Source organism: Furipterus horrens, unplaced genomic scaffold (genome assembly GCF_987537825.1).
Source record: "Furipterus horrens unplaced genomic scaffold, mFurHor1.1.pri manual_scaffold_1, whole genome shotgun sequence".
Taxonomy (NCBI): domain Eukaryota; kingdom Metazoa; phylum Chordata; class Mammalia; order Chiroptera; family Furipteridae; genus Furipterus; species Furipterus horrens.
In genome coordinates, this window is record NW_028327171.1 from 61,684,473 (window position 1) to 61,756,561 (window position 72,089).

The 72,089-nt window shown below is 40.5% G+C and overlaps 1 pseudogene; it reads left to right on the forward strand.

The window, feature by feature from the left end:
* Positions 1-39,500: 39,500 nt before the first annotated feature.
* Positions 39,501-40,359, forward strand: LOC150021211 (small ribosomal subunit protein uS5 pseudogene; annotated as a pseudogene).
* The last annotated feature ends 31,730 nt before the right edge of the window (positions 40,360-72,089 follow it).

Below are 72,089 nucleotides of genomic sequence, written 5' to 3' on the forward strand. Positions count from 1 at the left end.
GGCAGAGAAAACAAAAGCACAGAGTTGATAAAGAATATAGACTGCTCAAGGAACTGTAGGCAGTACAGTGTGGAGGGAATGTGGCTAGAAGAGTGTACTCAGAGGGTCGGAAAGTACCCCAGAGCCTCTTGTTCATGCTGCCTGTCACTATCAGAACCAGCAAGTAGACACAAAGATTGAGTCTTTATGGGCACTTTATTCAGAAGGCCAATGATCTGAGAAGATGAGAATTATGTACCTCAAAAACTGTCTTGTATCTCTTCTCAAGCTGACCTTTTTATAAGGAGAAGAAAAGTGCAGGTTAGGGGTTTAGAATTCAGGGAAAAAGTAGGGAAAGGGTTTGAACTTCAGGGAAAAAGATTAATGAGATAAGAGCTGCAGTCCTGGTATTTTCCTAGCATCCCTTCATCTGCGGACCAGCCATTCTTTATCTGCATGCTGATCTATGAATGTTCCCTCCCTGGAGCACAATGGCTCAGATACCATCTTGATTGCTTGCAGTCCTCCTGAGGCACAATGTTCAAATTGCTTGTATGTCTCCTGGAGTCACAGTAGGTCCAGTCATACATTCCAGTTCCTGGAACAATAGTTTTCTACATGCATTAATTACTAAGCTTATAAACTATAGCTTAAAGTTAAAAAATTTTCAACAGCCCAGCAAGGAGGCAGGTCTCTCCTGTCCCTTTCATCATATGCTTCATCTCCAGCTACTCACACTTCTTATACTGGTACTTTTAAATGTCCAGACATTACTTTTTTGGGTAGGAAATTACAAACATAGAAACACATAATCTGTACAAGCAACCAGATGGTAATCACTGACCAACCTATTGTCTTCTCTAAGCATGGCTCTTTCTTCCTGCCTGTAGATTTTAGCTTATTTTATTTTTTATATTTTATTGATTATACTATTAAAGTTGTCCCATTTTTTCCCCCTTTCCCCGCATCCACCTAGCACTCCCACTCTCTCAGGCAATCCCCACACCATTGTTCTTGTCCATGGGTCATGAGTATACGTTCTTTGGCTACTCTGTTTCTTACACTGTATTTTACATCCCCATGGCTATTCTGTGATTACCTATTTGTACTACTTAATCCCCTCTACTCTTCACCCATTCCCCTATACTCACCTCCCGTCTGGCAACCATCAAAACACTCTGTATCCATGATTCTGTCTCTGTTCTTCTTGTTTGCTTAGTTTGTTTTGTAGATTCAAATGTTGATAGATATGTAATTATTGTCATTTTATTGTTCGTAGTTTTGATCTTCTTTTCTTATATAAGTCCCTTTAACATTTCATATAATAACGATTTTGTGATGATGAACTCTTTTAGTTTTTTGTTGTCTAGGAAGCTATTTATCTGCCTTTTAATTCTAAATGATAGCTTTGCTGGGTAAAGCAATCTTGGCTGTAGGTCCCTGCTTTTCATGACTTTGAATATTTATTGCCAGTCCCTTCTAGCCTGCAAAGTCTCTTTTGGAAATCAGCTGACAGTCTTATGGAAACACCCCTATAGGTGACTAACTGCTTTTCTCTTTCTGCCTGTAGATTTTAACTCATATTTTCTGAGTTCCCATGACATGGTGAGCATTAATGTTTTGCATTTTCTGAGAGCTTACAGTCTAAACATAGTATCTGTGTCTCAACCCAGACAGGGAACTTTTATGCCTTCTGTTAGGAGCTAATATTAAACTTAAAAAAAAAGAGGGGGAATAGTGTGTCATGGAGTCAAAGAAAATGACCCAAGTTAACTCCACTTTGGAATCTACTCTATTAGTTTCCAAGCGAGTACAATGGATATGTGTAGTCCTGCTCATTCTCCCTCACTGTGTCCTGGAAACAGCTTTCCTCTAATGACATGTTCTGGCAAGTCACTCCATCTCCAGTACTGACTCTTTTATAGCCTTTTGCCGTGATAACAACTACTAAATTGGCTATAAACCCAGAATGGGGGCTGAAAACCAAAAAATAGAGGTGTGGCGGGAGGATGGGAGCAGAATAATTTAGTCATATTTCCAACATAGGAAAGTCAGTTTAGGAAAGACAGAATGAGTACTTCTGGAATAGGTATACGCTATGGAAAATAAAAGAAAAATTAAAGAAGTTATTATAGCTCACAAGAGAATTTGGTAAGAGAACACCGCTCATTTCAGCTCAGCATGAACTTGTTTGCATTATTATGTTTTGCTCTATACTTAGCTTTGAAGAAAACCACAAGTTACAATGGCTAAATAGAGCTTCTGAAAATGGAAAAGAGCAATACTGCAAGTACAGAACACTACTGGGGTACAGCACACTTCCTACCATCTCCAAGCTGGGAGAGCTGCGAAGAACTCCCTCCCTCTTCCACCTCCAAGAATTTCTGCCATGTCCTTCATGAACTCCCATTACTATAATATTGTTTGTATGATAAATACAGCTTTGATTTGTTTTTAAACTGGGAGGTTCAACTAAAGTCTGGGATAGAAAGAAAGCTGCTGGGGTACTTAAATCAGGTGAAGTAGTTTGAGAAGAGATTAATTTAAGACATTTCTGGATCCAGAAGGGAATAATCACACTTATTGAGCTCTTTGCATGACCAAGGCACTGCTCTATGTATAGCCATTATGTGTATTAACTCATCTATTCTCATAACAACTTTATGAAATAGATACTGTTCCTAACCCATTTTACAGATGAGTAGACTTGGGCAGAGAAAAGCTAAATACTTTGCCTAAGGTCACATGGCTGGTAAATGGCAGAACCAGGATTTAGTCTGGTCTTAGAGCCTGTATTCTTGAGGACCACACTGTAACACCTCAGAGATCATGCTATGGACTGAATGTTTGTGTCTCCTTCAAATTCCTATGTTGAAACCCTAACTCCCAAAGTGATGGTATTTGAAGGTGGGACCTTTGGGAGGTAATTAGGTTTAGATGTGGTCATGAGGGTGGAGGCCCCAAAATGGAATTTTTACCCTTATATGAAGAGGAAAAGACATCAGAGCTTCCTCTTTCTACCATGTGAGGAGGATATGTGAGATGGTAGCTATCTGTTAGCCAGGGAGAGGGCCCTGAATCTCCTGGTACCTGGGCCCTGAACCTCTAGTCTCTAGAATTGTGAGAAATAAATGTTTGTTGTTTAAGACAGCCAGCTTTTGGTATTTTGTTATAGCAGCCCAAGAAGATTAAGACAGACCACCAAATTGTTACAAGCAATCTGTTACCCAGGGAGTCAGAGAATTATTGGCAGAAGAGTTTCTGCTCAGACCAGAGAATTATAGGCAGAAGAGTTTCTGCTCAGACCAGAAATTTATTTTAGGTGCTTCTCTGAGGACCATGCTTCCTGGAGGATGGGGATGAGTCAGAGAGCCTTCTTGGCTCAAAGGTGATGCAGGATAGGGCCCAAACCAAGAGTTGGAATTCTGAAGAAAGCTGGATAAACTAGCTGTTGGTACCTTTCTGATCATCAATGATCACTTTGTTCCTGAGTGAAGCAGCAATTAATAGATAAATATGCAGAAATTTTCATGTGGTAAAACTCTTCTCCCTGGGAGATGGTACAAATCAAGATCTGTGTTAAATTTGAAGAACGTCTTGGCACAGTAGCTCAGTTGGTTGGAGAGTCATCTCAATATGCAAGGTTGTGGGTTTGATTTCTAGTCAGGGTACATACCAAAATAAAAAATCAGCCAATGAATGCATAAATGTATATAGATCTCTCTCCTCTCTCTCTCTCTCCCTCCCTTTTTCTTTCTGTCTCTCTCCCTCTCTCTTTAAAATCAATCAATCAATGATTTTTTTTAATATAAAGAGAGCTAGTTGAGGTGACTCAGAATGTTCCTCAAAGCCTTTCAGAGAGTCCCAGTCCCAACATATTTGGCTCTCAGTTCTTTAAATTGGCTGCATATTTAATGACACAAATGTAGTAACCCTTTCCAGACATTCACTGAGAATTAAAAGACATTCATGTTATTAGCAAATTTTTGCCACTAAGAATAATGGTACTGTAACATTCCTATGCATATGTGCTCTTATGTGTGGGTGATTTTACGTCTATGCAAAAGATTCTGAGAAGTGGAGTTTTTAAGAGAAAGAGTATTTTAATTTGAAAGGTATTTTTAGGTTTGCTTTCTAAATAGGCTCTAATAAATCACTTTTCACTTGTACTACAGGACATATTTATCTTTCTTCTTTAAACATCTTCCAGGGAGAAGCCAGATACTCACTTTCCCAACATTTCTTGCAGTTCGAGTAGACATGTGAGGTAGGCCCTGCCAATTAGACACCACAAGACTTTACACTAATGAGACAGACACAAACCCTGCACAGAATCCAATCTGGTGAGGTGTCTGTATATACTTCCAATGTCTAAGTATTCTTCATTCTGGAAACTTTGCTGTTCTAAGGCAGGGATTTCTTGTCAACCCTTCCCTCAGTAGCAGGAATTGATCGATCTTCTCTTGAAAGCATTCAGTTCTGTTTATCCCATTGCCTCTACCCCAGTGGAGGCCACCATGAACTTCCATCTGGAGTCCCAGTCCCTAGAGTGATTAGAATCCATCTTTCACCTTGCAGGCTGAATGATCTTTCTAAAACTCAAATCTGATCATGTCACCCCATTGCTTTTCAAACTTTTCATTATTTTCCCTCTGCCCCAGGCTGAAGTTTCTATTTCTTAACGGAGTCCACAAAATCCTCCAGGAGCTGATCTCAGCTTCCCTCCCCCATGCACCTTTGTCCTCTTTTCTCATTCTATGCTCTAGTCACACTGCACAGTCTTCAGTTCCTTGATTGTCCTCTGCTCTTTCTCACTTCTATACTTTGCAAACACTGTACCCTCTACTTTCTTCCTTTCTCCTTTGCCTGTCTAACTTCTTGTTCTCTAGTTGTGAGTTTAGATGTTGCTTCTCTGACTGCCCAAGACTAGATTAGTGTCCTTTTTCTAGGTTACCATAGCACCTCATAGTTCTGCAGTGGAACTTCAGTCTCAAACTGAATTCATTCCAGAAGACTGTCTGAGAAGTGATTTATTAAAAAACTGAATCTCCTTTGTTTGTCACCTGAGAGATGCGTGGCTAATCATACAGGTATCAGCAGGAAAAGGTTGTTGGGTAGAGAATCCAGACCCAAAGTTTTGTTAGACAACCAAGACCTTTTTACCATGAAGAACTTGGTAGAGAACTAAATTTCTCGAGAACCAAAATGTTCGGGAACCAAGGTTTGACTATATTTATCTTATCTCTGTTTTCCATTATGTTACTCAAAGGTAGGGACAATGTCTAGTTTGTTCCCTGTTATGTACCCAGTGTCTAACACAGTGCTTGGTCCATAGTAATAAATAAAAATTTAATAAACAGTAAATAAAAAGATAAGACAGACAAAATTACTACCCATTACTCACAGGGTAACTGAGGCTTAGAGTGTGTATTTTCATAATGCTATGAGGCTACTTAACAGTGGACCTGGGACTAGAACAGAGATCTTCTGACTCGATATATTTTCAATTATCTCTCATTTCCCCTTTCAAATGCATCTATCACTCTCTAGGATTAATAAACACCATTATAATGTGCAAACACTCTATAAGTCATGATTCTCAACCTCAGCACTATGGGCATTTTGGGCTACATAATTCCTTGTTGTAGGATTGTATTGTACATTGGAAGATGTTTAGCAGTATCCTTGGCCTGTATTCACTAGATTTTAGTAGTAGCTTCCTACCTCAAGCTATCTGAAGACGTTGTCAAACATCCCCTGGAAGGCAAAATAGCCTTCTAATGTGAGCCAGTGTTCTCAGAATACCAGACACCATTTGTTCAACTTCTATAGCTTTGGGTTGAGAGTATAAGTCTCAACATAGACAGCCCTAGGTAGAAGGATGAAAGGAAGGCAAGAATAGGCTTATGTCTAAGTAGTGACCTTGCTCTATACCTCAGGTCTATCCCTCACTAAGCCTCAATTTTCTCATCTGCAAAATGCTCAAAACCCTCAGAAGGATCAGAGAGAATGCACATAAAGTACTCAGTAAGTTATGATTACACATCCAACATTGGATTTGGTGGGAGGAGAGCTGTGAGTTTTAATATCTATCCACAATGGAATCAGATATATTGGCAGTTGCTCATACTCTCCTTCTCTTTTATGAATTGTAATGCATTTTTATTTAGTATTTGAGTTATTGTGTTTATCTACAAAGTTCCTTCAAGTTTGAATAGCAAGTTTAGAAAAAATATTTTTCTTCTAAGCATTTACCTTTTTTTTTTTTTTTTTTTGTTGACTTCCTACTTTGACACAACAATGCTGCTCCAGAAACTGCTTTTAAGGGAATTACACCCAGTGTCATTGCCTGAAGGCTCCAGGATTAAACAAAAGAGACAATGGAATTCCTGATGGAAGAGTAGAGCTCAGCAGCACTCATTTCTCTAGCTTTATAGAGGTTCCCCTCTCTCCTCCCTTCCTCCCTCCCTCCCATCCTCCCTCCCTCCTTTCCTTTGTGACTCTTCCCCTATCTGGGACTGTAGAACTGTTTGCTCCCCTTCATCCCTAGGGAGATGTTCTAAGATGCAATCTTTTGCCACAGAGGTCTAAGAATGTCTACCTTCTGAAACCTGAAAATATAAGGAAATAATATCAGCCAAAAGACATGCATTAAAATGTCTAATGTTAATAATAGTTCAAACCTGGCAACATCCCAGTGTCCCTCACAGTAGAATGGATGGATTGTGGTGAGTTCAGGTAGTAGAATACTACAGAGCAAGGGTAATGAGCAAACTGCATTTTCATGCAAATACATGGATGGATCTACTGTTCAATAAAAGCAGGAAGGCCCAGTCCTGGCCAGTGTGGCTCAGTTGGCTGAAGCATCATACAGTAACCAAGAGGTTATGAGTTCAATTCCCTGTCAGGGCACATACCTAGTCTGTGTAGGATCCCCGGTAGTGCATCCAGGAGGCAACCAATTGATATTTCTCTCTCACATCTATGTATCTCTCTTTCCTTTTCTCTCCCCCCTTTCCTCTCTCTCTAAAAACAATTAAAAAAGAAAAAGAAAAAAGAAAAAAAAGAGGAAAGACCCAAAAGCAGCAAAATTAACTACTACTGTTCGAAGTCAGCCTAGTGGAAGTAAGGATGGTCATCACCCCATATCAAGGGGTAGTAACAGGAGAGTTTCTGGATGCTGGTTACAAATGTGTGTTCACTTTGTGAAAGAAAGTTCCCTGGGGTTTTCTCTTAGGGCTCATGCATTTTTCCATAGATAAATTATACTTTACTCAAACACTCACTGAAAAAAAAAAATACAGAGAAAAACAAAACTCTCAAATTTCAAATACCTTAATTTTTAAAAAATCCTCTTTCTTTTAATTTAGATTCTCTCTCTCATAAGACGATACAGACTTATAATGAACTTGCTTTAAGCTTTAGTAACACTTTTCAGAAACTAGAAGAGTCAAAAGACGAGTTCTAGGTTCCACTTAATATTTTCATTGATTTCTGTGAACTATGCATTAAGCACAGAATGTTATTGCTTTAATTTCATCCTTCTCCATAGTAAGGAAACTGAGGCCTAGAAGAGTGAAGTGAGTTATTCAGGGCAACATGTTCTTTTGTAATAAAATTGGCATTAAAAAGATCTCAGAGTGAAAGTGGCAATGGCAGTTTGTGTCCCAAAAGCCCCATGATTTCTCCTTCTGTTTAATAATGAAGATATTACACAGAAAGAAGCAACTAGGTCAATCTTTATATAAATACAGAACTTTAATTAATTTGCTCCATTTAGATAAGAGATGATGCTTTTGTTTGGTGATTGTGACCTCTAAACCAAATTTCCTTTTAATTGGCACTTATACGACAGTTTCTCCTTGAGTCTTAGAAAAAAGATGTAATAGGAGACTGTAGCTTATGTTCCTATAACAAACAACGCCCAAATCATAGTAGTTTAAAACAGCTAAGGTTTATAATTATGCCATATGTCTATCCAGTGTCAGTAGGAGCTTTGTTCCACTTCTTTATGGTTCTCTGTCTGGGGGCAGACTGAAGGAAAAGCCACTCTCTGGATTGTGGCGGGTCTAGATGGCAGTGAAGAAAAAGGATGTGGTAAAGCACCCACTGGCTCTTACATCTTGTGTCTGAAAGTGACACACACAGCTCCCAAATCCATCTCTCCTTCAGAGCAAGTCTCATGACCATGCTCAACCTCCTGCATGGGAAGGGTGGTCCTACTTTGAGTATGAAAAGAAGGAGAGCAAGAAAACAGTTGAGTTTTTGATAGGTTCTGCAACCATAAGCAAATTGATGTGGAATGAAACCAGTTTTCCCACAGGTCAATTGATAAAAACAAGAGTTAAATTCTTACAGCATCTCATCAATGTTATATTGAAAGGATGTTACTGGAGTACCTGCTGAATGTGGGAACAGCTCTGGTGGCTATCTGAAAAAGAAACTGAATCTGAATCCCATGGGAGTCCCTATTTCCTGATGCATTTGATCACTGTCACTGTGACCTGTATTATTTAAAGATACAATGGAGTGAATATCAACTCTGCATAAAGTAAAACATAGACATAAAAGGCAGCAGTGGCAGATGTAAATAAAACTCTTTCAACTATAATTGAAAGGATTCTTACAAAAGGCATGAAGTGGATTCATTTGCCTTTCTGCAAATAGTTTAGTGGGCTGAGTGATCAATACTCCTCTTAAGTGCCCAGGAGCCATTCTGACCAAAGGCAACTACATAAATGAATTGACTTCCAGGGCTATAACATTGAACCCTTTAAATGAAGGAAGCTTCCAAAGATACAAATAGAACACATTACTTGTGGGTGTCTAAGCACTAAACATCAATGGGGACAAAGTGCTTTTAACTAGGAAGGAAAAGAAATGTTTGTTGGGGCTATAATCACTAATGTTAAATTAAAAAGAGAAAAATAGTTTGACAGGTAGTAGTTTCTTTTGTATGACTTTGTCCTTTTATTTTTTCTGCATACAAACCTGACATAAAATCATCAGTGCTGATAAGTGGTTACTTTCTTCACTGGGATTCAAAGGATATTGTCTTTGGCAAGTAGCAAATAAATGTCTTATAAAACAGTGTCTAGTTAAAACATGCACTTATGTGAACACTGGTCAAAAAGCAAAACTGGAATAAAAGTAATAGTCTATTAAAAACACACATATACAACACAACTTGGTTAGTTAGCAGGTGCTGGTCTATGGGTTTTCTCCAAAATGAAGCATCCTGTTTGTGTGCTATGACACTTCAAATGATGCCAATCTTAGAGCTCTGCAACTTGAAATAATGTTACTATCTATAATACATCTTTCTGATACCTCTGTAGTAGGACGACTGTCATATAATTTGTTAGTTTCAATGTCCTGGTGTGTGTGTGTATCATAGTATAAGACCACATATGGACTTATATTTGCAAAAAGAATACAACTGATCTAGGTTATGAATTATCTTTCTATTCTTTAAGTTCTTAAAGCAAAAAATTTGGATGAAACTATTAATTTCAGTGTGGAATGTAAAAGTGAAAAAGTGACATTCAGATGTGATCTGGAATATTGAATACAGTTCCAATGTTAATGGCTTATAATAAAGATTTTGAGGATACACCAGAGGTGTGGGGTCCTGGAACAGAAGTCCAAATAGGGCAGACAGTCAAGAGCAAATAGTCGTTCAGTGAGACTAGGCAAAGGCTGGGGGTGGTGTAAGGAATGGTGGTGGCAGGAGGGCAAGGAGAGGAAACAAAACATGAGATAGCCTTGCCTGTCAGAGGCAGTGCACTCCATGAGATAAATTACTCTGACACCCTCTGAAGGACCTTTATCCTTCCAATCATACTTGACCCCATAGAAGACTTATCCTTCTGGTATCAATGTCAACTTCATTCTAAGAGCTCTCTAGTTGGAAATAAAAGTCTGGCCTTCTGGTCTACCTTGGATCACCACGGAGGATCTCTATATTCATATTTGTTACCTCAGTGCCCAAGCTTGGCACATATAAGTGCTTAATAAATATTTGTTCAAAAAACAAATATTAAATAAAAAATGTGAACAGGATGGAAAATGGAGCAAGTGGTGGTGGCACGTTCTCCTCCATCTGATGGCCCATTTTCAACAAACCACTCACTCCTGGTCCAGCACCAAGGTCATTACAGCAACTTCCTTAGCAAAGTGGGCACCTGGCAGAAGTGCAGAACTGTGCCTGGGTTTTGTCCATGTTGTGAGCCTTTGTTCACATTTCACTTTTAGTTTTGTTGAAATAATTTTCTAGGCCCAAGATAGAGCTTCTCCTGCCAGGGTTGCCATGTCAGCAAACTAAAACTTGAGTAACTTTCATGTCCCTATAACACCCTGCTTGACCAGAAATACAGCCTGCCAATCTCCAAATGCCAAGCCAACTCTGGGCTTTCTCATTCCAAACAAGGTTGACTATGTGGCCCTAGCTAATCAGATATTTTCTATTTTTCTTTCTTGTTTTTTATTCTTTATTCTGTAAAACTTCCCACCTTCCACCTCATTCTGCAGTTCCATGAAAGTGAATTGTCCACTTTGTGAAGCGTTAAGTAAAGTTTGCTTGTATCACTTAAATTGTCTTTATTCACTTTTAAACAATTCTTACAAAGGAACACAAAACACTTTTGTTAACACTCATTTGTAATTGGATTAAAAATGTCAGTACTCTCATGACACACAAGGAAGACAGACCAAAGATACAAGTGTAACTACATGGGGAGGACGTGTGGAGTAGGTTAGCAATGTCCTAAATTACACTGATCTTACTATTGACTATGAACAGGGAGGTGCCTCGTTTTGTAAATTCATAAACATCAGAAAAGTGCCCATATATGACCTTTCAGATAAATCTGACAATGATTACATGTTGAAACTGTAATAACTCAGGTCTCTCAGCAACTGTGCTCATCTTCAAACACCTAGCTAAAATCTGGAGCAGAGGAACACCCTTTGACGAATTTTTTTATTACCATGAATATCATTTCAGAAGGGACACTGATTTTTTAAAAATAGTTTTCAAGTATTCCAGGCCTTATATATCCCTTTTTTCCCGAAGCACACATTAGAAACATCACAATCTAACATTAACATCTTCTTGCATTTATAAGCATCTTTGCAAGTTTATTGCGAGAACACTACTTGAGAAGCAGTATTTTCAAAATGTGTTATATTCATCTCTAATAAAGCTCTTGCCCCTTTTTTCTCTGGCCAACAGTGCACATCTTTATGTTCTTCTTGACTGGATTAATAGTGGATACAAACATAAGAGAAGACATTTCTGGGAAGGAGACCAGATCTGGCAATGGGACCAGACCAAACATTTTGCTCTAAAATTTCAATTTCAAAAGGATTCTCCAAAGTTCTCAGCAGCTGTTCTCACTTTGGATGCACATTAGAACAGTCTGTGAAGTTTGTTAAAAATATGGATATCCAAATCCCATAGAGGACCATTTGTAATCTTAGGGGGTTGGGGCCCCAGCATTGGTTTTATCAAAACTCCCATGTGATTCTAATCCAGTGCTACGGTCTAAATGTCTGTGTCCCCCACAGATTCATGCATTGAAATCTTAATGCCCAGCATGATAGTATTAGAAGGTGGGTCTCTGGAGGCGATTAGGTCATGATGGCAGGGATTCTCGTGATTGAGATTAATGCCCTATTAAGAGAGGCCCAAGTGAGGTCCCTTGCTCTTTCCAGCAAGTGAGGACACAACAAAAAGTCTGCAACCTGGAAGAGGACCTTCACTAGACCATGCTGGCACCTGCTTTTCAATTTCCAGAACTGTGAGAAATAAATGTATGTTGTTTATAAGCCACCCAGTCCGTAGTACTGTGTTATAGCAGCCCAAACAGACTAAGATAATCATCTTAGGTTGAGAACCCATCAGGCTACAATAAAAAAAACTGAGCTGCCGCTGATGTCTCTTAGATCTAACCTTCTGTATTTAGAAGGCCCCAAAATCTGTTAGTCACAAAGTAATAGGTTTATGATATTTTTCAAACTTCTCATTTTCTGATCACTGTCCTAGTTTTTGCCACATTCATGTACCATGTATTCTATTCTTTTTTAAAGTATATTTTATTAATGATGTTGTTATAATAATCCCAATTTTTTTCCCTTTTCTCCCCTCCACCCAGTACCCTCTTTACCTCCAGTCATCCCACCTCCCCCCCCTTAGTTCATGTCCATGGGTTATGCATATAAGTTCTTTAGCTTCACCTTTTCCTATATTAGTCTTAACTTCCACCTGTATATTTTATACCAATCAATTATGCTTCTTAATTCCTGCACCATTTCCCCATTTCTCTCCCTTTCCCCTTCCAGCTGATAACCCTCTCAATGATCCCCATACCTATGATTCTGTTCCAATTCTGGAACAGTTGGATTTTGTTTTTATTTCTTAGATTCAATCGTTGATAGTTGTAAGTTTGTTGTCATTATAATGTTCATTGCTTTGATCTTTATCTTAAATAAGGCCCTTTAACATTTCATATAATAATGGCTTGGTGATGATGAACTCCTTTAGCTTTACCTTGTCTGGGAAGCACTTTCTCTGCCCTTCCATTCTAAATGATAGCTTTGCTGGATAGAGTAATCTTGGTTGTAGGTCTTTGCTTTATAACACTTTGAATACTTCTTGCCAGTCCCTTCTTGCCTGCAAAGTCTCTTTTGAGAAATCAGCTGATAGTCTTATAGGCACCCCTTTGTAAGTAATTCTCTGCTTTTCTCTTGCTGTTTCTAAGAATCTCTCTTTATATTTCACCTTTGGCATTTTAATTATGATGTGTCTTGGTGTGGTACTCTTTGGGTCTAGTTTGCTTGGGACTCTCTGTGCTTCCTGGACTTGTGTGTCTATTTCCTTCACCAAATTTGGGGAGTTTCCCTTCATTATCTTCTCACATAAACTTTCAATTTCTTGCATTTTCTCTTCTTCTGGCACCCCTATTATTCAGGTGTTGGGACGTTTAAAGTTGTCCCAGCAGTTCCTAAGCCTCTCTTCATTTTTTTCAATTCTTATTTCCTCATTATGCAATGGTTGACTGTTCTTTTCTTCTTTATGCTCCAAATCATTGATTTGAACCCTGGTTTTCTTCCTTTCACCATTGGCTTTGTGTGTATCTTCCTTCATTTCATTTAGCATAGCTTTCACTTCTTCCCTTATGTGTTTGCCATACTCAAACATATCTGTCAAGCTTGTGAGCATCTTTATCACCAGTGTTTTGAACTCTATTAGGTTGGCTATCTCCTTGTCGCTCAGTTCTCCCACTGGAACCTTGATTCGTTCCTTCTTTTAGGTCATACTTCTCTGTCTCCTCATCTTGACAGGCTCCTGTGTTTGTTTGCCTCTGTGTCTTAGGTAGAGCAATCACACTTATTATGCTGTAAAGGGTGGAGCCTTAGGTATTGGTCATATGGACGACCCATTTCACCACGTTGTGATGCTGTATGTGGTGGAGGGATCTGAGAGGAAACAATGCCACTTGCTCAGTGCTTGCCCCTTTTCCAGGCACTTCTCCCACTTTTATATGGGACTGGTGCCTCTCTAGCTGTTGCCCTGGCCATCATTCCCAGAGTGGGTGGGTCTGCGGACATTCTAGGAACATGGGAGCCCTCTAAACAAGTGACTCTGCTGAGAAACTGGCAGTTTCTTCCTCTATCCCAAACCCCATTGGTTTGCACAGTCAGAAGCAATGAGGCTTATTTTCCCTGGCGCTGGGACCACGAGCTGCGCAGTCGGTTAGGTGCTGGGAACACTCCACAGGTGTCCCTCCTGACTTTTTAAAACGTGTAACTGTGCTTCCTGCCAGCCTGCCGCTGCGGCCGCTGCTGCCACTACCACACCGCATCCTCTCCACCCTAGCTCTGCCCCTCCTACCTTTCTGGATGAGTATTTCTTCTTTATATCTGTGTTTGTTGGACTTCCATGCAGCTTGATTTTCTGGAACTTCTGGTTGTCTCTAGTTTTGAGGTAGTTGTATTCCTTCTTAGTTGTGGAGGGAGATGCAGTGTGTCTGTCTAGACCTTCATCTTGGCTGGAAGTCTCTCATGTATTCTATTCTTTAATTTTTTCCTCTGAATTAAAATTTAAACTGAAATATAAGTAATTAAAAATAAAATTTCTTATTACAAGGGTGAAGAGAAAATCAATACCATTTACTATCAAGAGAAGGCAACTGAAAAAAAAAAAGGCAAAAACACCTCTCATATTATTCAAGTCGAGCCAGGCACTCTGATTTTCCCAAAGGCATCTAATCAGAGGATTGCTCTCTTTTTGTAAACAAGGGAATGAAGAGAGTCTTTCTAGTTTTAACCATCCAGCATACATGCCCATGCCAGGTACCCAGATCTAATGTTTAGGGTTACTCTTGGCTATTAGGATTTTCAGAAAAGGCAATGTGAGTCAACTTGTGCTGATGAAAATGAAGGAAATTTCCTGGAAGCTTTTGGGGAAAAAAAGATTTTCTCTCTTTTGGGAGCCCCTGGGAGAGAATGCATCTTTTCCTCTGGATGTTGACTGGGACCAATGCTGGTTCTAATGTAGGACCTGGAGATGTCCCAGCCATCAGAAGAGTCACTGCCAGCCCAAGTTTGAGACCAGCATGCCAGGGACCCCAGAGCCACTGGAGCAGAGCTCTGTCCTCCCTCCAACCAGGTTGTTTCCATTAGTCACTGAAAACATTTTGAGTTGGGCTTTCTGCTATTAGTAACCAATCACATCCTAATACAGGGAAAGAAGAAAATGTTCAAAGACAAACTAGCACCCAACAGAGACTTCTTCCTTGACATAATTAGGGAGTAATATTCTTATTGATTCAAGGTCATTTAATGCTATATGCATCCATCAAATGGGACCATCTCAGTGACACAGAGCCCCCCACTTGGGAAATAGTTTTCTTAGGTTGGGAGAGATGATAGATCAACAGAAACAAAGTCGCATTGGGCTATGATTAGCTTATGTTTACTTCTTCATAACTCTTCTCAATATGAAAATCCAAAGTGCACACTCCAGCTGCCCTTGAACTTCTGCAGGAATCTCTGAAACTGTGGGCTAGAAAAGGGGGAGGATTAGTTCTTGAAATAGTGTCTATGCCTCTGGCATTAAGCATGGAGCTCCCTGAGCATTTCTGATTTCACTTGAACTTAAAGTGTGACCCATTGACTAGCAGCATCCATGGCATTACCTAGAAGCATGTTAAAAGTGTAGTCTCAAGTCCCACCCAGAACTACTAAATAAGAATCTACATTTTAACCAGATGCCCTTTGATTTTTATGCACACTAAATTTTGAGAAACACTGTCCTAGATGCACATTACCAGCTTAGAGCTACTTAAACCCTTAACTGCTGATTTGTGCAGAGCCTGGATTCGTAGACATTGGCTTCCACCATTGGAATGCCAACCCTAACTTCCAGCCCATGAATGTCTGCTTTGTTTTCTTCCTATTTCCTCCACAACTAATGGGTCATCTCCACAAAAGCACCAGTTTCCATCAATTCCTTGGGGTTTCATTTAATACTAGCGTATCTTAGTCCATCGCCAGAACTCTCACCTTACAGTTGTAGAAGTCATAGATACTGAGCCAGATGAACAAATACCTTTAAGTTTTTTTCTTTGCTATTAAATTTCTTATATATTATAATTCATTCATTTATTAACTCAAACACAGATTAAACTCCTACTTTATGTCATTTCTAACCCACATCTTCCAGATTTTTAAAATCAGAGTTATGATGGTAGTTAGCAGTTCCCTGAGGCCTTTAAGAACTAGTAAATTCTGAGCTATCCTGAAGGAATATTCTATCAAGAGCTCACCTGTCTCTATGAAGTATAAGAAATTAATTTTTTCTTAATATAACAGTCAACAGTCAGGTAAGTTACATACCAATGGCCACTAAGGATAAGTAAATGCAGGCAAAATTGAAAAAAGAGAGAGAGAGAGAGAGAAAATATTATAGCCCCTTCTTTCTAGCTGGGACCTCTGTACTTCACTTGTACTTGCTCTTTAGGAATGACATATATAGCACCTTAGTGACTTTGAAACTAACTCTTTGAATCTATGAAATAGAATCAGTGGTCTTGAGGATTTCATGTGAGATGACATAGAGTGGGAAGATGATGCCAAGTCCATTTTCTCACCCAAGGGAAATATAAGTAACCAGTGATAAGAAAGGGAGAACTGAAGGGAAGTGACTACGGTTTAGATCCTGATGGTTCCCAGGAAAGGAGAAAGGGGCCCAGGACCAAATGTTCTGGGGAGAAGGGGCTTTGTTCCTGGGCCCTTGGGATGAAGTTAGAAGTGCATGGCGGGGACAGGACTGGGGAGAGGGAATGTCTGTGGAAAACAAAGAGGGAGGATTGGGCACAGGGACATGGAAGAAGGGTGGGGCCAAAGTCTCTGCCAGCCCAAGAGGATTTCTGGAGCAAAGGTTGCTGGTTAGAGGAGTCCCATGTTGTGCAGAAAAGGCAAAGCCTGAGTATCCCATGGTGCTCAGTTAATAGCTGGGCCCTGTTGGGAAGAGTTGTGGCCTCAGCTCAAAGACTGGGAAAAAGCCTGAAGGAGCACATGACTGGGCCTGTCAGCTAATTGCATTCTTGCATCTGAATGGCATGTTTCTTTCTTGAAGGGGAATCCAAGCTGCATATCCTATGGCTGGACAGGCTGGAATAAAGGAAATTCCTCCTCCTCCCATAGCCGCAACCGTCCACCACCAGATAAATTTAGGAAGATCCCAGAGCAGTAGATACCATTGCCTGGCTTCCAGGAGAGGCTGTGCCTACAACATGGTATGTGAATGTTGGAGTAGCAGTGGCTGTGAGGTGTTGAGGCAGATGAATCTGTGGTAGGTAAGCATCCTGCTTGGTTTGGGAAAAACAGCTAAAAGTTTCTGAGATTCGGGGAGGGGAACATCAGTGCAGACAAAGACAGAAGACTAGCAGAGACTTCCTGGTTGGGCTAGGAGGAGGCAAAGCATGTGGACCAATTGCTGAGGTCATGGGCAGTGGGTGCAGTGGTAACAGAGTGATGCCCAAGAGCTGGTGGCAGCAGTTATAACTCAGTGGGGGACAGCTAGGTCAGCAGATAACTGTGGACCAAATTTGCAGTTCCTTGGGGTTCTCCTAGGCTCAGATGCTATTCAGTGAGAGCTACAGGGAAAAGTGAATATCCTAAATTAATGGAGTGGTCACTAAGGACAAACAGAATTTTAAACTAGAGAGACTAACTTACCTTGAAATGGTGTAATCAAGTTTTCTACTTATGAGTAGAAATAGAGAAATGGAGGCTAGTTAAGGTCAATTACAGAAAGTAATTTATAAATTACATTTCTGAGTTATGTAGTTTATTACATTTCATCTCTGCTACACATGTAAATTTTCATATCAATTAATATAATCATTTCACTTCTGGGATTCAAATCTTAAAAGTAAAAATAACTATGCAAACAATTAGGTAAATTATAGTACATCCACTTGATGGCATATTAAACTACTAATTAACAATAACATTTTCATGAATATGCAATAGCATATAACCATTTTTTTATTAAATTGATCAGTGGAACAAGCAGAAAGTGGTATTCTACAGTATTTTTGAAACCTTTCGGTCATAACCCACAGTAACCCATTCATTTTGCATCTTGATCCAGGACACCCATATATATTTTTCCTACTGAAACAAAGTTTGCATGGGACAGTGCTGGCCTACATGGGGTGCAATGCATTTTGGCATTGTATACGATCTTCCATTTGGTCTTTTTCAAAGCTAGTGAGACCCACCACATGGGTTTTGTCCCAATGATGGAAAAGAACAAAAAATAAAAACATAGGTCTAGAAAATGTGCTTAAGGGAAATGAGCTAAAATTATCAACAGGGCTTGAAACTCAGGAGATTCATTGTTTCCAATTTGTCTCTAATAAACATATATTTCTTTTTATAATAGAAATAAAATTGCCATACTAAGTTTTAAATTGTTTCCAAGGTTTTTCCGGGCTATTTCAGTTCCTTCTTATCTGGCGAATTCACTTTTTATCTCCAGGTGAACTTGTGAGCCCCAGGCTGAGTAGTTCTGCAGCTTTAGCACCTCCTGGCTCATTGCTTCATGTGGCCACTGCTGAGTTAGGCACATTTTAATGAGGAGATTGATGTCAGTTACCAGTATTCTTGACTTCTTTTTTTTTTTTCTTTCCTCCTTCTCCACACAATTTTATTGAGTGTCTGTAATGTTCCAAATACTATTCTAAAAACTATATAAACATTTTTTATGTTTTAATTTTTCTATGATGAGCACATATTTCTTTTGTAATCAGGTAAAATATACATGTTGTTTTAAAAGAAGACCTTAAGACATAGATCTTGCCTTCAATATGCCCAAAGCCTAGGAAAGAAGTAGTCATGTAAACAAATATGTCAATGTGGGACTTCCTTTCAGTCCTTCACCCACCTCCTGTCCCAGCTAGAAAGTGGCTCCTCTGAGAAGCTTTTGTTAGGGGCAAGGTGTTTTTCTCTCTCCTTTCCTAGGACACCATAGAATTTGTCTGGCTGCCGTCTCTGCCCCCTACTCCTTAAATCTCCATTTCCACTTGCTAGTTGACAGAAAGAGAGAGCTAGGAGAGAGGGGAGGAGGGAGGCAACAGGAAAGATAGAGAGGGACTGAATGGCATTTAGTCCAGCCAAGGTGCAGAGATTCTTGACCATAAACACTTGACTGAGGATACTGTTGGGGTCCTGTGGTGCTCAGAACACCCTATAACTCGACACCTTTCTGAGCTTGAACACAGTAACAGTACTAGGTGATCCATCAGATTTATGTCCCTGGTTTCCTAGGTGTGTCCTGAACAGCCCAGTCTGTTCCATCTGGAGGAATGAGACAAGATCCATATTTGTCTGGCACCAATGGCTGCAGCCAGATCCTGCTGATTATTTTCTGGCTTTCTTAGTTAATAAGTAATGTCTGGTGGTACCTTCTATTCAGTACACTAGCTTCTGATTCTGGGATTTCCCCAAAGAGGTTCAAAAATCAAGTGGGCAGACAGCAAGCTGGATAAGTCACTGGAGAAGATGCATAATACTCCTAAGTCCATGTTCAATGGCTGCTGCTCCTGAGAACAATTGATTTATCACCATCTTGTTGAAGGAAGTCTCTATTTGTTTTCCAGTCATGGGTGGCCTGTCAAAATTTAATATAATACTAGGGCTAACCATCAGTCAGGGGTATTTTAACTCAGCAGTTCCTTGACCTCTTGGACTCTTGTCTCCTGCTATAATCAGAAAAATTTCCCCTCAGCATATTCTTTTCATAATCCCTTGGACACTGTGTGGCAGATTTTGACATGCTCAGCCATCCTAGACTCACCAGCCTCAGTTTTCACTCAGCCTGCATTTGCCTTCCAGGGCCCCTATCCACCAAAACTTGCTCTTCTGATACCTATGGGCTGTGCAAGATAACAAGACGAGTCAGAGATCTGGGAGGCAAGTTCCCAGTTCCAACAAACCTGGTGAAAAACATTCCTCTCTGGTGCCTCTTTTGTTTGCACCTCATGACAAATGTTCCTTTGGCAGTTTTATAAACAGACTGCTAAAATGTTACCTTTTTAGAAGTGTGAGTAGCAAGTTAGAGAGAACTTCAGGGAGTCAGGCTGACTAGGTGCAGTCATGGGCTTAGCCTGAGCTGGCGATTTGACAACAAGCAGGTCATCTGTCTGCAGAGTTGGCCTGGACTGGAAAATTTCAAGGTGCCGTCCTTCATGCCAACAGAAAAAATGACATTGCTAACCCTCTGAAAGTCAAACCTGGGTTTCTGTGTGCATTTCAGCCTTTGTGAACGCCTCTCGGTACTATTTGTGAATAGCAGGGAAGATAGCTCAGCACAGTATGCAAATATAATCTTAGAACTTGGAAACAGGAGGAGCCAGCTGGGCTAGAGTGGGAGTAATCTTCACCCTCCTGCCTCCAGTCATGTCTCTCTTAGGAGCAACAAGCTCTAGCTCATAGAAAGAAGCAAACTCAGATAAAATTGGATATTTACCAACCAAAACAGCCCCTCTGTAGAGCAACAATGAATTAAGCCTTCTTGATCATGCAGTTGGGACCCCAGAAAGCCTAATGTAATGTGAAGCAATGGAAGACATTATCTGAATGCATGCTTGTTCAATTAATATAGTATTAGTTTTAACTGGATTTAGGTCCATCCACCCCAGAGAGCAGATGGAGTCCACTCTGCTTTGCTCATCATCACATCACCAATGGAATTCCATCTGAATTCCAGAAATTTCGAGGCTCATAAGTATATCTTAGTTGCTACATAGGACATATTGGAAAGTGGGAAAATTAAAGTCTTAATTTGTTAAGTGAGGAAAAACAATAGATGCCTAGGGAAAGGACAATGCCCAGGACTCATAGCTAATGGGAGTTGGTCTTTCTGGCAGAAAGCCTATTTTCATTCAATAGCCCCCAAGGCCTTTGTCCAGAAGGCACAGTTTTCTCAGCTAAATGAAGCAATTCTTGTCGAAAAACCTACCTGCTCTATATTTGAATGGTTCACATGAGCCATTTTTTTTACCTGAAGTTTACAGGTTACCTAACAATCGTTTGCTTCCCTTGGGTGATGAAAGATTTGAAAGCTGTGCTAATACAGTTCCCACTGGCACATTAAGCACTTAAAATATGGCTACTCCCAATTGACAGGTGCTGGAGGAATATAGTACACGTTGTGTTTCAAAGACTTAGAATGCACACAGAAAGGTCATGTATCTCAATGACTTTTTACCTTTTGATTGCAAGTTGAAATGATCATATTTTGGATATAGTAAATTAAATATATTATTAAAATTAGATTCACTTGTTTCTTTTTTATCCTTTTTAAGGAGATTACTAGAAAATTTGAAGTCATGTATGTGTGTTTAAAACAGACAGCACTGTGTTAGAGGTTATATTTCAAGTGTGAAAATAGTCTCCAGTTTCCTTTCCACACTCCTTCAAAAATCTCCTTCTTTTGGGGACTTCCGACCAAGATGGAGGCCTAGACAGACACGCTGTGTCTCCCTCCACAACTAAGGAGGAATACAACTACCACACAACTAGAGACAACCAGAAGTTCCTGAAAACCAAGCTGCATGGAAGTCCAATAAACAAAGATATAAAGAAGAAATACTCATCCAGACAGGTAGGAGGGGCGAAGCCAGGGCAGAGAGGACATAGTGTGGTGGTGGCAGCAGTGGCAGCAGTGGCAGGCCAGTGGAAAACACAGTCAAACATTTAAAAAAGTTGGGTGGGACACCTGGGGAGCACTCCAAGCACCAGACCAGACTGCGTACGTAGCTCATGGTCCCAGTGCCGGGGAAAATAAAGCCTCATTGTTTCTGACTGTGAAAACCAGTGGGAGTTGGGGTGGAGGAAGAAACTGCCAGTCTCTCAGCAGAGTCCGCTTGTTTGAAGGGCCCCGATGGTCCTAGAGCATCCGCAGACCCACCCACTCTGGGAATGACAGCCAGGAAAACAGCTAGAGAGGTGCCAGTCCCATATGAAAGTGGGAGAAGTGCCTGGAAAAGGGGAAAATGCTGAGAACATGCCATTGTTTCTTCTCAGACCCCTCCCCCACATACAGTGCTACAACGTGGTGAAATGGGTTGCCCTGTACTGATGAATACCTAAGGCTCTGTTCCTTACAGCGTAACAGAAGTTGCAGCTCTACCTAAGACAGAAAGGCAAACAAACACAGGACTCTGCCAAGATGAGGGGACAGAGAAGTAAGGCCCAAAAAAGGGAATGGATCAAGGTTCCAGTGGGAGAACTAAGCAACAAGGACATAGCCAACCTAACAAATGAGGATATAGCCAACCTAACAGATGCAGAATTCCAAACACTGGTGATAAAGATGCTCACTGGCTTTACAGATATGCTTGAGTACGGCGAAGACATAAGGGAAGAAGTGAAGGCTATGCTAAATGAAACAAAAGAAAATCCACACAAAACCAATGGTGAAGGGAAGGAAACTGGGGTTCAAATCAATGATTTGGAACATAAGGAAGAAGGTCAACCAGTACAAAATGAGGAAACAAGAATTGAAAAAAAATGAGGAGAGGCTTAGGAACCTCTGGGACAACTTTAAACGTGCTAACATCCATATCATAGGGGTGCCAGAAGGAGAAGAGGAAGAGCAAGAAATTGAAAGCTTATGTGAGAAAATAATGAAGGGAAAATTCCCAAATTTGGCGAAAGAAATAGACATACAAGTCCAGGAAGCACAGAGAGTCCCAAACAAGCTAGATCCAAAGAGGACCACACCAAGACACATCATAATTATAATGCCAGAGGTGAAAGATAAAGAGAGAATCTTAAAAGCAGCAAGAGAAAAGTAGAAAGTTATCTACAAAGGGGTGCCTATAAGACTATCAGCTGATTTCTCAAAAGAAACTTTGCAGGCAAGAAGGGACTGGCAAGAAGTATTCAACATAATGAAATGCAAGGACCTACAACCAAGATTACTCTATCCAACAAAGCTATCATTTAGAATGGAAGGGCAGATAAAGTGCTTCCCAGTCATGGTAAAGCTAAAGAAGTTCATCATTACTAAGCCATTACTATATGAAATGTTAATGGTACTTATTTAAGAGAAAGAAGATCAAAAGTATGAACACTAAAATGACAACAAACTCACAACTATCAACAACTGACTCTAAAAAATAAAAACAAAATCCAACTAAGCAAATCAGAATAGGAACAGAATCATAGGAGTGGGGATCATTTGGAGGGTTATCAGCTGGGAGTGGGTAGGGGGAGAAATGGGGATATGGTGCAGGAATTAAGAAGCAGAATTGGTTGGTACAAAATAGACAGGGGGAAGTTAAGAATAATATAGGAAAGGGTGAAGCCAAAGAACTTGTATGCACGACCCATGGACATGAACTAAGGAGGGTGGGATTGCTGGAGGGAAGGGAGGTTACTGAGCGGAGGAGAGCAAAGCAGAAAAAAAAATTGGGACTACTGTAACAACATAATTAATAAAATACACTTTAAAAAATCTTGTTTTGGTCTAATTCTAAAGTCTTTTTCATGAGACACCAAGTTTTATGTTGTTGTTGTTGTTGCCACCATTGGGGACAATTTACAAAATCCAATAATATTTTAAATTTGCAATGGCTGGCCAGTAGCTTTGCACCAAGGCAGCCAGGCAAGACACACTGGTCAAAGGGACAGTCTTACAACAGTGCTTTCAGTTCAAACATCACATGTTCTTCCTCAACTTCTTCCCATTTCTTCCACCTCTCATCACCCCCAACAATGCACAAAATGGAGCCCTCTCTGAGCACAGGCCAAACACAAACAAATCATTGTCAAAGAGTCAGGTTACCTAATTTTACATACCACTAGGGCTGGATTTCTATCATACATAAACTACTGTGGGCCAAAGGAACACAGAATTAGTGAAGACACTGAACCTGGAGGCAATGGGAAGGATATGAAAACCACCATGCCAGCGTCTAGCCACTCACAGCCATCTCTCTCTGAGAAGATCTTGTCAGCTCCTAATAAAGTACAGATTCCAAATTTTTTTCCCAGGTAAGTTTATTTTAATGATCCTCACATATCAGACATGATTATGATTGCTATTAGGTTTCTCTGGCTCTGACTCTCTGCCACTTAGTTTGTTAATATTCATCAACATTAATATCATTCCTTATACTGAGCTACATTAAACATTTTATTCTGTGTTCTTTGTTTCTTAAATAGAGATTATTATCACAGAAATTATTCATCAACTAAAGGAAGTGTTTCTGGTTTAACAGATTTGGAGAGCAGTAGACATAAGTTCTAGATGCTGCACAAAGGGAACTACTCCCCACCACCCTCAGAGGATGAGTACTCAAGGCTGATTTATTATCGTGTAAACACTGGCACAGCCCCATATTAGCTCTATATGCAGCAGAGAGAAGCATCAGGCAAAAAGTGAATAGGTAGAATGATATATCACATTCTTCACAGGGAAATAACAAATGCTCATTAGAGGTAAACAGCCTATTGGTCAAGAATTAGTTCTTGAGATATTAGTTTATATTTGCCTTTTTTTCATTTTTTTTTCCTCCAAACAAGCAACTAGACATGGAAGGATTGGGGCAGAACACAAATAAGGAAACTGAAATTAAAGAGATTATGATATTGGAGCCTATCTTGAGATCAGGATATTTTCCCCTCTTCTTTCATAATTGTTTGACTATTGTATATAACCAAAACATCATAAGATATTAACTTACATCTTAAAATAATAACACTACCACCCTAAGACAGCTTTTAGTTTCTTTTGCCAAGATTATAACTAGCATGAGTAACTAGGCAGAAGATAGTGCCCCTTGCTGAGAAAGAGAACAATGAAAAATAAGTAAATATGTGGAATGGGGAAGCACTAGTTTACTTAATTTTGGACATGTTGTATTTGAGACATGCAGGTGGGAATGTTGAGAGGCGGGGATATATTGGGTATGTTGGTCTGGAGCTCAGAAGAGAGGAATAGGCTGAGGGTTATCAACTAGGAGGTGGTGTGGGTATCAGATGATAAATGACCTGCTGAAGTTTCCTGGGGACCAAATGCAATGTGAGAAGAGAATAGGGCCTGGAAACAATGACTGAGGAGTGACAAAACATCATGATAAGAGAACGAGTAAACATCTGGCAAAAGAAATTGGAAAGGGGAGCTTGGAATGGTGGGAAGAAAAATTGGAGAGAGTGTGAGTGTGGCTTCATGGAAACCAGAAACATTCTGACTATGGGCCACTCCCTAATATGAGGGTAGTTCCCCCATTTCATTAAAGTTAGTTTTACCTGCTTCTTTTTATCCTTTTAAAGCTCTTTTTCATGTTCTACTTTCCTTCATGTACTCTAAGGAGTATTTATGTCACTGAGTGATGCATATGTTCATTTAATAAATATTTAATGAGCACCTACTATGTGCCAGAGCTGTTCTAGGATGCAGATACAGCAGGTACAAGACAGACAAGACTGTTATTTTCATGGCATTTATCTTCTAGTGGGGATTAACAGGTGGGGATAAAGCAAGAGATGGAGAAAGGAGTGGTCAAATGTCAAAGGCTTCTGAGAAATTAATGATAACGAGGCTGGATTTAACCATGTGCAGCCTAATGGAGACAGTGGTGTGGTGGGGACACACACCAGGTCAGAAAGGGCTGAGGATCAAATGATGAACCAATTGAGAGAGGACAGGCAGACAACTCTTGTGGGGAAAATGAGCAAGAGGGTGGGACTAGAACAATGATTATGTATCTTCATATATGGGCTAATTCAGTTAGGAATGATTGGAACACATTTAACAGATGATAGGAAAGATCTAGTTGCTAAAGTAAAACTGAAAAAGTAGAAGCATATAAGGGCTGATACTGAGTAGCATGAAGTTTCTTAGAAGAGGGGTGGAGGGAGACACCAGAACACATTTGGTGAGATTTGCCTTTGAGAGCAGAAGGGACTTCCTTCATCATATTATGGTGGTAAGGATTTGAGGAGAATGATGAAATTTAAATAGCAGTGACAGGACGTGTGTGCTGAAATATGAAATGTGTATTTCACCAGCCCTGGCTGGTTTAGCTCAGTGGATTGAGCGTCGGCCTGCGAGCTAAGTGTCGCTGGTTCGATCTTCCAGTCAGGGTACATCAGAGAAGGAAAACTCTGACTCCAAAAAACCTCCGCTGCCTTGCGGCATACCTCTTCAGGGGAAAGGCTAAGGGAGTAAACCCCGACAGAAAATCCGGAGCCGGAGTCCCTAAGGCGGTTTGATGTTGTAGTCAACACCGGCAACTCCTGCGGCGCACCTGAACCCAAGCTGTATCGACTCCGTCTTTCCCTTGGACCCTTCAGCTGCGAAGAGAGGGGGGGTCTGCTGCATGGGCAACAGCAGACCCTCCATATTACCCTGCCCAGGCTCTGTAGCTTCAGCGTCATCGCAAGATGTCGATTCAACACGGGAGGAGACAGATACCATGTCACTCCCGAGTCGGACTGCACAGCCATTCTCGGCAGTGCAGATAGACTCTTAAGAAGCTACACCATCGTCTCTCGAGACGGACGGCTGCCGACGACGATTTTTTATTCCCTGCTACGGGCTGAGGGGCATTCATTTTCCCAGAAGGAGCAATAGAGGGAGAAAGTGAGGCATCAGTAGGTGGGAGGGGCAGGTGAGACCAAACAGGAGCATTCAGGCAAAGACACTAGAAGGAGAGGAGGCTCAGGGCCAGATCCAGTATCACTGAATCAGTAAATGTAAGGAATTTGTGAGCAGGAATGGGTGAGGTTGAGTACAGGGGAAGGCCATTAGAAATGAAGAACATCAGAAAGTACATGGCCAAGGAATGGTATGGTCCTCTGGGATGAGGCTTGTGTTGCCAAGAAGATAAGAAGATGGAGTAAGGAGATGGCTGGCTTCACATGGGGACTGAAAGGGGGAGAGGTGGATCCCTGGACAAAAACCTTGGCAGTCAGAAGAAAGTGAAATGTATGCTGGGAGGCAAACTGCAAAGTTGGCCAAGTGTCATTGACAGTGGTTCCAGTATATGTTCTGTGCGAGACCAGTCTGCCTCATAGGACCAGAGACTGCTATTGTGACCTTCTGCCTTAAAGCCCCACAGTTTCTATTTCCATAGTACTTTGCAGTTTATCTTAAAGCCAGAAGCCTTGGTGTTGTGTCATTAGTGGCTTCTGCCTTTAGACAAAACCCACACGTCTGAAGCAGTGTTTGGGGCAAGCCGGGCATGCGGTCCTTTAAGTTGCAGGTGGAGGGATACTGCCCTTTTATTTAGAGCAGTGCTCCCCAGAATGCTGTAGCATATTCGAGAACCACCCTGGGAGCTTGTGAAAACACACTGCTAGGCTCTACCCCAGAATTTCTGATTCATAGGGGCTGGGGTGGGGTTGGATAATTTGCATTTCTATAAAGTTCCCAGGTGATGGTGATGCTATTGGTCTGGTACCACGTTTTGAGAACCACTGATTTAGATCACAGTTTCTAAATTCTAGCCCCACATTGTAACACCTGGGGAATTTAAAAATCCCACCTGATATGGTGGGGCGAGGGGCGTGAGGCTTGAGCATCAGGTGATTGTAATGTACAGTGAGGGCTGAGAGCGTCTGATTTACGGTATTAGACCCCACTTGAGAAAAGCACATGGGACAATTGATTTTTTTCATTTTCAAGCAGCAGTGGATGTTTACTTCATCTATTTGGACATTCGGTTCCCAAGAGATAGTTCATTATATCTGTTATATCCATGATATCCATGATATATTCCCTTATTTGACTTTGTGATTATTCTTCCAGATTAGCATAGTGTACTTTTCTAGTCCAGAAAGAATTGTGACATTTGTTTATTCAAAAAGACCCATTTAAACAAATTTGCAATTTAAACGGACATTTGGAAATGTGGTATATTTCATGTCATTAATGGAAGTGATGAAGCTACAGAGCCTGGGCAGGGTGATATGGAGGGTCTGCTGTTGCCCATGCAGCAGATCCCCCCTCTCTTCGCAGCTGAAGGGTCCAAGGGAAAGACGGAGTCAATACAGCTTGGCTTCAGGTGCGCCGCAGGAGTTGCCAGTGTTGACTACAACGTCAAACCGCCTTAGGGACTCCGGCTCCGGATTTTCTGTTGGGGTTTACTCCCTTAGCCTTTCCCCTGAAGAGGTATGCCGCAAGGCAGCGGAGGTTTTTTGGAGTCAGAGTTTTCCTTCTCTGGCTCTGTAGCTTCATCGCAAGATGTCGATTCAACACGGGAGGAGACAGATACCGTGTCACTCCCGAGTCGGACTGCACAACCATTCTTGGCGGTGCAGATAGACTCTTAAGAAGCTACACCATCGTCTCTCGAGACGGACGGCTGCCGACGACGACGACGAATGAAAGTGATACGGTCCATTAAGTCCCACCAGTAAGTTTCCACTTGAAAAGCTTCATAACTTCCTGGTTTGGCTTGGGGGGTGGGTGAGGAGGGGGGTCTTTGTGTACTTGAAAAATATTTAACTTTGTAAGAGTTTATATTTTGGAACCCACATAATTTGCAACCAAGACAAAAGTGCTATGCAGTGATTTCTGCATTCAGGAAGCCATAGTTTATTTCTTATGTCTCAGTTAATTTATACTTTGCTAATTACTGCTCTATTGTATTGAGGGAGCTCCCTCTCTATAATTTTGCTCTTCTTTTGAGTCATTTAATTTAATTAATTAATTTTTTGATTTTAGAGAGAGGGGAAGGAAGGGAGAAAGTGAGGGAGAGAAACATTGATATGAGAGAGAAACATCAGCTGCCTTCTGTACGTATGCCCATTGTGCCCACACCAGCCAGGCTATAACTTTGCTCTTAACTATTCCTATAACCAGATTATATTACACATCCTTCAAGGGAAATCCCCATATTTTCCTCACCACTTTTTCTTTCTCTCTTCTTTCTTTCTTTCTTTCCTTCCTTTCTTCTTTCCTTCTTTCTTTCTTCTTTCTTTCTTTCTTTCTTTCTTTCTTTCTTTCTTTCTTTCTTTCTTTCTTTCTCTCTCTCTCTCTAAAAAACCTCCAGTGTAACATAATAAAACCTGTTTCTGATGCTAATAAGAGTACGGGTTTTGGAGTCTGAATGCTCAGGTTTAATTCCTAGCTAAAGCACTTTTCTTTTAGGGCAAATTATATAACTTTCCTGACTTTTCATTGCCTCATCTGTAAAATGGGGGTATTAAATCACAGGGTTTAACTACTTCACAGGTTGTATCATAAGACAATGTGTGTGAGTGCTTTCTGTAAACTGTCAAATAAAATACAAATGTTGATTGATTGATTGCTACCACAGTGCTCACAGGCATGAAATTCTGGAAAGTGGATTTTTATGGATAATTGAGATTCATGCAAATATTTTCATCTCAGTGAGAATGGAAACAAAGGTACTTTTCTCCTGTGTTTAACAATCCTGGTGCCAGACTTGCTCCTTGAGGGTATGGCTAAGAATAAGTTAAAATTACTTGTCAAGAACAAGAGTCACAGCTGGCTATCATGACTGGCTTTAAGACCCTCTCTTCCCCAGGCCTAACAAGCCACAGCTATTGTGTTGTAAACTCTGCCTAATCCAAGCTTTACCTTCAAGTCATTCATCTCAGGCCCTAAGATCCTCTGAATATCCTCCTTCAATTTACCCTTTTGAGACAAAACGTGAATGTCAAGGGGATGTTCTCTCTTACTACAATAAGGCTAAGAAGATTAGTTTTTCTTCATTAACAAGTTTTTCTGGTGGTCTTTTGGGAAATTGATATAATATTGTTGAAAATCCTTCTAAAATATAGTATTTTAGAAAGATTCCAACTTTCTTCCATGGCTGGGATGGTTAGCATGAAGAACGTAAAGGGATTTTATCTATTTCCACATATTATTCAATGCCTTATGTAATCTTTTAGATCCTTAGAAAAATCTTTTACTAATTTTTCATCCAGACACATAGCCCACTAAACAATTACAGTTGACTCTTGAACAATGCAGGGGTTACAGGCACTTACCCCCATGCAGTCAACAATTTCAGTATAACTTTTGACGGCCCCAAAGCTTCAGTCATCCCTTGGATTCCTCGGGGGAATTGATTCCTCCTCATATCAAAATCCGCAGATGATTGAGTCCTTTATGTATGTTAAACAGCATAAAAAATTGCACACAGTTGGGCATCCACATCCAAGGGTTCCTAATTGAAGATTGAAAGTATCTACTGTGTTTTGATCTGTGATTGGTTAAATCCTCAGATGTGAAACCATGGATATGGAAGGCTGACTGTATATTGATTGAAAAAAGCACATATAAGTGGACTTGAGCAGTTCAACCCTGTGTTGTTTATGGGTCAAATGTATTCCAAACTTCTGGATAGTTGAGCCTTGGTTAAATTAGGGTAGAATGCAGTAGTCTTCAAAGCTGATGGCCTCAGAATCTCTCAGGATGGGGGCTTCTGATGTTAGCCAGGGCTGAGAGTCTCTGATTTGGTGTATCATTAATTATGGACAATTGAGGTTCTCAAACTTCAATGGGCATAAAAATCTTCTAAATTGCTCATTAAAAATGCAGATTTTAGAGCCCCATCCCCAGACTCTAATTCATAGGCATAAGGTGGGGCCCCAGAATCCATATGTTAATCTAGCATCTGTAGTCTCCTACAGACCGCATTTTGAGAAGTGTTGATTAATGTAAGAGAAGTAAATCCTCATAGTTGAAGGAAACTGGCTATGATTGAAATCTTTAGACTGTATCAAATAATGGGGTACCATTTCCTGAAATAATACTTTTTTTATTCTGGGCTTTAGTTTGCTTATTTGCAAAATGTAATTACTAATATTAATTAACCGTTAGAGATGCCCCATTGTTTTCTATTTCAAAAACCTGACTAGAATGTGCATAATAAAAGGAAAATTGGCAATTTTATTAAGTCAGATCCTGTCTTCAATTCTATTGTTAATGCTGCTAAACTTCTTTAAATTCTATATGTTGACTTAAATAGAAATACGTTCTCCAGTAACAAGTCAAAGTATGTAAAGGTTTCTCAAATATACTATTTGATTTTTGTTCATCTTGGAATTTGAACTTAACCAATATTTTTATGTTTACTAATATAATCAGCACACCAAGTCTTAAGTTACAAATAAACAATTAAGCTTTTAAAAATGCCACGTACTGTAGGATATGAGTATAGGAGATGTGAACAGTACATAATAATTGTAAAGCCCAACTGTGATAAATAAACAAAAAAGTTATGGGTCCAAAAAATAGGTGACAAATCTATAAGAAGATGGCAGTTTTAAAGGGAGAAATTTATGATACGTGAATTATATGTCAATAAATCTGTTCTTAAAAATGCACATTTTGATAGCAATCCCACTAATAGGTATATATCTAAAAGAATTGAAGTCAGGGTCTTGACGAGATATGTACTCCCATGTTCATTGCAGCACTACTCACAAGATATGAAAATAACTCAAATATCCTCAACAGATGAATGGATAAAGAAAAGTGGTATATTCACACAATGGAATATTATTCAGCTTTTTTATAAAAAGAAGGAAATCCTGTCACATATGACAACATAGATAAACCTGGAGGATATGCCTCATGATATAAGCCAGAAGGACAAATACTACATAATTACACTTAAATGAGGTATCTAAAATAACCAAATTCATAGAAGAGAGAATAGAATGGTGATTGCAGGGGTGGGAGCAGAATGGGTAGTTGTTTAGTAGGTATAAAGTTTCACATATGCAAGATAAATATGTTCCAGAGATCTTTTCTATAACAGAGTGCCTATAGTTAGCAATACCATATTGTGCATTTAAATTTTGTTGAGTGTAGTCCCAGCTGGTATGGCTCAGTGGATTGAGTGCTGGCCTGTGAACTGAAGCATTGCCGGTTCACTTCCTGGTCAGGGCACATGCCTGAGTTGTGGGCCAGGTTCCCAGTTGGGGGTGAAAGGCAAATAATTGATGCATCTCTCACACATTGATGTTTCTCTCCTTCTCTTTCTCCCTCCTTTCCCCTCTCTCTAAAGATAAATAAAAATCTTTAAAAAAACATTGTTGAGGATAGATCTCATGTTAACAACAAGTTACAAGGAGACTTTTAGAGATGATGGACTTGGCTATTACCTTGATAGCACTAATAGTTTCATGAGTGTATGCATATATCCGAACTCATCAAGTTGTGCATATTAAATATGTACAGCTTTGCGTATATCAGTTATGCCTCAGTAAAGCTGTTAAAATGCATATTTAGAAAAGTACGATAAAATAAAATGATAAAGACAGGAGTTTATTTTTGTTCTATATAAAAATAGCCCGAAGATAGTCAATTCAGGACTGACATGCTCCACAGGGTCAGGGAACCAGGTCTGTCAGCCTCAGCGTGTGGCTTTCATCTCTTGTTCATTAAGGCTACTTGAGTTTCAGCCACCACATCTGTGTCCAAGCCAGCAAGAACGAGGACGGGGAGAGCAAAGACATGAGTCTTTCCCCTAAGGTACATCCCTGAAGTTGCATGAATTACCTCTTACACGCACCGGCAGAATTGTGTCACATGACCACATTTAATTAAAAGGGGGGCTGGGGAATGTAGTCCTTATTCAGAGCCAGTCATATGTCTGGCTAACATTCAGTAGGAAAAAGAGTATTTCTTGTTAATGAGGAGGGAGAGGACAAACTGGCCGTCTCTGCCACATGGACATTTTGTATAGGGCCTTGAAAATGTTGTTGGAATAGTTTGTACTTAATTCATCAAGCAATTCAGAGACCGCAGATTTTTCTCAGGCAAAATGTGACATTATTTTAGAAATACTGTATAACCAATCTTTGTCAGTGATGGGTTGAAATGAGCAAAAACTAGAATCAGGGAGACCAGATAGATGATTACAAGAGACAAAGCAAAAGGTAATGTAAAATAGAGAAAGTTTAGGGCAGCAGTAGAATAAAAGGACACACTCATTTGAAAGAATAGAACCAAAAAATTTGGCAACTAAACTTACTGTGTGGATGGGCAAGGAGGTGAAAGAGACTGCCAAGATTTCATTATGACTTCCCAGAACTGGGATTCACAAAAGGCCCAGTAGAAAAGTAATTAAGCAAAACGAGCTCTCACCTCTTTAACAAGAAAGCAAAAGGGGGTGCTTCTCTGGGTGCCTGGTATCAGGAAATCTGCTCAGGCCCCTGGAAATATGCAGCTCAGACTCTGAACACTACTGGGACAGGCTGAGAGGAAAATACCCCTTCTTCTTTTGAATCTCCTACAGCAGAAGAAAATAAACATTTATCAATATCTCACATTTTAAAACTCTCAAGTTATTCTGTATGTAATCAGATCTATCCTCAGTCCCCAAGATGGGTAATGATTATATAATAAAGCCAGCATTTCTAAGTGCCCTAACAATAAAGAACTAAATTGTGTACTATTTAGTGATTTTTAAGGTATTTTTTTAAAAAATCCATATAAGTCCTGACTGGTGTGGTTCAGTTGGTTGGGTGCCATTCCATAAAGTGAAAGGTTGCCAGTTTGATTCCCAGTCAGGGCACATGCCTAGATTGCGGGTTCGGTTCTGGTTGGGGTGCATGCAAGAGGCAATGGATCAATGTTTCTCTCTCACATCAATGTTTTGCTCCCTCTCTTCCTTCCTCCCTGCCCCTCTCTCTAAAAATAAATAAATAAAATCTTTAAAAATAAAAAGAAAATCCATTTAGTTATTTCCTTAAATTCAATTTCCATTTCACATGTGAGAAGGCTGAGAACTAATTATGCTAAGTAACAGTTTTATTGGTAGGAAGGGATGAGGCTGAGATCTTAACTGAAGTCTTCCTGACTCCTAATTCTAAAGTCTCTCACCTCTGCTGTATGAATGAGTAGGAAAATGCTCATTTCTGAATATTGTGTGTGTGTGCGCGCTGTGCATTTTGGATGCTGCAAAGAACTGAGAATGCCTCAAGTGTTCTGGGAATCGTGATTAAACTTGTCATCTTCAGAAAAACTGATCCTGTGGGGATGGCTAGTCAAGTGTTCTCTGTGATATGAGAGTTATCTTTCTAGATGAAATATTGAGACCTGGTGATGCTTCCATCTTTCCTAAATCACTTGTACATATTCTCTTGGTTGGTGTGGCAACTAGTTCCTCTTGTTGCTACTGATCTATGCAGGCCTTTCATGTCGTTCCCTGAACTTACTGAGATGTCTGGGCTAGCTCATGGCCCATCTGCTTTTCCTTAAACTCTTCCTACCCAAATTCACAAAGATTTAAACCATGCTTTAAGCTTCCTTAAGATAATTCAAACATTGCTAAACTAGAGTAAGATATATCTGGTAAGTAAAGATGCAGTATACTGCACTTATTGATGAGAAATTTGGGAATAGTCCAAATATCTCATAATAAGACTTTATATACACTACTTACTTATCATCACAAAGAAATTATGGTAGAGATCTACCTAATGAAATATTATTTATTCATTGAAAAATGTTAGTTGTATTGATTACGTAGACACACCAAACAATATATACATAACAAAGGGGGAGGAGGTAGTTAAGAACTTGAATGTACCTTTATCATGTGAAAGGGACCCAAATATGCCATTTTGGCTTAACAGTTCTTTTGAGCTGAAGACATTAAGAAGCAGCAAACATGGAAAGCGCTCTCTGCCTTTCTTCTATCTGTCTATAAGCAATATAGAAATTTCCCTTTGTGAAGGATCTCCCCCTCCCCTCTCTTGGTCCAGGAGCAGAATAGCCCTTGTCATTGGAGACAGAAAGTGGCATCTAGATGAGTCTGCACAAACAAGTCTTACTGAAACAACTATTATATCCCATTAGTTCCCCCATAAATTTACCTTCCCAGAATTTACCACCCCCAGGAGTCCAAACCCCTTTCCCTTTGTTTTGCACTTCTTTACAAATTTATCTGATCCTTTGTTAAAATGGTATGTAAGCCCTAAATTCTAACCATCCCTTTAAGTTACTCATTGTGGAGTTCTTCAGTGTGTACACACATTGCACACATAAAGAAACCCTTATATTCTCATGTTAATCTGTCCTTTATTAGTCTAAATTGTCAAGCGTCTAGCACTGAACCTAGGGAAATAAAAGAGGAAGTTTTTCCTTCTCTACATATGTAAAAAAAATGGCAGAAAGGAAATATACTGACATCCTAACACTGGTTATGTACAATGTAGCACAGTCAAAGAGAAAATAAGTTGTGTCAAAGTAGCATTTTGTAAAAACTGCAGATTAATTGAACACCAGAATCTCAATAGTTACAAACAGATTTGGTTCAGGTGTTGCTCTAAAGAATACTTAAAGAATACTTTAATTTAGTACTTGATGAAAAGATTAGGACTTGATGATAGTGACTGAGCCCATGTTATGAAGGAAGAAATATATACAGTTTTACAAGAGAGTTAACAAAAGCATGATGAAGCGTCAAGTTCTGGAGTCAGATTATTTACTATTTACAAGGCTTTGGGCAAGTTATGTAACATTTTTGTCCCTCAAATTTCTGTTCTTTAAAATGGGAATAACAATAATTATCTAATGTTGTTGAGGAATAAGTAATACTGCCTGCATACAGTAAGTACTCAATAAAAGTTGTGAAGCATTCTGATAATAATTCTCTTTTTGTTCTTGCAAAGAAAATGTTAATAATCATTAGGCATGTTTAGCAAAAGAATGGCTATATCAAGTGTTTGGCAACTTTATTGGCCCTTCCATCTGCTGAATTACCTAAAGCTTCTCCCTGGGTGGCATAGCCCTGGTTTGGGAGCTCTGTGGTCTCTCCTTTGGGTGGAAAATTAACTCCATGTATGGGGTCCAAAATAAAATTGATTTTCACAAGTGGGCAGAAAAACAGACTCCATGATATTGCCTGTGAAACTGTCATACATCCTCTCTCCCACTCTGTAGCCCACAAGGGGCGTCAAGACTGTGTCAGGCACGAATAGTGGCTAGAATGGAAGTGCTATGGGGGAGTCAGTGGCACAAGGCAGGAAGTGTCATCAGGAGGACGACAGACTAGAACACTGGACTAGTAGTCATCCTCTGCCACGAATCAGCTTTGTGACCGTGTGCAAATTCACTCTGACCCTTAGTTCCTACCCAGGTAAAAAACAAGGGCACTGCTGGGTACATTCCTTCCAACACTAACATTCTGCAAGCCTATGCCCCACCCACCCTCCCAGTGACCACTTCCTTTGAAAAGACAATGGAAACTGCTGATCCCCATACCTGCTAATGACTTACTTGATCCCAGGCAGAGTACAATGTCCCCCAAACCCTTTCTTCCCCAGTTAAACCTGACTAATACTCAAGGCTGAACTGGGCCAGATGCTGGGGTGGAGGAGCGGAGCTCCCTGCTTGTGCAGCGTGGGGCTGTGAGTACTGGTGGTCATCGTTGCTCTGGGATGCCTCATTTCTGAGAAACTTCCGTGCTATTTACTCTGCCTTGCTCTTTCTCCCAGCCCCCTTCTGAATGGTGCTGGCTGATTTCTCTCTTTTCTTTTCAGAAGTTCAGTTTACTTTTGGTTTTAACTTGGAGCTTTGCTGATGAAAGAAAGATCATATTTCTTCTACTCAGAGCTATATTTTCAGGGCACAGCTGCCTAGACCTATTAGAAATAAAACACAAGCAAGTCTTCCTCCTGGTGGGAGAAGAACCCAATGAGAATTTAGTCTCTGGAACGTTGAGTCCAAACAGTCTTGTGGAGTGGATGCTGCATGCAAGTGTCTTATTATATAATGAATACGGGGAGAGCTCTTTTCTGCGTGCTGGATGGAGCTGCCTCTAACCCTTGCACTACTCCCAGTTTCTCATGACTACCTGAGGGCTGGAAGAGGCTTTAATCTTTGTCTCATGGCATATTAGAACTAGAGGGTCCCGAGAGCTGTTGTGCAGTGGTGATAGCAAAGCCCTGTTTGGTGCTGCCCGGGAAAGCTTTAACACAAATGGGCTGTGCAGAACACCATGCAGGAGGCCTCCTAGGTGGATTAGGGTACTTGTCACTTCATTTTCACGTGTGACCAATACACATGGACCAACTGACGTGCAGAGCAGGTGACTGGAGAATAAATGTTCTGTTTTCCAAGGCATTTGAAATATTTACTCCAGGACAGAAAATAGCAGTAAGAATGAGTCTTATGATCTGGTAATAATAGCTTTGTGTATACAGTATTTATTGAGCTCTTATGGCATGCTAGACAATGAGAATTGTGTTATTTAATGTCCACTGTAATCTTATCAGGAAGGAGCTACTTTTATCTACATTTTATGAATGGGAAAATAGAAGCTTAGAAATTTAAATAACTTTTCCAAACTCACAAAGCTACTAAGGGGTGAAATAGATTTAAAAAGAAGTAGTCAGTCTATGTACCTATCAAGAAGACCAAAGTACTTCCCCACATGTGGTCTCTGTCCCAATGACATGATTAACACCATTTATTCTTCAGTGAATTTTATTCATTATAAATTAAGAACCAGGATTTTGGAGATTTACTGCCTAGGTCCAAGTCCCAGTTTTACCATCTGTTGATTGTTGTAACCCTGGGCAAATTGCTTAACCTCTGAGTGTCAAATTTCCTCATCCATGAAATGGGAATAGTAATAGTACCAAGCTCATGGATCATTGTAAGGATTAAGTGAGATAACACATATAAAGCTTTTAGAATATAATAAATGCCAGCCCTTCTAATCATATGTTAGCTATTATTGATGACAAACACTTATTGATTGCCTACTGTATGCCAGCTACTAAGTTTTTAGATGTAGGCAGAGGAAAGGGACAGGATCTTATGGTTAAAAAGATAAGTTATGGGGAGGAGGAGAGAAGTATTTAAACCAATTATAAAGTGTTATATACATAGTGGATCACAAAAAAAAATAAGGAGTGACAGGCAGTAGTAGAGCTGAAGAGGAAAGTTTGGGGCCAGACTCAATAGGACAAGAAAATCATATGTGCTAAGGGGCTAGGACTTCATCCTGTGTAATCAATCAAGGAGCTGGGGTATTTTAAAAATAAGGGGTGGCACAATTAATTCAGAACTTTACGAAGATCTTTTCAAGCCTTGTTTAACCAGTGGTGAATATAAGAAAAGATCCAACAGGAGAGGAATTGTAGATTATGAAATTTTTTTTCTATATTAAAAAACAGTTCTGTTTGGAAGCTGATCTGTAGATTTTATGTAATATAAAAAGATTCATTGTACAAAAAAAGTACATTTCAAATAATGTTATATCCTGATTCCATATGCATCTTGCAAGTTACTCTCATTGACTTAATACATTTGGCACCCTCTAGATGTATAAAAGATGCTATATAAATAGTAACATAGCTCATGCTGCCAGGGGCTCATCTTGACTCAGGCAAAGATGACAATGTATTCTGTTAAGAATATAAGATAATGCATGCACAGTTTCCTCATTACATATGCGAGAGAATGTTTGAGCTGGGGGCATAATCTCCAGAGAACAGGAATAATTTTAAGAGTCAAAGCTAGGGTTGGCTTGTTATTACGGCAGTAAACTCAACCTGTTCCACCGGTTCTGATCTGCATGGCTGATTAAATGACCAGCATGACCAGCCAGGTGTTCTCTGCTATGCATGCCCAGTTCCAACACAGAGAGCTAAATGAAGTGGAAAATACCAGGGTAATAATAAAATAGTCAAGGATGTGGGCAAAGATTTAGCATAAAGTGTTTATCACAGTGTTGATTATGGTAGTAAGATGCCTAACAGTTGGTAAAAGGTTTTAAAAATATTATAGTACAGCTGTAATACTCACTACCACTTAGTTATTGAAAATGACGATGTGGAAGAGTATGTAATGACAACCCAAGTGGATTGTACTATATCATTATGTTAAAAAAAAAAAAAAACCTTCAAAATGATGTACACAATAAAATTTTATAGCTCTTTTCTCTAGGTGGTAATTTTCATTTTACTCTTTTGTTTATGTGTACTATATAATTTTTCTATAGTGAATGTCTATTAATTTTGTATCCATGGTTATTTAAAAACACACACACACACACAAGAAAATCACCTTTCTCTTCCTCTTCCTCTTCCTGGAAGTGGCCTACAGAAGTGGCAGCCATCTCCTGTTTGGCACCATAGCTTCCCTCAGACCCCTCCTGAAGTTCAAGATTGTCCAAAATGGACCAGAAAGTTCACCCAGCATCAGTAAGATCCATTTGTCAACATTAAGTATAACTGGAAGAAGCCAGAGGCACTGACAGTAGGGTACAGAAAATATTCAAGGGCCAGATGTGATACCTAACGTTGGTTATGGGGACAACCAGGAAACAAAGCACAGGCTGCCCAGTGGCTTCCAGAAATTCCTGGTCCACAGCATCAAGAAGCTTGAAGTGCTGATGTACAACAGATCTCACTCTACTGAAACTGCTCACAACGTTTCCTCAAAGAACTCAAAGCCATTTTGAAAAGAGCAGCCCAGCTGGCCATCTGAGTCACTATCCCCAACACCAGGCTGCACAGGGAAGACAAATGAATAGACAGCTCATGTGTACATTTCATTTGTATTAACTAAAACCATGACAACTCTTCCATCTGGCACTGTCCTCTCTTAAAGAAAAACAAAAGCAAGACACTTTTGATAAAACAGAATAAAAATAATATTTGTAGGTCCTAAATACATGTTGCCCCATAGCTCTCATGACAATCCTAAGAGATGGTTGTGGTAGAAGCCAATGGTATTCTATCAAATATGTATGTTTCACAGCATTTCCAAGCCTCCCTTGGAGTCACATTGATCATTTCTGGCAGACAGAATCTGGGCAGAAGTTATGTGCCTTCTGCTAGCCCCCCACATCCCTTTTTGCTATCTCTTCACCTATGGCACCACCAGCAAAAGACTCCAAGTTGTGTTCAACAAAAGGAACACAGATGCTGCTCAGGAGAGCCATCTATTTCCATCCTCCATGGAACAATAAGCTTTTACTTCTCCCAGAAAACACCAAATGGTCGATGATGCAGGTGCTGTGGGAGAATGCGGAGGCCCTAGGGTCCCTGGAATGCGAGGCCATGGTGGCTTTTGTGGAGGACTGAAAGCAGCATTGGGGTCAAGGTCAGGGCTGGAGCCTGGGCAAGGCCTTGGTTGCAGAGCTCAAAGCCAAGCACAAGGAGTGGATCCCTATCACCAAGCTGGGCTGCCTGGTCAGGGACATGAAGATCTAGTCCTTAGAGGAGATCTGTCTCTTCTCCCTGCCCATCAAGGAATCTGAGATCATTAACTTTTTCTTAGGGGCATTTCTCAAGGGTGAGGTTTTGAAGGTTATGCTGGGACAAAAGCAGACCCATGTTGGGCAGAGAACCTGGTTCTAGGCATTTGTCACCATTGGGGACTACAATGGACACATTGATCTGGGTGTTAAGTGCTCAAAGGAAGTAGCCATTGCCATCTATGTGGTCATAATCCTGGCCAAGCTCTCTATTGTCCCTGTGCATGAAGCTACTGGGGGAACAAGATCAGCAAGCCCCACACCATCCCTTGCAAGGTGACTGGCCACTGTTGCTCTATGCTGGTGCGCCTCATCCCCATCCCCAGGGTCACTGGCATCATCTCAGCCCCTGTGCCCAAGAAGCTGCTGCTGATGGCTAGTATCAATGATTGCTACACCTTGGCCAGGGTCTGCATTGCCACCCTGGACAACTTCACCAAAGCCACCTTTGATGCCATCTCCAAAACCTACAGCTAACCTCTGGCAAGAGATTGTGTTCACCAAGTCTTCCTATTAGGAATTCATTGAACATCTTGTAAAGACACACACCAGGGTTTCTGTGCAGACAACCCAGGCTCCAGCTGTGGCCACTACATAATTTTTTACCAGAAAAATAAAGTGAATTAAGCATGTTTATAAAAAATGAAATAAACTTTTACTATATTAAGCCATCAAAATTTTGAGCTGTTTGCAACAATAGCATAGCCAGTCCTGCCTCAACTAATACAGGTTCATACTATTACTATCCCATTTTACAGATGAAGCAGGTAAGGCTCAGAGACCAGAGCTATACAGGAAGAACTGAGATTCAAACCAATGCTTTTTACACTCTAAAGTCATAGACTGGACAACTCCTTATAGAGAGTTTTACCTTTCCCCTTGGCTACCTGGGTAGGAAGGCAAAAATGCTTCCAAAACACGCTGATTTTTAGAGTGGTTATCAGGCATATCTTTAAACTGATGGGGGTATATATTAAAGCTTGAGGTACAAAAAAATCACTTCAGATGCTAGTTTTTAAAATGCCAGTTCCAATACCACATTCCCATAGATTCTGATTCAGTAGCTCAAAGAAAGTGACATACAATCTGCATCTTTAACAAGCACTAAAAGAATAAACCTAGACCAGAGGTCAGGCTTATGAGTAGTTGATCTCAGTGGTAGATAAGTGCCATCCTTTTGGCTCCCCAGCCTATAACCTCCTATAATGTCTGGAGAAATTCCTCTTTATTTTGGGTCGATATGTCAGAGAAAGCCCACTACCCACCACCACAGAAGCTTAAATGACAGTTTCACGCTTTCCCAGATCTCAGGTGCATGACCTGGACTCAACCTCTTACACACACCTGCTCCAGACTTGAAACAAAAGTTAGTGAAGAAAAGGAGAACTGAGATGAACCATGTGGTAAAGATTATAAAAAGACCTGTGGTGAGGTTTTAGGACCATTCTAAATATATAGCCTCAAGTCCAATTTTCCCACTTCCTAGCAATTTGTGTGAGCTACCCAAAAACCCTTTTAATAAATGTCATTTCATCCTAAACCCACCGGAGTGGATGGCTTGCTGTTTCTTATTATTAAGAACTCTGGCTCCTATATCATTGTGATCTACAAGTGGTACAATCTCAACCATCTCAAAGTAGTTTCAAAATATCTGTAGTTTTTACTATTTAAACATAGTAAAAGCTATAGCTAGACTATAGCAATAATTTGTAAAGCTAACTTTCCCTCTCCACCCACTTGTTTCACATCTTGAACGCCTGCTAACCCTACCATCACCACCACCACCAGCACCAACAAATGTCTTCCCCAGGACTCCAATGAAATCCCCTTCTTCCTCTACTTTCCCATTTGCCTCTCAATTCTGCCCCAGAAAAGCCTCTGGAGAACCTCTCTGGCAAAAGCAGATCTCTCTCAGAGGGCACTAAATGATTAATGCTGAACAGGAAAAGGCAGAGTCCACTTTAATGAGCTTGGGAGAGAAAATCTGGGAATTCTTATAGGTTTACACTTTTTGGTTGCCACTTACCCTAAAAGTGATCAAAGTTACCTTACCCATTCTTCTATGCTTTACAGTATGTTAGAGTGGGATTTTGCACAGGAAAACCCAGTTTCCAGATAAATTTTGTTGCATTGCTTATGAGAGTCTGATAAGTAGAGAATTAGAATACACCCGAACCAAAAGCGCTCTAGAGAAATATAAGGTGTACAGACCTCAAAACATACACACCACCTTGTGTAAAAGTGTACCTTTTTGTTGTTGTTCTTTAATTGTATTCATGTTTTAGCTTTCATCATGTCTGGTGGCAGAAACTTCATCTCAATTAATTCAGGGTCTCCCTTGTCTCTGGGGTTGAGTTTATTCCAGAAGACCTTGAGAAGGGACACCTGGTTCTTGGTAACCATGCACTAGGCTGCATCTGCTTAGAGCACAGCGTTCCCTCTCCTCCTTGCTCCACACATGTGCTGTTATCTCAGTCCCATTTCTGAGCTCTGGGCCTCTCCAAGTGTGCTCTTTTTTGCTTCTTTCAGCCCAGTCTTGGGTCCAATTTTGGTGCATCTCTCTTTTCTGTTTGGAAGCATGTGGAAATTCTGAGGCTGCTGCAGGCCCATCAGCCCAGACACCACATGTAATTGTTTTCAGTCATTGCTCCTGCCTCCTGTTCTGTGCAGGAATCATTGGGGAAGCTTCTAGTTCCTCAGATTCCAACTGGAAAGTAAGAACAGACACCTTCTGCCCTTGGACCCCTCAAACCTATCTGCAGTTTCTACCATTTTCCCCACCTCCACTAACCAGGATGCAGCCCAATGAGGCAAGGCACAGGACACCTCTTCAGAGAGCCAGCTTGTCATAACCCCCTCCAGTTCTCTGTTCCTCTCAATCTAGGGAATTGTGTAAAGCTGGTTTTGAGGGTGGGAAAAACTGGCTCTGAGTCATTCTGTATACTTTGGAATCATTTGTCCTATGCCCTGTGCTCTCTCTGGCCCCTCTGTGGGTGAGGCTTTTAGAACTACAAAGGCTTCTTTTCCTCTCACTGTGTTACTCCTGCCGGAGGCAAAGTACACTGAGTTTGAGTGGGAGGAAGGACCATGGGAAAATCCTGGGGCCCAGTAGGGGCCCGGTGCTGTGTATCTTAAAATATTATTGCACCACACAAATCTGAAAAGTAGTGTTTGCTGAGTGCTGATGGCTTTTTTTTTCCTGGCTTTTTATGAGTTTCTAAGAACACCGCGCTCCTACTCAGCCTCCCCCATTAGATAGTGACATTGTGTTCAGATGGTCAGTATAACTGATACCTTTGATCATGTCCATTTATTTAAAGAACAGAGATTATTTTATCTTTATGTACCATACAAGTGCAACTCTTGGGTCCATTGAGATTAATTGCTCTAAAATGAAGTACACCATTTTTCTCTTCTTGAGTTTTACATAAATGGAATCATACCATGTACACTTTTTGTGTGTCCGTGTTCTTTTGCTCAGCTAATATTTGTGAGAGTCACTCATGTTGTTCTATGTATTTTTTAAAATTACTGTATAGAATTGTATTATATGAATAGGCCAGGATTTAATTACTTACTCTTTTGTTGATGGATATTTGGATTGTTCCCAGTTTTGTATTATTATGAGTAAAAAAGCTGCTATGAACATTCTTGTACATGTCTTCTAGCAGAAACAGGCTTCATTCCTCTTGGTTATATTCCTAGAGTGGGATTGCTGAGTCATACGATAGTTATATGTTTAGCTTTACTATAAAGTGCTAAATAGCTTTCTGGTAGCTGTAGGAATTTATACTCTCACCAGCAATGTATGAGAATTCCAGTTGCTTGACATCCTAACAATAATAATTTGTATAATCAGACTTCAAATTTAGCCATTCTTGTGGATGTGTAATCAATTCTAATGGGTTATTTCATTGTGGTCTAATTTGCATTTGCCCAAGGAATAGTAATGTTGAACACCTTTTCATACGATTGTTAGCTATTTGGATATCCTCCTTTGTGACATGTCTGCTCAAGGCTTTTTCCCATTTTTATTTAGGCGTTTGTCTTTTTCTTATTGATTAGGAATCCTTTATATATTTGCATGCACATCTTTTGTCAGATGTGTGCATTGCAGCTATTTTCTCCCAGGCTATGGCTTGCCTTTAATGAGAAGTTCTTAATTTTAATTCATCGTCATCATCATCATCGGCAGCCGTCCGTCTCGAGAGACGACGGCGTAGCTTCTTGAGAGTCTATCTGCACCGCCGAGAATGGCTGTGCAGTCCGACTCGGGAGTGACAATCCCTGCCGCACTTGTTACAGGTGAAGGCAGATGGCTGTTGTTGCTGCTGTTGACGCTGCTTCTGCCTCGATCTTTTCTGGACCGCCTCCTCGTTGCGTGCAGCCTCTGCATGTGACGTACCTTGCCTGACCGCGAGCCTCCAGGCTAGGCGGTCGTCTGCTTGAACTTTCCATGTGTTGAGATTGATGGAGCATTGTATCATATCCTTTTTGCAGATGTCTTTGAACCGCAGTTTTGGGCGCCCTGTCATTCTCTGGCCTTCTGCTAGCTCGCCGTAGAGGAGGTCTTTGGGAATATGGCCTGCATCCATTCTTTTGGCATGGCCAAGCCACCTGAGGCGTCTCTCACTAAGAACTGCATGCAAACTGCTCATGTTGGCTCGCTTCAGCACCTCGGTGTTGGGAACCTTATCCTGCCAGGCGACATGCAGGACGCGTCGCAGGCACCTCATGTGGAAGCTGTTGAGTTTCCTTTTGTGCCTTGCGTAGGTGGTCCACGTCTCGCTGCCATAGAGGAGAGTGCTGAGCACGCAGGCTTGGTAGATGCGCAGTCTGGTTTTCTCAGTGAGGCTGGAATTGTTCCACACTCGCCGGTTCAGTTTGGCCATAACTGTGGCTGCCCTGGCGATTCTCCGGTTGACCTCCAAGTCGACTGACAGAGAGCTCGAGATGGTGGACCCGAGGTAAGTGAAGTCGTTGACAACCTCCAGGGTGTATCCGTCGATGGTGATGCATGGGGGAGTCCCCGTGCCTTGAGCCATAACATTCGTCTTCGTCAGGCTGATGGCTAGTCCGAACTCCTTGCATGCGTGGGAAAGGCAAGTGACTAGCTGCTGGAGTCCCTCTTCGGAGTGTGATGTCAAGGCTGCGTCGTCGGCGAAGAGCATCTCACGGATGAGCACCTCTTTGACTTTGGTCTTGGCTCGTAGACGGGCCAGGTTGTAGAGCTTGCCATCGGATCTGGTGTGAATGAAGACACCCTCGCTGCAGTCCTTAAAGGCGTATTGGAGGAGCATGGAGAAGAAGATTCCGAACAGCGTAGGCGCGAGGACGCAGCCCTGCTTTACTCCGCTGCTGACTGGGAAGGCCTCAGAGGTTGCGCCGTTGTAGGACACCGTGCTGTGCATGTTGTCGTGAAAGGACATGACCACAGCAAGCAGATGTGGTGGACAGCCAATCTTCCGTAGCAAGCTGAAGAGTCCGCTTCGACTGACCAGATCAAACGCCTTCGTGAGGTCGATAAAGGTGAGGTAGAGTGGTTTATGCTGCTCGTGACACTTCTCCTGCAGCTGGCGTAGGGAGAAGATCATGTCCACTGTTGATCGGCCAGCTCTGAAGCCACACTGGGACTCTGGGTAGACGCGGGAAGCAAGGGTCTGCAGGCGGGCAAGAGCGACCCGGGCGAATACTTTGCCGACGACGCTGAGGAGAGAGATGCCCCGGTAGTTGTTGCAGTCGCTGCGATCTCCTTTGTTCTTGTACATGGTGATAATGTTGGCATCTCTCATATCCTGGGGGATGTAACCCTCCTTCCAGCAGAGACAGAGTAGATGGTGGAGCGGCTGTAGCAGGACTGGTTTCCCGCTCTTTAGGATTTCTGGAGGGATTCCGTCGCTTCCTGGTGCTTTCCCGCAAGCGAGGTGGTCAATGGCTTTGCTGAGCTCTGCCGCAGTAGGTGGGGTGTCTAGCTCCTCCATGACTGGTAGGTCTGGGATGGCGTTAAGAGCAGTGTCTGTTACGGTGTTCCTCGTTGCGTACAGCTCGAGGTAGTGCTCGGTCCACGGCTGCATTTGCTGTTCCTTGTCAGTGATGACCTCACCTGTCTTGGACTTAAGGGGGGCGATCTTGGAGGGGATTGGGCCTGTTGCCTTCTTGATACCCTCATACATTCCTCGCGCGTTGCCTATATCGGCGGCTTCCTGGATGCTTCTGCACAGGTTTAGCCAATAGGTGTTGGCACAGTGGCGGGCGGTCTTCTGGACTTTGTTCCTGGCAGCCCGTAGAGCTTGAAGTGTACTGGGAGTGGGCGTGGCCTTGTAATCCAGTAGGGCCTTCCTCTTAGCCTCGATCACGGGTTCCATTTCTTCCCAGTGAGCCTCGTACCAGTCAGCGTTCTTCCGCTCTTTCTTCCCGTAAGCAATAATGGCGGAGTTGTATATGGCGTCGCGGAGACGTGGCCAATTGGATTCGATAATGTCATCTGCCGCCGTTCCCTCGCCGAGTGCATCTTCCATCCTGTTGATGAATTGCTGGGTCTTAACTGGGTTGCTGGCACAACTGGTGTTGATGCGTGGGCGACCCTTCATCTTGGAGTGGTGCAACCTCTTCGGCATTATGCGCACCTTGCTTACCACGAGGGCATGGTCCGTGTCGCAGTCTGCACTGTGGTAGCTGCGGGTGAGGAGGGTGCTGCCAATATCCGTTCTTCTGGTGATGACGAGGTCAAGCTGGTGCCAGTGGCGGGAGCGGGGGTGCCTCCATGACACCTGGTGGATCTCTTTGCACTTGAAGAATGTGTTTGTCACGCACAGGCCGTGGTGACACGAAAGCTCAAGCAGCCGCTGACCATTCTCATTGATCTTTCCTCTCCCAAAGTTTCCGAGGCAGCTGGGCCAGGCCATGTGGTCGGCTCCTACTCTTGCATTGAAGTCTCCAAGGAGATAAAGAGCGTTACTTCTGGGGATCTTGGATAACGCTTCATCCAGTGCATGGTAGAACTGTTCTTTCTCTTCAGTGGTGGCGCAGAGGGTTGGGGCATACGCGCTAAGAATGCTGACTGGGCCGAAAGTTGTTGACAATCGGAGGGTAAGTAATCTCTCTGTGCCTCCTGTGGGTGGCTCTATGGAGTTAACAAGCGTGTTCTTCACAGCGAACCCAACACCGTGCTGTCTTAGTTGGTCCGGAGACTTCCCTTGCCAGTAGAAGGTGTAGTTGGTTTCTCTGATAGTTCCGTTGTCGGCCAACCGGGTCTCCTGTAGAGCCGCAATGTCGATGTTTAGTCGTGCCAGTTCCCTGTCGATGACAGCGGTTTTCCTGGCACCATTGATCCACGGAAGGTCTGCAGTAAGTCCGGGACACATGATCCTGATGTTCCAGCTAGCGAGGCGAAGAGCTGGAGGCTTCTTTCTTGTTGTTTGCTTGGAATTGCCTGGTGCGAGTGTTTTGTGGCCCACTTTTCAAGAGACGCCTCTCTGATCCCCACGCACCCAGTGGCGCAAGCGAGCCATGGCGAGACGGCACCTAATTGGCTGGGGGCTGCCCAGCTTGAGGCGGGCGGTAGCTGTCCAGCGAGGTGCGATGACCTCTCCCACCATCAGAGGAGACCCCTGGCGCTCGTTTCCTTCACCAATCAGATGAGCTTATAACCGGTATCTGTCTCCTCCCGTGTTCAGTCGACATCTTGCGATGACGCTGGAGTGTCCTCTCCAGTGAAGCTACAAAGCCTGGGCAGGGTAATATGGAGGGCCAGCTGTTGCCCATGCAGCAGACCCCCCCTCTCTTCGCAGCTGAAGGATCCAAGGGGAAAGACGGAGTCAATACAGCTTGGCTTCAGGTGCGCCGCAGGAGTTGCCGGTGTTGACTACAACGTCAAACCGCCTTAGGGACTCCGGCTCCGGATTTTCTGTCGGGGTTTACTCCGTTAGCCTTTCCCCTGAGGAGGTATGCCGCAAGGCAGCGGAGGTTTTTTGGAGTCAGAGTTTTCCTTCTCTGGTGTGCCCTGACTGGAAGATCGAACCAGCGACACTTAGCTCGCAGGCCGACACAACCAAAAGTCCAGATGTGTTTTGATTAAAAATTTCCTGCTTAACAAGTGGCCTGTAAACTAGTGTATTTGAAATAGAATTAATTTCAATGATATTTATGAGCCCAATCAGAGAATATAGGAAACAATTAAAACATTTTTTTAAATTTGAAAGTAACATACTGTGAATGTAAAGTACATGTAAAATAATATTTAAAATTAAAGAAAATAACAATTACCATAAACAATATAGTTCAAAACCTCTAGTATGTAATTTATAAATATTTATGTGTGTGAGTATATATGTATATAAATATATATGCATATCTGTGTGTATAACCTGTATTTTTCACTTAGTAGTGTACAATAAACATCTTTCATACCATTAGTGATCCTTACTCATCATTTTCAGCACTCCATGTAATAATTAATAAGGTTATTTATTTTGCTATAATCCAGGCTGGGTATGTGTAATGTAATTTTTCCCAATATTTTACAATTATAAATAACACAGAATAAATATCCTTATAGTAGTTATTTGGGCACATCTCTGATTATGTTATGTGATCCAATAATTTTTCTACTTTGTTATTATGTAAAAGGTATAAAAGTTTTTAGGGATTTTAAGTATATCAAGACAAATTATGTAAAGAGTTGCCTATTCCAAAATTCTGGGAATTGTCTCTTTTTTAAAAAGATCTTGGGCAACTCATAATTACATCAGATTATGTCTAATAGGTAAAAGTATTTTATTAAGGAAATAACATGTGTGATATACTACTTATATAAGACCACTCCTAGCTGTCTTTTCAGTATTTGCAGAACATGATATCTGGAAAAGTGTTTATCACATTTTAATAATGATTACATCCAGGTGGTAGATATTTTAAGTTTTTCTTTTTACTTACTTACTTATCTTTTTCTTATTGCCTTCCTAAATTTTTATAAATAACATGTAGCAGTTTTTTAATATTTTATAGAAAATATTCCCACCATATGAAACCAGACATTAAAATATATTGACAATAATTATAGAAATCATAGTAGTAATAGGAGTGAGTACTCCGAGATTATTAAATATCAATCACCTAAACACATCAATTCACTTTATTGTTAGTTATGATCAAAGTGCCAGTTTCTACATAGAGAATATCCCATAAGTAAAACCTGTATCTACATATATGAACCTGGTCTACTTGTACTCAACAAGACAACATATTTTTTAAAACACCTGAATTATTTGAAAGTAATTATTGAGGAAAAATGTTTATATAAGTGAAACAAATATTTCTTGGCCCTTTATCCTTTAAATCATCTAGCCAATTTCAAAAGATCAGCTAGCCATTTGGTATTTATATTTAGATTACTGTTATAACATGATGGATTTTGAAATGGTAATATAAATTGGTGCCATATGCCAAGCAGCACAGTGGTAGCAAATGTTTGGTTTTCAACCTTTCCTTTATTCACTCTTCCTTCTTCATAGACTATCTATCAGGAAGATAGTAAAGTGGTTAGATGACAGCAACCTAATCAACAGCTCTTCTTTTTTTTAAGGAATGAGTCAATTAATGTTCTTGTTTGACAGAAATAGGACTTAACTGTAGCTAAATTAAACAAAATAGGTATTATTAAACTACAACAAAAGAAATGTTATTACAAGCATTTGGTGGGTAGAGTCACATAATGATCAATAAGACACTCACTGCAGGGAACAAATCTGGAGGGCCAGATATGGTTAGCCAAAACTCAGGGAGCACAAGAGCAGGAAAACAGAGAACACTACAACAGCCTGCCTGGTCCAAGATGATATTGACATTGCCACTGAGAGCAATAATTTCTGACCATCTCCTCAATCACTCTCTCAAGACTTAAAAGAGAGACAGAGTCCTATGGGCCCAAATTAGGTCATATTATTGTCCCTTGGCTACTAGGATGAGAGGCAGAAATAACTGCCCACCATGAATGCCCCCAATGGAAGAAGGGCAATCTCCAAAAGAGAATCAGGGCACAATTAAAAAATAGAAATAGCTGTTGGGCAACCATAATGACAAATATTCACTGTAACTGACTGAATTTAGCACCTATCATGACTTCTTCCCTGGCCTCATACCCTAACTCTTAGATTAACTTTTTCAATCTGAAGATTACAATATATCTGTAAGTCTTAAAATCAGTTTAGTGGATAATATCATCTATTTGAAAGTAGAACTTAATGGAGTGAAAAATATTAGAGCAAACCACATACAGGAAGTTTGTGAAACTTGTTTCTTTTATATATGTCTATGAGGTACATTTGTATTTGTGCACACAACTGTGAGTATAGGCTGTGGTAAAAAACATTTGAAAACTTTGTTCTGGTCTTTACCAACACTGCAGAACCAACAATTATATGTTCTCCCTACTTAGATTATTACAGTCTAAGAAGGACAAATCCAATTCCACCTAACTGGTATTATGAGGTCTCCTTAATGAATCACACTGCACAGTAAGCAGCTTATGTTATGAAGTGATTTTATCATTTATATCATCACCTATGGTTGCTAAATTTTATTTAATTAAGAAAAACAAACTGTGGAACCATTTATTTGATCATATTGTCTGAAATCTTACTGGTGCAGCAAATGAGAACATTTTCTATGTGGCAATTTTTCATTGTAAATATTTTTATTTCATTGTAATTTTATTAGCTCATGTTGAGTCAGTCAACTTTTGCTTCGCCCGTAAGATTTTCTCCAATTACTATTACCCACACTGATTGCTCTCCTTTTACTGAGCTCCTTTGACATTTAGCTCTCAATAGTTCATCACATAACTATAACATCTCACCCAAATGAAACACACCTCAATACTAATAGGGATAAAAGATATCTGAATAGTCCAAAGAGAAATCACAAAATCCATACACTAAAATCAGTATATTTTATTCATAAAAATTCTCTAGAATCTTGTCTGAAGCTCATTTTTTTCTACTTTACACATAATAACAATAACTATATTACCTAGCCCATAAGAGATGATGAATCAAAAAAAATTGTCAAATAGGTGTGAAAAGCGAGGGGAGAGTGAGAGAGAGAGAGCGAGAGAGAGAGAGAGAGAGAGAGAGAGAGAGAGAGAGAGAGAGAGATTGAGAGAGAGAAATTGGGAGGGAGGTTTCAAGTACAAACCAAATTGGAAGAAGCAGAATGCAAGAGTGGGAAATATGAGTGAGACAAGTAGGGCCACATAGTACCATTGCAAAGTGGACATCAGAGACAAATTCTCTCCCTCTCTTATACACACACACCTGCATTTAAAAACACAAAATTTAAATAGTTTGGGGTTGTTTCAAGTATGAGTAAACAGAAGAAAACATTTCAATAGAACCTGAGTATATTATCCAAAGAGCAAATGCTCATAATAAAGACCTTGAATCTTCAAAGAGATTAAAATGTATTCAGTATACCCTATTTACAGCAAGAAATGGTGATATTTTAGAATTTTTAATATCCAAGTGGTTAAAAGTTAAATATTTTCTTACTTTTGTCTAACTAAAAAAATTGGCATCCCAAAATACTTTCCCCAGAGGTTCTTTGCAGTTGATATAATTATATATATATATCTAATTTATTAATATTTTTATTGTTTGAATTTTTGTATCTTGTTTAGTAAATATTTTCTCAATCCACGTTAATGAAAATAGTCTTCTATATTTCTGTTAGAAACTTTATTTCACTCTTCACATATAGATCTACTATCAAATTAATAATCCGTATTTGATGTGAAGTAAGAAGCAATCTTAATTTTTTTCATATGAATACACAATTATTATAACACCATTATTAAAAAGATTGCCCTTTTGCCACTGTGTTTTTATCACACATCATGTTACTGTATATATGTGGGCATATTTCTGGATCTCATTGTTTATTATGTTGACTTATTTGCTTATCTTCAGGCCAATATCACACTTTCTGAATCACTGTAGCTTTACAGTCAGTCTTGAAATTTAATAGTGAAAACCCTTCAACTTTTGTGTTTTTTCTTGAAGATTGCCTTGGCTGTGCTAGGTCATTTGTATTTCCATATAAATATAAATTTCTAGACAAAAACATTAACTGGAATTTTTTTTTTTGTTTGTTTGTTTATTTGTGCTTGTTAATTACAGTTCCTTAAAAATTTGGGATACCACATAGGAATTTGAGTTTCCCACAACGTAACAGAAACTGTCAGTGCAATATTGCTTCAGAAAAATAATATTGCACTAAAATACCAGCTTTTCCTGCCCTTAAAGAAAAACTATTGTAGTTTTACAGTAAGTGTAGTAAATGTCTATTTGTTGAAAATCATTTTTTAGGTTTCTGTTTTCTGAGGAAAGATTAAGAACAATTTTTTCAGTTTTATTGAGAAGTGATTGGCATCACTGTATAGGTTTTTTTTTTTTTTAAGTATATTTTATTGATTATATTGTTACAATAGTTCCAATATTTTCCCCTTTGCTCCCCTCCGCCCAGCACCCCGCTTCCCCGACAATCCCCTCCCCAAGTCCATGCCCATGGCTCACCCTTTCATATATTCTTCTTCTTTTTTAAAAAAATAATTAATTAATTAGTTAAATATTTTAACAATAAAAAATAACAATCCCTCCCTCTCAGACTTAAGACCCTTTACAATCTTATAAAGGACAATGGATGAAGGTCTAGAGCTCCTCTAGCTGCTTCAAGCTGGACATGGTCGTCGTCCTACCTACCCGTGGGTCAAGAAATCCCCAATAAAAGTAGGGGTGTGGAGGGGAGGGTGGCCTTCCCACAAGGGGAAGGATCGTGCAGACTCCAGGTTGGTTGGCTGTCTCTGGACAATGGCATGCTTGGTTTAACAGGCTGGCATCCTTGTTGTATTCTGGGGACAACAGGGTTAAAGGACATCATTCAATCCATAACCACTAGATGACAAAAGACAGATATTAATTTTTCAATGTCCCACATTAGGGAAAAGAAGGGCTTCTTTGGAGGAAGGTATGCCAGGTACATCTCACCTGTCCAAAACCCTTTTGCCCATTATACTTAGTTTGGACTGAGGGAAATATTTTAGGTTTCCCCCCTCTCAGGCCTCTGGGCTCTTTCTGTCCAAGCCATTAGGATAGAAAAGAGAAACCAGTTTTAAAGTGAAGCCCACAGACCACCCCATTCTTCACCAATCCAGCCACTTAGTTCAGCCAAACCATTGAGTCTCAGGAGGCAGCAATGCAGACAGGATTAAGTGAGGCCTATACGTACAGACAATCACTCAGGTAATGAGATCGTAGGCTTATGCCCTTTGAAAATAGAAAACACATGTTAATTTATGTAACATAACCCACACACAAGTTTATAGATCTGTAGAACTGTCTTATCGGAAAGACATTCAGTTGCAAGGCATTTGACATTCTTCTTGCCTGTAAATTAAACATCTTTGATAATGCTGCAGACATAGTTTAACTTTCAAGTGAAAACAAATTTTAAATGAAAAGAAACTTTAAAGACGGTTATCTGCACTACTTTATAGTCTACCACTGGGCATTGTGATCTTCCTTGAATCTTGATTTTTCTCCCTAAGATTACCCTCCTTGTCATTAAAGGGACTGCATTAAGTCCATTTTTAATTTATCCTGTTTATTTGCATAAACACAACAAGAGCAGCAAATGATCACTTATGATCTTTAGTTCTGCTTTGCTGGAACTTACGCAAGGAACATTTAGGGTGACCTTCAGTCTGCCCTTCAGGGCACAGAAGCTGAGCCACATACCTGGCATTCAGCCTTGCCTGTAAACACCTGTCTTTTCCAGGTCCTCCTGGTTTTCCATTGTGCCTTAAGGTCCCTTCTAGCCATCTTTCAGGAAAACAACCTTCATTCCTTCCCTGGAAAGATTGCTATGGACCGCTCATCCATCTAAGGTACCAGGCCTTTTATCTCGTGGACTTTTATTACCTTTGAAAGTCAGTCCCAGTTGCTCAGGGGTTTTTGGTAACAACCAAAGCCCAAGCATGTCTCCTTTAGGCATGATATTCCAGTCAAAGTCTTAGTCAAAAAATCATTATTAACAACTGGTCTTATTAGTTCTATGCAAAGAAACTTAGGTCATTACTTACTTCTTTAGAATGTCAAATTCTGGAGGGATCAGATAGGGAGAAAATATATACAGTGTGAAGGAAAATCCTTGTCCTTCTAATATTCACTGAACTTGCATTTCTATTCTTTATATTTTAATTTTTCCCCCCACTAAAAGTTTTTGTTTGTTTGTTTTTCCATTACAGCTGTCTCACTTTTTTCCCCCTCTTGCTTCTCTGCACCCTGTCCCTCCCTTCTCCGACATTCAGTCCCCACCCAGCTGTCCATGTCCATGGATCATTTATACATGTTCTTTGACTAGACCCTTCCCCTTCTTACCCCCTTCTCTCCCTCCCACATCCCTCTTTGTTACTGTTAGTTTATTCCTCGTTTACATACCTCTGGTTCAATTTTGCTCATTTGTTTGTGTTGTTCATTAGTTTCCTTTAACAGGTGATAGCATAAGGTAATTTTCTTTTGTTGCCTGGCTTATTTTGCTAAGCATAATTCTCTCTAGTTCCAATCATGTTGTTGCAAATGGTAGAAGTTCCTCTTTCTTTCAGTACTTATTCATTGTCATTTCCCCCTTTGTACTCGTGTTCCTCTCTGTCTCTCTCTGTTTCTTCATCTTCTTAAAGCAGACCCTTTAGCATCTCTTGCAATACTGGTTTGGTGGAGATGTATTCTTTTAACCTTCTTTTGTCTTGGAAACTCCTTATTTAACCTTCCATTTTGAATGAGAGCCTTGCTGGGTAGAGTATTCTTGGTTGTAGGCCTTTGTTTTTCATTACTTGGAATATATTTTGCCATTCCCTTCTGGCTTGTAGTGTTTCTGCTGAGAAATCTGATGATAGCCTTATTGGAGCTCCCTTGTATGTTATGAGTTGTTTCTCTCTTGCTGCTTTTAGGATTCTCTCTTTGTCTTTGAATGTTGCCATTTTAATTATGATGTGTCTTGAAGTGGGCCTGTTGGGGTTCATCTTCATTGGGACCCTCTGTGCTTCCTGGACTTGCATGATTCTTTCTCTCTTCATGTTAGGGAAGTTTTCTGTCATTAGTTTTTCAAAGAGGTTTTCTATCCCTTGCTCTTCTTCTTCTCCTTCTGGAATTCCTATGATACGGATATTATTACGTTTCATGTTGTCCTGCAGCTGTCTTAGAGCCTCTTCAGTCTTGTTCATCCTTTTTTCATTTTGTTGCACTGTCTGTGAGTTTTTGTCTACATTGTCTTCCAGCTCGCTGATCCGATTTTCTGCTTCCTCTAGCCTGTTTTTAATTCCTTCTACTGTGTTCTTCAATTCAGAGATCGTATTCTTCATTTCCTCCTGGCTCTTATTGATAGCTTCCATGTCCTTTTTGATGCTGGTATAATTCTCAGTAAGTTCCTTGTAGTTCTTCTGGAGTTCACTGTAGTTTTTCTGGAGTTCTTTGTAGTTTCCGCTGAGCTCATTGAGCTTCTCCATAATACATGCTTTCAATTCCATATCTGATAGGTGGCTCCCCTGTATTTCATTTAGCACTCTTTCTGGGGACTCTACCTTTCCTTTCAATGGGGGGTTGTTTCTCTGTCTCCCCATTTTTGTGACTCCTATTGTTTGTTGGTGCTTCTTAGAATGATCTGCACTTCCTGGATCTGCCCCTGGTGGCGTCAGATCCTGTACCAGTCTGGGCCTAGGCAACCTGTTGGAGACTTCCAGGGATCTACTGCCTTTGTCTGTCTCCTTTAGTTGATAATCTATTCAATCTGTGATTAGCCGTCAGGCTTAAGGACCGTGGGTGTGGCAGCTTAATTCCTGTAGGCAGGGCCTTTGCTTCCCCTCAGGTTGATGCCACTTGGCCGGGAATGGTCTGCCTGCAGTGTGGGGATGAGTCAGCCCTGGGACCCAGCCGGCCGCTTCCCCAGCTCTCCCCTCAAAGCCACCACACCAAACTCTCCCCAAGCATCTCCAGTCCTCTCTGCATTTCCTCCGCTTGAGCCCAGGGTAAGTGGGGGCCAAAATATTTTTGTATGTGATCCGCTTAAGAGCTCTTTTTCTCCAGCTGTTTCTCTCCGGCTACCAAGAAAACCTGTGGCTTTTCGCTTTTCTCAGCTGGATACTATTTTACTTTCCACTCTGTTGCTGTAGGCTGGGAAGCTCAGCTGGGGGTTTAGACCCTGCCCTTCTCAGGGGGAACCCCCGGCTGCTGGTCTGTTTCTCAGTCCCTTCAGCTGCCACCCGTGTGAGCCCAGCCAGCCCTTCCGCGTCTCTGCACTCCCTACCGGTCACGTTGTGATGTAGCGGCCTTTTTTGTCTCTCCGTGGTTATAAGACTTCTCTCCAGCTGGTGTTCAGTTGGTTATTCCAGATGATTTCTCCAAAATTGCATTGTAAATCCAGACTAGTTCTGGGAGGAAGTTAGTGTAGCTTCCACTTACTCCTCCGCCATCTTGTTTCTCCCTAACTGGAATTTTGATTGATTGCATTGACTCTGTAGATAAGTTTGGGGAGAATTGATAACTTAACAATATTGAATGGTCTAACCTAAAGCAAGATTGCTGGATCACTCTATGTAGAATTATATCATCTGTGAATAACAAGTGTTACATCTTCATTTCCAGTCTTTATATCTTTTAATTTTTTCCTTGCCTAATGCACTTGCTAGATCCTTCAACATAATGTTTAATAGAATTGGTGATTGTCTTATTGCTGGCCTCAGGGGTAAGGAGTTCAGTATTTTACCATTTATTTAATGTTAACTGTGGATATTTTACAGGTATTCTTCATAAGATTAAGGAAGACCACTTTTAACCCTAGTTTGTTAACAGATTTTATTATGACTAATTGTTAAATTTTGTCAAATGCTTTTTTTGCATGTACTGAGTTGATCCTGTGATTCTTGTCTTTTATACACTAATTTGATGAATTATATTGATTATTGGTTATTAAACTGTTTTGTAACTTTATAAAACTTTATTTGATCATAATGTATAATATTTCTTGCTTGTCACTGGATCCAGTTTACTAATATTTTTTTGTTTAGGATTTTAGAATCTATGCTCTTAGACATAATGGCTTGTGACATTTCCTTCTTAAAATATCCTTGGCAGTTTTGGTATCAGGGTTATGCTGGCCTTATAAAACTAGTTTAGAATGGTTTCTCTTTTTGTATTCTTTCTCTCTTGAATGTTCAAAGAAAATTATCAACAAAACTATCTGGATCTGCAGGGATTTTGTGTGTGTGTGTTTGTGTGTGTGTGTTTTGGGTGAGGTATAGTTGGGGAGAAAGAGGTTTTTAATTACAGATTCAACTTCCGCAATCCATAATCAATATAGGACTATTTCTCTTTTCTATTTTCTTAATGTCAGTTTAAATAATTTGTGTTTCTCAAGTAATTTGTTCAACTATTTTGTCAAATTTTATAGTATGAAGTTGTTATCATATGAGTCTCTTAAATTTTTAAAAAGTTATTTAGGATCTTCAATTATGTCCTTCCCCCCCCCCCCCCGACACTGGTAATTTCTTTTTTTTTTTTTTTTTTCTTCTTGGTGCTATGCTTGGGGTTTATCAATTTTATTGCTCTTTTGAACAAACCAGTTTCTGGCTTTATTTCTACATCTGTTTCAATAATTTTTGCTCTTGTCTGTTTCCTATTTTTTTCTTCATTTGCTTTTATTTTTTTAGCTTTTTGGGATGAAAGTTTTGTTTATTAATTTTTTAAATTTATTTTTTTAAAGCTAAAAATTTCTCTTCAGCCACTACTTTGACTGAGTTCCACAATTTTTTTTTTTTTGTCCTGACCCAGCCTAGCATCTGTGTGTATGTGTACACACATGGGGCCCTGCATCCTCCACCTCAACTCTCTGCACCTCCCCAACAGCCAATGCTGATATTTTCCTCCCATGCCTTTATACCAACCCCAGCTGTCAACCTCCGGCCCACATCTGTCTCCATCTGACTGGACCCCCATCCCAGTGGACACCCTCCTTAAGGGGGCTGTAGAGGGCTGTGAGCTCAGGGCTTCCTCTGCCTCAAACAAGAGTTCCACAATTTTTGAAGTGCCATATTGTTATTTTTTAATTTATTTTTTAAAAATTTGAATAGGTAACTCCAGCACATGAACACATGTGTACAATGTATATGCAATGAAAAATAAGTTTCCATCTGTTTCACTTATAATATGGCAGAAAAAAAATTTCTCCAACTTAGATGGTTTAAGTAAAGGCATTTTAATTAAAAAATTACTACGGGAGTGTCAATAGGACTAAGGAACTGACAAAAAAATGTTAAATCACTGTCCATTCATTATCAAGAAGACATCATTATCACTTCTAGGCCTGAAAGAGCAAAGTGAGGAAATAGTATTGCTAGAAGCTGGTAAAAGCTAGAATCATGGGGACAGGGCCCTTGGCCCATGCCTCAGTTGTAGAGGAACAAGGATACTGCCAGAGCCACTTCACTGAGCAAGAAGGAAGTGGGGTGAGAAATATCCTGGGCACTCTCCTCCTGTGCTTCTATATTCTGCTGTTGCTTCTTTTTAGCTGAATCCAAACTGGTCTTTAAGTGGTAACCCCGGGACAGAGAATTAGTCAAAGAAGGGTGGAGAATGAGGAGATGGGGGAAACAACTAGTGGAAACGTAGGGGATGTTCAGGGGGTAAAGAATGAGGATGGAACTATAATATAGCTCTGCCCTTAATTGCTAGGCTTGTTGCATGAGGGACAGTTGTAAGGGAAGGCACTCTGATCATTGGGAAGACCAAGAGTCAAATGGCTTTGACTCTACTCCAGATAAAACTGGGATTGTGCCACAGAGAAAGCATGTCTTGTAGGTAGCCACCTGGCTTGGGCCAGTCTAGCAAACTATCTTGCTTTCCCATTCTTTTTCTTTTTCTTCCACAACTATTATCCTACTGCAGAAAACCTTAAGGTGTCTTATCTTGGATACAGACCACTAGGTCAAAAGATTCATTCTCTTTTATCTAATAGGGAAACCTGCCTTTTCTTTCTTACCTCAAATTCTCTGAGAACATCTGGAGTGGCAGGGAGCTTTGAGACCCTCTAGATTATTATCCAAATGTCACCAAGTCAGAACTACCTGGCACTGGGCTGCTTTCATGGCACATTCATTGCATACATTGACAATGGAAAAGTGCTGATATCATTCATGATGCTAGCAGTTGGCTGCCAAGTGGTTATGATAAAGGGGGGGGGAGGATGCTAATTGAAAGCATGTGGGAAGGTGGAAGAGAGAGCACAATGTGACAAATGCAAGAGGGGTTTAGTATAATAGAAAGAGTGCTAGGCTGGTACTAGCTGTGTGGCCTTGGGCATGCCATTAATCTCCCTAAATTTTCCTTATCTGTAACAAATAATCAAAATAGTTAAAACTTACAGGGTTCTTAGTACTTTACAGGAAATATTCATGTCAAATTTTCACAGCAATCTGTAAGAAAAATCCTGGTATTTCCTCCATTTTACAGATGAGGAAACTGAGGCACAAAGAAAGTTACTTGCCCTAGATCACTCACTTGAACCCAGGCAGTCTGACTCGTGTCTGCACTCTGACAACTTAGAGGGTCAGATTAGATGAATGCTGAAGACTTTTCCCATTTCTGCTATTAATTTTCTCTCTTGCTAATTTGGGATAATGGAGTTGCGAAGAGTATGAGATAACACACATTAAGTGCTTAGCACAGTGCCTGGATCATAAGTGCTCAATAACCATCAGCGATTACTACTCTTCATACTTTTACTATCACCATTGCCATTTTATGAAACAAATCACTTCTGTCATCCCTCAACAGCTGCCGGAGTGGACAGTTAGCTCAACAGAACTGATTAATAAATTCAAACAATGGTCAATTCAGTCATAAAATCAAGAAAGCCTAAATTGATCTGAAGTAAATTGTCTAGTGAAATAGTCTTAAACAGCACTGTCCAACAGAACTTTCTGTGATGATGGAAATGCTCTATAACTGTGCTGTCTAATGAGGCAGCCACTAGTGGCATGTGCCTATTGAACATTTGATATGTGGCTGGTATGACTGAGGGACTGAATATTTCATTTATTTAATTTTACTTGCTTTAAATGTTTTATCTCAATAGCCATATATGGCAAGTAGTTACCATGTTGAACACCTCAGACAAAAGCCTATCTGGCAGCCAAGAACCCTTGGAGAGATGGCACTAAAGTGTCAGGCACAAGAAATAAATTTAAGAACCCATCTGGCCACAACTCTGTTGTGTTACAGGTATTTTAAAGAATCATAGGTATTAGAATGCTCATGCTTTCTAAGGTTCTCTCCACCTGGAAAGAAGGGTTATGTATTTTCGGGGTGGTAAGCAGGGTGGTTGGAGGAAAGAAGACAATTCCACTTTCCTTGCTGGGATGCCCCCAGTTGATTCTTTGTGGAACTGAATTACTTATTGTTGATAAAAATTATTTGGGGCTGTGGTTAGTTTATACCTATGCTTGTGATAGCACTATGGCATTCCATTTTTCAATTGTTCTATTTTACTGTGTGCACAAACTGAAGAGTGATTTCAAGTTATGGTTTGAATGTGTAATTAGGAAAAAGATTATCAAAATAGATGATTAAAGAATCATAGACTTAGAGGGAGATGTTTCACATTACAAACTGACATCTTAGGAAAGCCACACATATATTTCTAGGACATAAGTATGACATTGTGTTTTGCTGTTTGGACTGACTGACTTTGGATAAAGAGAAGAGGAGCAGTTGGCCAGGTGGTGACTGTCCCACCCTGACCCTCCAAGGATCCTGCCCATTTTTTTCTTTTTTTAATTTAATGAAAGAATTTCCTGATGAGGATATTAGTGAGCTCATTTCAATATAGGTGTGTAAAGATGTGACTGCTAGCCTGGTACAAATTACTAGGCCTTATATCATGTTCTAGTTCTAAATATTTTGAGCAATAAAGAAGCCCCCTCAACTCCACCCTCCTCACACCTCCCAACAAGTATTGACTGGGTGAATAATTCAATGGCTGCCAAAATTTGTAGAAAAAGAAATCAACATCTAAGGAGGCTTGCTTGTATTAAACCAATTTTAAATGATAGTAATTAATAGAGTTTTTATATAGTAAAGGCTTTGTGCAGATGGAAGTGTTAAAAGCCACCACCAGCGACACAAGGGTCTTATGCATAAAGAATTCTTTTTTCTTTATTTCTTTCTTTGTTGCCTGGAAATCATGCCAGCTAGTGTTTGAACAGTGAATGCTAACACAGCAGCCCACCCTGGCATTTGCCCTTACTCCACCACTGCCCTGTTGAGTTCATCTCCAAGAGTGCCTTGCACCAGGGGTGCAGTCTCTCAGGCTGTCTGCAAACAGACACCAGGCCATCTGCCCCCTCGCCTTCCACCCAAACACAGCTGTTGGGCCCCCTCCCAGCTCTAGCCATCTGGAGGAGGAACAAAGGCCCCCCTCTCCTTAACCTCTTCCTGGATGCCCAGGGAGACTGAGGAGTCTTGGCACTCTCTAGGCCTCAATGAGGAAGGGAAAATAGAAGCAGCAACCAGAACTTCTACTAGTGGCAGACAGCTCCTCCCTTCTGGTAATCTTGGTTGATGAAAACCTTCATTTAGGCTTCCAACATGTGTTGAGCTTCTACAAGTGTCACACCCTGGACCAGGCTCTGGGTACTCAAGGATGACACCTAGCAGTGGCCTCTAGGAGTTCATGCTCTGGTGAGGATGATAGTCATGTGCCCAGCCAAGTTTACTGTTGACAGAGTGAAGGGGTTGTGGGAACCCAGCAGAGGGATGCTTGACTCAGGTGGAAGGGATCAGAGAAGTCTTCCCCTGAGAGGTGACATCCAGTCTGAAAGCTGGAAATGAGTCCACAGGGGGTGCCAGAACATCTGAATGGGGAAGGTTGGCCCAGTGGGAAATCTATGGAGCCTTGCACGATGTGAGAAGGAGTATAAAGAGGAAGGTGATGAAAGGAGAGGCAGGACAGGGAGAGCCAGATTCTAGAGGGCCTTGTGCCCATCAGAGAATAAGGGGTAGGCAGTGAAGGGCTGTGAGTGTTGGGATTTGGGAAGGTTCTTTAGATGTTAGCGGAGAGAATGGATTTGAGGCAGCAAGACTAAGAGAAATCACAGTAATCCAGAGGAGAAATAATAGTGGCTATACGAAGTAATAGTGGAAGTGAAGAAATTTGAGGGAGAAAGCCTTACTAAAAATGTTGTTTCTAAACCCTCCAAACTAGTTCCCAAATAATTCTGAAGTACCTAGTATGCTCTGCAAAATGGAACTCAAAATTACTGTCCAGTCTGTCCAGACCTTTTCTTAAATAGGAAAGAACTTAACCTTATAGGGACAGCTGTTGCCTAAGTAGTCCCAAAAGCCACCTGGCAGCCATAACTGGTAGAAGATGGCACATCAGGCTACTCTTAAAAGGATATTTACCAAGAGGTATGAGACTTGCTGAAATGGCTGAAATCCCAACTACAGCATTTACCTATAAGCCTCATTCCAGTTATGTCCTCAAAGGCACCAGGAGAGATCTTCTTTCTGAAGGGAATGTGTTCAGCTGGCTACAGTCAGGTCTAGAGTGCCTTTGGCCTGATAGGGAGCAAACCAGAGCAGTGGAGGGCAGGCTCAAGGAAGAGTGGTGTGTCGGCTATGTCTCTTCTCCCTCCTGCCCCCTCCATAGGTGCAGAGGCTGCACATCAGAGACCAATGGGCTTTCAGTCTCTCTCTCTCTCTCTCTCTCTCTCTCTCTCTCTCTCTCTCTCTCTCTCTCTCTCTCTCTCTCTCTCTCTCTCTCTCTCTCTCTCTCTCTCTCTCTCTCTCTCTCCTTCCCTCCCTCTTTTAGAAAAGCAGAGACCAGATATTAGTGACAATCTGAATTACATAACAGAGGAAAGAAAAGATGCCCTGGCTCCATCCCTTAGATCTACGCAATGGACTCAATACTGGCTCCAAGAGAGAGAACCTGAGGCCTGGCTCACTGCTTGAAACCTCAGTTTCTAATAATAAAAAATAAGTACTTTCAAACATTTTATTATTGGCAGTTAATGACATTGTGAAAACATGAGGCATGGAGAACTATAGCAGGTCATCAACTTGGCAGCTAGAATAAAACTCTCTTTAAGAAAGTTAAATCTGTTTAAGTCACTGAAAACTCATACCATTATTTTTCTTTCTCAGTGATGAATCTTAATTTTCATTCTGAGGAGTTCTTTTTTCTTTTAACACATAAAAATTTTAAAATTACAACTGCTCAAAATAGCCATGGGTAGATTTTCTATGCCTTTTATTCAGTTTCTCAGCCCTGTATCACTGCTGCTTTCCTCCACAGAGGGTTGTTTGGGTTTGTTTTATAGGTTTTTAAAAAACATATTTTCTACTCTTTTAATTTTTTTCATTTCAGAGCATCTTTTGTTGTAAATGTTACCTTAAATTAGACATTATAAAAACAGTAGATAAGCTTGTTAATTCAGCTGATTCGTAATTTCTTACATAAAAAGCTTATCAGCAGTTTTAGAAGACATGATAAATTAATATTATAACCTTCCCTAACAGATTGCTGAAGGACCCAAGTATTACCACTTAGTGCCTTAATTGAGGAAGTTTTGTTTTGTTTTTCCTGGTGTTATTCTCTTATTTTAAGGGAGTAGAAGAGTATTTTTTGAACGTCAGTCTTGTTTTTAAAATTCACACTGTTTTCAATCCTTTATGCATTGATTCCAAGAGCACTGATTTTTGCGAAGTCCCTCACTCTCCTAGGTCTCTGTGTGTATCGTGATAGGAAGAAGTAAACAATAAAGCCTGAAAGGTTTTAGCTCTAAAGTGTCCTCATTTAAATGCTCCTTCCTCATTCTGTTTAAGAGAATCCATACCCTTTGTTCCAATGCAGTTCCTGAGTGTCCCAACGCCTGCATTCCTTACGTCCACACCAACCCCCACCCCCACCCCCCCTTGCTGTGGGCTCTGTATTACTGTGGTCCTTGAATCACATTCCTTCAGCAGGGAACCCTCCACACAGTTTGCTTTCTGAGAACCCACATACTTTTGTTGGCCCAGAAGAGCAAATCACATGATTTTTCTTCGCTTGTCGGGAAATTGCTCAGTCAAAGATTTCTCAGCATTTCTTTCACTTCATTTATTCCAGATCCTTCAAATCCCACTTTGTTCTCATGCTCAGAAGCTCAGCAGATGGTCTTCTAAAAGGAAAAACATGTTGTGGTGTTCAGTTCCCCTCTCTTACATCCCTCACTTAACCTATCCTTAGAGTCTTTTTCACATCCTACCCTCTTGTAAGCATATATATATTTCTTTTGAAGTACTGACCCTCTCAGTCACAATTTCTCTTTCTTTTTTTGCTTGAAATATAAACTCCCAAGACAAATTCTGCAGGCAACACAGTTCTGCACCTCAGACAATGCTGAGGTTTTCGTTATAATAGCTATACGGTACTTGTTTTCCATTAAAAACAAAACAAAAAGAAAATGCTTTAGGGACTCCAAAATCCAGTTTTCTAGGAACAAAATATAGAGGCACTGTTCGAAGTACTGTTACCAGTTGTAGCAGCATCAAAACCAGAGCAGAGATAACAGCTGCCTCCCAGACCAGAGTCATCTCTACCTTGCTTTCTTCAGCTGCAAAGTGCGGAGTGTGACACAACTGTAAATGAAGTACTGGCATACAAGAGGATGTTGAAAGGTAAATGACTTAATATATGTCAGTGCTTCAAACGGTGCCTAGCACAGAGTTAATGCTCCATAAATGTTCATTCTTATTAGCGGTACTGAAGATTGACATTGTAGGGAAAGAATACCCTATGACCTCATTGTGTGATTTTTGTCAAAATGATTGCGTTGTATTCTTTTTTTCTTTTTTTTTTTTTTTAATTTTTTTATTTTGGTTTTTCAATTACAGTTGTCCCCTTTTCCCCCAATTTCTCTCCCCCACCCAACCCACCCCCACTCCCGCAATCATATCCCTCCCCGTTGTCCATGTCCATGAGTCTTTTCTTTTTATCTTATGAAGATTCTATTAAAATATGAAGGATAGGATTTGGCTTCAAATTATGATACTGATAAATTTGCCAACATAAAATATAATAATAATTATAAAATAAAATTATCTAATATTGCAGTATGTTTTATAAGGTAGATACCATTACCAAGGGCATAAGAAAATCTCTCGTAATCTGTTCCTTTTTTTTTTTTTACCATATTTATCAACTTCTGGTTTTATGACAGTGTTCTCATATATATATATATATATATATATATATATATGAATATATATCTTTCTCTCATATATATGAAATATATATATCTTCTTCTATTTATATTCCTTAGCAATTTTTCCCATTTTTATTTTCTATCCTGATTATTCTCTACTGAGAAACAAAATTAGCAGTCTGTCCTTTCTATAATCCAATAATCTTATCTGTTCATCAAACATGCAACTCTGTTTTTAGTTATATTATCTGCTCCCTTATCACTCTGATATTTTTATTCTCAAGCAGGAGTAGACAGGGGATGGTGGTGATAAATCTTCAAACAGGAATAACTTAAAATGAAAAGTGCTAAAATGTCAGTATGTCAATACACTTACAATGTAACATTCATGGGATATAAACAGAAGGAGAGTGGAGAGATTAAAAAAACTAAGTTATTTGCAAAGTGATTGAAAATGTGGTATACATTTAGAATTCCTTTTCAAATATCAAGTTTGTGAGAATATGTTAAAACGTATGGCTATTTTACATATGGATAATAATTTATATAGATCCTTAAGGACATCAGATTAATTCTGGGTAAATTTGGCTATGATTAAAGTACTGTGCTGTGTATGGGTGTTTATTTTTCACTTGGTCATATAACCTCATCATTTCTTCTGAATTAAAAAAAAAATCCGTATACATTCCAAGACACACACACACACACACCGTTTTTATTATAGGTCTTATTCAAGATTGGGTTCTCTTGGAAGCACTCTCTGAGATGATGTTTAGTATGCAAAATGTTTATTCAGTAGTACCCTTGAGATCAACATTTCTGAAAGGGGAAGGAAAGCCTAGGAAGAAAGCAGGCCCACTGACCACCTGTCAGCCTCAGCCAACCCTACGTGCAGCTCTGGAGCTAACATGGCCATTCAAGATGTCCCATGTGAGGTCAAAAGTCTGGGCTTTTCTGCTTCCACCTCAGTCAGTTAGTGGTTATGAGCTTCCCCTGAAAGGGCCTGTTCCTGGGTGAGACTATTCTCTGATATGAGAGGAATCCTAGAGAAGCTGACAGCTAAAGGCTGTATGCCAACCCAACTGCCCTATTAGTAACAGAGGCAACAAATACTTCCTTTAGGAGACATCCGGAGGGCCCATCACTGAGACCGCCCTGGATCTTGTCCTAACTAACTGCATGCACTTTTGGCAGGTCACTTTGCGTCTTTGGTTTTACCTTTATCTTCTACAAAAGGGCTAATAGGTTTAGATAATCTCCAGGATTTCTTTTAGGTATAAAATTCTAAATTTTAAGTAATCAACATAAATTTTCATAGCCCATCTTCTATCTTGTCTTCAGTAAACATAGAAAATAATCCTGTTTTATACATATACATACATATATACATATATAAGAGGTCTGTCCAGAAAGTATCTAGCTATATAATATGAACTAAAGAGACCTTTACTGAAGAAAATACAAGAAACATTGTACATAGGACAATGCCACCCCAGTCCTCTTCAAAGTGGGCACCTTGGAACATCACAAAGTTTTCCTAATCACCATCAGCTGCCCCGTCATGTTTTCTTGAATCCCATCGACAGTCAGAAATCTCTTCCCTCTCAAAGGTGATTTTAGTTTTGGGAATAGACAGATGTCACAAGGTGCCAAATCTGGGTTGTAGAGGGGCTGGGTCACCTGGGTGATTTGATGTTTCACAAAAAGACTCTGCATGAGACGTAGTGCGTGAGCAGGTCAGGTCCATTGTTGTTATGAAACTGCCAATCACCGGTTGTCCATAGCTGTGGCCTTCTGAGTCATCTGAATAATTTCCATGGAGGAATGTTCAAGCTTAACACAAAATTTGATTCAGATTCATTGCTCTATTTGCTCAGTCATTTTGAATGTGATGACCACATGGTACACATGCTCACTCAACAGTGTCTACTGCCCCACTGACTAGTACAGTGACATTCTTATTGTTCACACATGTGCATTCCAGTCCACTCTCCTTGGCTGCCAGGTTACATAGATGTCACGCAAACCATTCTTGTTATATTAACAATGGTTGGACTTCTTCCAGACAGACCTCATATACATATATAATAAAAAGATATATACATGTATACATATGGATGAAAAGTCTTCTTGTTCCTTTTGTCATGACAGGAGTTTGGCTAGAAAGTAGAAGTAAGAAGAAAAGTGGGAGTGATCAGAAAAAATCTTCATTCTTGGGCAACACTGAAGAGCTAGCAAAATGGTCATATAATGTGTGTCTCAAATATAGAAAACAATAATTAAGTTGTTTTCTTAAACCTTTAGGTCTCTCTACCTAACAGTGATGAGTTCTCTCTCTTTCTCTCAAATTATGGTGATTAGGCCCAATTGTAGGAACATTAAGGGGGGAAAAAGTACCCTTCTTATTTCTTCCTTTATCAGACAGCCTACAGGATCTTCCACCTCCTCCCCAGCTAGATTTTTCAAGGCTCGTGTGGGCATCTGCAGTGTGGAAACCAGATGGCAGTTTTCTTGAATCTGCTTGTTCTGCTTTAACAGCCTCTTTGCAAAAAGCTCCCCAAAAGAGAATGCTGCAGGTAGGGTCAGCATGAGAAAACTGTGGATTCAGGTAATCTGAGAACATGGGACCCCCAGCTACCAGGTAGATGAGAAGACTGTTTCAAGACAAAACTCAGTGCGGAGACTTTCAAGGGCCCATCGCTGGGTAAATATGCAATATGGTGAAACGTATCCAGGAAATAGGTCTGTGGTTCTCTTATTTGAGTGTAGAAAGGATCACTCATTTGTTGGCAGGGCTGATTGGCGGGGGAAAGTTTTGATGTCTAGTAGAGCTTACCATTTTCTAGACTTTGGAGCATATCTTTGTCTCATGCTGAGAATCTCAGGATAGGTCAACTTGGTCGCTAATTTTTGGTTGCTAAGAGAAAATGGTTAGGGCAGCCTGTATGGTGAAAGGAAGGGGAAATATTGTGGGATTCTGGGGTGAAGCAAGAGCACTCCATAGGTTTTCAAATGCTAGTCTGAAGTCTGGGATCAAGCTGGCTGTTTCAGAATCAGTTGGGGAGCTTGTTAAAAATAGAGATTTATGCAACACATTCTCAAAAATTTTGATAATAGTAACACATTCTCCTGTTTGATTTTGAAATGCAGTTAGGTTTAGGAACTATAGAATTAGTTAGAATGTAACAAACACATTAATTATTGGAATTTGTCTATTATTCAAATATATAATTATTAAGCATCTTCCATGGAAAAGTTGGTCAGTTAAGTTCTGTGGGGTCTATAAATAAGTATGAGACACAGGCTACCTCAAATCCCTTGAACATAAGCAGAGGACTAATAAGTAGGCAGATAAGTGACAGGCAGAGTTGTTCTCAGACATCAGTTTACAGTTCAGGAGGATGGAAAAAATAGAATGGAACTCTGATGCCAAGGGAAAATAAGCAGATGTTTTAAACCAAGTAAAGAAAGAAGAGTCAGACAGATTTAATTTCCCGGGAATGGTCCCTAGTTCAGATGCTCAAAGGTTAGAGAAGACAAACATTAATATCAATTTCGTAAGTTTGTAGAAAACTTAAATGAAAGCATGTATGTAGCACTTAGCATGGTATGTGATAATAAATGGAAGATATTAATAATGGCAAGTTATTTAAAGGGCTATGGGCAAGTACTTTTTTTCAAAAGTATCTCTCTGTCTCTGCCTGTCATGGTGCAGTTTATTGGGAAAGACTTTTATTAAAGAAATTATTTGAAAGTCTCATACTTGAAACTTTTAATAGTCTGGGATAAATAAGAAGAATAGGGGACACATGGGAAGACAAAAGTCAGGAGGGAGTTGAGGTGATGTCAGAGGCTACATTTCATATACTTAACATTATTATTGTAGAAACCACCCTCCTGAAAGTGGGTGAGCAGGCCAAGGCAGGTTGCATGGCCTATGTGATCATTCAGAGCCTGGGTCCCTTCCACTTGATGGCTCTTTTTTCCTCTCAGCAGCTGGCAGCTGGGGAAAGAGACTATGGAGAAGGTTCCTCTGTCTCTTAACTACTTGGGTCTTTCCAAAGCTCTTGTCCTCACATTCCTTTGGTAAGAATCACCATTGGCCCATCCAGATGTAAGTGGGTGGGTAAATGGGGGAGGCTGAGAAATGTAGCCCCTGGCTGGGCAGGAAGACTCAGGACTGAGTCCTGAGGGCTTCTGAGCATGTGACAACACATTCATGCAGAGGAGTCAGAAACAGAGACACAAGCTCTGCCATCAAGAGAAAGGTGAAGTTAAGAAACAGGTTAATGTATAGATGCCCCTCAACTAAACAAACTTTTCGAGGGAGAAGGAAAGTATTAGGCTACAGACAGAAGAAGAGAAGGGAAGGCATTTGGGGAGCTTATAAGGGATTGAATGAGAACAGAAACCTTGGCTGGAAAGATGAGAAATTATGCTAAAGAAGGTAGGGAGGCCAACTATAGAAGACAATATCCAGATGGAAATTTGGTCTTCAGAGCTATGACAAACATGGCTAGTTGACCACCAAAGATTTATTCTTCGCCTGGCTAGCAGAGACCACATTTCATAGCCTCCACACCCCTTACATGTAGATGGACTGTGTTGTTGGTTCTTACCAACAGAATGTGAGCAGAAGAGTTTTGTAAAATCTCAAGTGAGCCCTGGCTGCTGTGGCTCAGTGGATTGAGCGTCGGCCTGCGAGCCCAGTGTCGCTGGTTCGATTCCCAGTCAGGGCACATGACTAGGTTGCAGGTCAGGTCCCCAGTTGGGGGCGCAAGTGAGAGGCAACCACACAGTAATGTTTCTCTCCCTCTCCCCTCTCTCTAAAAATAAATAAATAAATAAATTAATTAATTAATTTAAAAAAAAAAAGCTCAAGTGAGCCAAAGGGCAAAGAAGCACATGTATCTCCATAGAGTCTCTTTCACCATCTGCCAGCTACTGGGAGGATAATGCAGAAGAAGGAGCCACAGGTGAAAGTAGTCTAGACTCTGAATGATCACATGGAAGGCCATACAACCTACCATAGATCTCAATTTAAATGGGAAATAAACTTTGTTTTAAGTCTCTGATATTTCAAATTTCATCTGTCTCAGCAACAATAAAGGTCAGAGGAGGACTATAAGGTGATGAGACCTTGAACTTTTCTCTTCCACAAATAAAAGATTGAAGGCTGACAAATATAGCTACTCCTCATGCCTTCTTTAGCAATCACTAAGACCAAGTAGAGGGAAGCTCCCCTACTCTCTGCTCCCCCAACTTCTACAATAGACTTAGACTCTGACTTTGGGGGGATTTATTTCTCTTCCTTAAGATCTCCATCTGTTATCTTCTAAACCACTTTTATATGAGATAAAAATATTGGAAGATAGAAAGAACACTGGGTGTTTAGCTTCACTTTTTGGGTAGAGAGAGGTGAAGTAACAGAATCAAATTAACAGGTGAAAATCTTAGTCGTAAAGAAGAGGGCAGTGCAACCACAATAGAACATTATTGTATCTCTGACCTTTGGGTGTGCTAAGGGATGTGGTTCTTAAGTTGAACTAATCATTGATGGGCTGTAAGTGGGCAAAGCTGGGCTTAGAGTTCAAGTTGGAAGGAGGAACTGGAGAAGAATTATGATACTCTGCATGAAAGTGTGAGGAAGAGAGTTGACAAAAGGAAGAAAGGTGGAGAGAAATGACCGCAAAATTCTGAGGTGCCAGAAATGTTTGTGGATGGGAGCATTACGGGTGTTCTCAGTTCTGGGGAAGGAGAGAGATGCCATTGCTATATCAATGAAACACTATTGTTCAGTGTTAAACTATCTAGTTTCTATATAAGTTTGTCTTTCTTTCCAAATCATTCGTGAAAGACTTCCCATCAAAGATACCTTGTGTGGGAAATTTTTTAGGGGCATCCAAAGAAGGCCTAGAGTCCATAAAAAGTTAACAAATTATGGAACAGGGATAACATTGTGCAGGTGAAGACCATAAACCAAACTGATCCAGATGGAGCTTGAAATCATAGGTGACCTTCCACTCCACATTTATTAAACACCTAGTATGTGCCAAGTACATATCCTAGGAGATGGGGACAATGCTTTAAACAAAATAGACAAGGTCTCTGGAAACTCACAACCTAGGGGAGTGACAAACAGTAAGTAACTGAACAGATGAATAAGAAAAAAAACAGAATATGATGGTGAATGGAGGTTCCCTGTTTGAGAACCGGTAAGTCCCCTTGCAGGGACAGTACTGAGGCTGAGACTATTCCCATCAGGAATTTGCAAATATATCAGATGGTGCCTCCATTACATGCAGGTTACAGACCAATCCTTTACTCATTGTCCTGCTAATTCTCTCCCTCTGCAATGATGTCATGTTATTTTTCAATGGACAATAAACATGTGTTGAGCTCTTTTTGTATGCTATGGAAAAATATTTGCTGCTCAGAAGGATAAAATCAAGGATAAAATCGCTGAAAAGGAGTTCATGGATTCTGCTTCCCTGGGGAAAAGGTAGTGAACTGCAGGATTTAAATTATTTGATCTCACGTTTGCCTAGAGGCAGAATAATAAAACTGGCTAGAAGACCCCTCAAGCTCCTTAGTTGTCCTGAAGGAAAGATACACTCCACCCTCTTCCGGAGTGAAGTCATCTGGGTTTGCTTCCCAGTGGGTGGAAGGTGACGTTTCTGTGAAGCTGGCAGTGCAAAGGCACCAGCTCTGGTTCTGAGAAACTGCTGAGCCCCGCTGGCTGCCACTGGCTGCCTGGAGTCGAGATGGAAGGAAAAGAAGGAGCTCCCCCTAGTGTTGTCACAAAATCAGACCTACGGCACCCTACCCCACCCCCGCCCTCACCCAGCGCGCCAAAAGGTTGATGAGGTGAACAAACACACCTTACACATACATAGAGACAACAGAATACAGCGGTTATCGGAGGGGAATGGTGGTGAGGGGAGAGTAAAATGGGTAAGGGAAAACAAATATATTGGAAAAGAAACATAGAAGACTTCTGGTGCTGAGCACATGATAGAGTATATAGGTAAGGAGAA